This window comes from Ochotona princeps, unplaced genomic scaffold (assembly GCF_030435755.1).
Source record: "Ochotona princeps isolate mOchPri1 unplaced genomic scaffold, mOchPri1.hap1 HAP1_SCAFFOLD_403, whole genome shotgun sequence".
Taxonomy (NCBI): domain Eukaryota; kingdom Metazoa; phylum Chordata; class Mammalia; order Lagomorpha; family Ochotonidae; genus Ochotona; species Ochotona princeps.
Genome location: NW_026700151.1, coordinates 81,402 through 147,097, shown reverse-complemented (window position 1 = coordinate 147,097; position 65,696 = coordinate 81,402). Strand labels below are relative to the sequence as shown.

At 42.5% G+C, this 65,696-nt stretch overlaps 4 long non-coding RNA genes across 4 annotated transcripts; all 4 read right to left on the bottom strand.

Annotated features, from left to right (window-relative positions):
• Positions 1–14,438: 14,438 nt before the first annotated feature.
• On the bottom strand, positions 14,439–15,804 carry LOC131479279 (uncharacterized). The gene is made up of 3 exons (XR_009244800.1): positions 15,777–15,804; positions 14,890–15,121; positions 14,439–14,546 (listed from the first exon to the last, which is right to left on the bottom strand). It is a non-coding gene; the product is annotated as an uncharacterized LOC131479279 (long non-coding RNA).
• Positions 15,805–24,305: 8,501 nt separating this feature from the next.
• Positions 24,306–26,101, bottom strand: LOC131479278 (uncharacterized). Its single transcript, XR_009244799.1, has 3 exons — positions 25,992–26,101; positions 25,626–25,887; positions 24,306–24,356 (listed from the first exon to the last, which is right to left on the bottom strand). It is a non-coding gene; the product is annotated as an uncharacterized LOC131479278 (long non-coding RNA).
• A 2,429-nt stretch (positions 26,102–28,530) lies between these two features.
• LOC131479276 (uncharacterized) lies at positions 28,531–30,462 on the bottom strand. The gene is made up of 3 exons (XR_009244797.1): positions 30,312–30,462; positions 28,973–29,080; positions 28,531–28,601 (listed from the first exon to the last, which is right to left on the bottom strand). It is a non-coding gene; the product is annotated as an uncharacterized LOC131479276 (long non-coding RNA).
• A 17,094-nt stretch (positions 30,463–47,556) lies between these two features.
• On the bottom strand, positions 47,557–49,383 carry LOC131479277 (uncharacterized). The gene is made up of 3 exons (XR_009244798.1): positions 49,254–49,383; positions 48,784–48,962; positions 47,557–47,641 (listed from the first exon to the last, which is right to left on the bottom strand). It is a non-coding gene; the product is annotated as an uncharacterized LOC131479277 (long non-coding RNA).
• Positions 49,384–65,696: the final 16,313 nt, after the last annotated feature.

Below are 65,696 nucleotides of genomic sequence, written 5' to 3'. Positions count from 1 at the left end.
GTAGGCCTGCTCCAGAGAGAGAAACCAGGGGGACTTCAGGAGGTGGTTAAACACTGACTCAAGGTCTGTGCTGGTTTTTGGAAATGTGGTCATTCACTCTATCTCGCCAGATGAGACAACTGCTCCAAGCTGCACTCAGGTCAGGGATATAGCCTGCTCAACACAGCCTTGTGAGGAGCAACTATGTCCAACTATTTTTCTTTGGGTCCTGCTGCATGACCTTGAAATCATTCCCATTTTCCTTTCTCAGATAGCTACCCCATGTGGATCACCCAGGAGTTTCTTCATTTCTAATACTGACCTGTCTTTGGAATCTGCTATAACAATGGACTTAGGTTTCTGACCCTTCATTTCAATTTATATGCCCACACTCAAACACTTTGCTTATGTCCAAACACACACATGTGGATATACACACATACATAAACCTTGAAGTGTTTCGCCTGTGAAAATACTGAAGCTAAGGCTGCCACAAGTGTTATGGAGCTGAGCTCACAGAATACTGGCTTTATCCTAATCGCAGCCAGTTGGTGGACTCTGTTGACCCATTCAACAGCTCTGCATTTTCCTGTAACTGAGTCTCTGGATAGCTCCTTTGTATTTGAGAACGTCATCATTCATATTCCATATACAGTTCATTTTAATGTAATGACCAGGAGGAGTGCTGTGAAGGCAGGGACAGTTCCGGCTTTATTTAACCCTTTAACACTGACTCAACATCTGTCTCCTTCCTCACCATGCACGTGCTTCGTCTTTCACTCTCACTTGTGCAGAACACGTGCATTTCAGTATGCCTTTACATCAGGAGGAATGCAACTGAACACATTTCTTGTGTGTAAAAACTCTCAAGGTCTGTGGTTTGGTCACTGTTCCATCGCCTGGATCTTTTGCACCTGTTTTTGAGAATACCTTCCCAATATCTGCATGCATGAGCTCACATGGAATCTTTCAGAAATTAATGTAGACGATGTAGCAGCACTCAGACTTGCTCTTTTTTGTTTGTTTTGGTCATGGTGTGTGTGAGTGTGTGTGTGTGTGTGTGTGTGTGTGTGTGTGTGTGTATACACTATAGTTAGCATATACACTAATAGAATGGTAGAATGGGCAAGGACAGGAAAGGTGAGACAGAAATAGACTCTACCTATTGCCTGGCTTCTCCTGAGCCCGGAAACAGAAGTGGTTACATGAAAACACCCCAAGTCCCAGGTGAGGGAATGTACGTCCTGGGAAAGGGCTAATCTGATTGGCAAGTAGGTAGACAGTATTATATGGGACACAGGGTGGGGGAGGTGTGGCTTCCAATTTAGCTCTAAGATAGTCCTTGCCTAGTACCCTAGCCTCAGGCCCCTAGCCTAGTGTGGCAGCATGCCTCAGGTATGGCCTACCCAGAGCCCAGAGGCTCCTGGCCTGCTGTTCCAAGATGGATGCAGTATCGTGCCCCAGTCTTCCTAGAATGTGCCAGAGACTTGGCCTACCAAAGGCATCAGTTGGGTCACTCTAGCCTCAGGTTTCTGGACTAGTGTAATGACATGCTGGACTCCACCTGGGGACCCTGGGATGCCTGCTCTGAGCCCAGCAATGTGGGAGGCCACAGGAGCAGACCCATAGGATCCCTGCAGTGGGGATTCTAGTGGCCTGCTCCCAACAGCACGTGGTGACAGGCCTTGGTTGTTGCCTGTTCTAGATTCCATTGCAGGGGCTCCAGAACTGCCTGCTCCCAGCCTGGCACTGCGCCGGTGGCACGCCACACCTCTGAGAATATCCTGCTGTGGGACCCTGGAGTGAAGCATCTGATCTGCCAGCATGATCTACAGGAGTGGCCTGCCTTAGGATCCATGCATGGGGCCCCAGGCTGGCTTCCACCCTGCCTGGGAGTAGCCTGCCCTACAGGCCATGCATGTGCTGGTGTGGAACCCCAGGGCAGCCTATGCCAACCCAGCAGCAGGAGCAGCTCGCCTTAGGGGCCATATGTAGGGGCCTAGCCTCCATGTCCACAGCCCTGTCTGCCCACTGTCTACTCTCCGAAGTGGCCGGCACAAGGGCTCAAGTGTAGACCCCAGGCCTGCTTGCCACCAGTACTGCCTGCCATCAGTCCAGTCACAAGAGCTGCCAGCCTTAGGGTTGGTGTGTGGAACAACAGGCTGGCCTGTCCTCAGGTTAAAAACAAGGGTTTGGGCTGGCCCCTATGTGGGGACAAATCCAGCAGGACACAGCCCTGCTTGCAACAGTGTGGAATAGGGATTTTAGGGCCTTCGTGTGGGCTCTCTAATCATACATCCACCAGGCCCAGCCTAGGGAATGGGTCTACCTTGGGGCCCATGAATGGGGTAAGGGTTAGACCTGGGGAGTAGTCAAATTTGGGGCACATTGGTGAGTGCTGTAAGATCAGCTGTGGGAATTGCAGCCCAGACATGGGGTTCCTAGAAGTTCCTCTAGTTTGTCCAGCGTGGAAATGCCCACCTTAGTGAGCTTGCACGGGTACAAAGGAGGGCCTGCCCCAGTACAACTCTTAGTCTGAACCCCTTTGTATTGCCCCTAGCACTTCTTCCCTTGGACCTGGACTATGGGTGATCACTTTTAGGGCTCCTGTGTGGATGCCCAGTTAGGCCAGTCCCATCTGGATTATTGGAGTGTAGGGTCCTTTCTTGGTGTCCCTAGCAATGCCTCCACTTGGTCCAGACTAGGGAGTTATTCAGCTTAGGGCTCCTCCTAGGAAGCAGAGCAAACCCTACCATCAATCCAGCCCTGAGAGTTCAGGCCCTAACATAAGGTCCCTATAGCAATTCCTTCCCTCGGCTTGTCCTGGAGAGAGTTCCACCTTTTTGGATGCCCAGGCAGGACTGTCCCATGCTGACCGAGGGAGTAAGGATCCCTCTTTTGGTGTCACTGCAAATTGCTCCCCCAGCACAAGCCTGGATGAGGCCCACCTAGGGATCTGGTGTGGGGGTTCAAGCAGACCAGCTAGAATAAGTTAGGGCCAGCAGGACAGCTACAGGAGTTTGGAGTCCATTTTTGAATTCCTGGCAAATCCTCTCAGCAAGACCTGCGGAAATGCTTCTTTAGGGACCCTTTGTGGGTACCCAGGTAGGCCAGGAGAGCTTGGTGCCCTGTTTGGAACCCCAAGCAATCCTGCTCTTGGGCTGGCCTGAAGAGAGGCTCCTTTACACCACATTTTTGGAGTGCCCAGGCAGACCTGTCCCAGGCAGGCCAAGGGAGTTTGAGGCCTACTTGCAGAGCCGCCTAGCAGTTCCTCACCTCAGCCATGCCAGGTAATCCCAGCTTAAGGCTCATTTGGGGTGCCTAGGCAGGGCTACCCCTAGTACAGCCAGGAGAGTTTGGGGCATATTTACAGGGCTCTTAGCAATATCTGCCCTTGGCAAGGCCTGGGGTAAGACCCATTTTAAGGCCCCTTTTGGGGTGCAGAGACAGCCCTGCCCCTAGAACAGCTGGGAGAGTCTGGAGTCCTTTTGTAATACATCTAGAAATTCCTCCACTCAACCTGTCCTAGGGTGAGGCATATTTAGGGCCCCTACATGTACAAGTGGGCCTGCCCCTAGCAGAGTAAGGACAGTTTGGGGCTCTCTTTTGGGGCTCCTAGCAATTCCTCCCATCTGGCCTGGGGTGAGTACCATGTGGGCCCCACTTTGGGTGCCCAGGCAGGCCTGCCCCAGCCTGGCCATGAGCATTTGAGGACCTCTATTTTTGCCCCCAGCTATTCCTCTGCTCAGACTGGCCTGCTATGGAGCCCACATAGTGTCTTTTCTGGTGGTGCCCAGATATGCCAATCCCATGCTGGCCAACGGATTCTGGGACCCTCTTGCAGATACTCCTAGCAATTCCTCCTGTTGACTTGACCTGGTGTGAGGCCTGCCTAGGGCTCCTCTGGGTACTGAAGCAGGCCTATTGCTAGCACAGAGGGGTAGTTTGGGGCCCTTTTTTGAATTTGCTAATTCCTCCACTTGGCCATGCCTGCGGAAACATATCTTTAGGCCAATTTGGGGGTACTTGGTAGACTTGCCTCTACCAAGCTGAAGGAGTTTGGGGCCCTTTTTGGGGCCCATACTGACTGCTCCTCTTGGCACAGCCTGGTGTGAGGTCTGCATAGGGCCCTGTGTGGGTGCTAAAACAGGCCTTCCCCTAGGACAGCTGAGGGAGTTCAGGGCCTTCATTTATGGTCCCTAGCAAGGGCTCTCCTTGGCAGAGCCTAGGGAGAGGCACCTTTAGGGCCTCTTGGGGTGTCCAAGCAGGTCTGCACTAGCCTGACCATGGGAGTTTGGGGCCCTATTTGGGGCCCCTAGCAATTCCTCTGGCTTGGGGTAGATATATCTGGAAGCTCGTTGAGGGTTTAGTACATGCTTCTTTAAAAAAAAAAAAAAGATCTAATTATTTTTATTGGATAGTCAGATATACAGAGAGGAGAAGATACAGAGAGGAAGATCTCCTATCCAATGATTCATTCCCCAAGTGGCCAAAATGTCCAGAGCTGAGCCGATCCAAAACCAGGAGCCAGGAGCTTCTTTCTGGGTCTCCCTCATGGGTGCAAGATCCCAAGGTTTTGGGCCATCCTCGACTGCTTTCCCAGGCCACGAACAGGGAGCTGGATGGGAAGTGGGGCTGCCGGGATATGAACAAGCACCCATAGGAATCCTGGCATGTGCAAGGCAAGGGCTTTAGCCATTAGGCTATTGTGCCAGACCCACTTCTGACTTTATTAAACCCTTTAATGTTGACTCAACGTGTTTCCTTCCTCACTATGTATGCACTTTACTCTTTCATTCTCCCTTTTGCAGAACAAGTGTTATTTCAGCATGTCCTTACATCAGGAGGAATGCAACTGAACACCTTCCTTATATGTAAAAACTCACAAATTCTGTGGTTTTGGCACTGCTCCATGGGCCTGGATCCTATTAGCATGTTTTTGAGGATTTCTTCCCAATGTCTTCTACATGAGCCCACATGAAACCTTCTGAAACTTGTTGCAGACACAATAGCACTCATACTGTTCTTCACATAACTGCCTGCCTTGCTATCAGGTCTCAGTCCTAACTTTGTATTCTTTAGCCTGGCACACGGATACAAGCACAGAATACCTGTCCTCCCACCACCTAAAGGATTTCTGTGTCATCAGTGACACCTGTATCTTCCAGAATCTTCCAGGTCTTTCTCACTTTGGTGATTTTCACCCAATGTCTCAACATTCCATTTTTGTATTTGTGTGAACTTTGCTGATCCACGTACAGGGTTTCATACAGATGTTGCTAAAGGAAAGATTACTAGGACTGCTTGGCATAGGAACCACACCAAGTTGCAGGAGGCCTTTAAACAGTGTCCTCAGCCTGCAGTTCTGCCTCATTATGTACTGCGCTAACTCTTTTCCTCACTGAGTCATGCTGCAGCTGTGAGTTTCCACATGTCTTTTCCATGTGGGAGAAGCACTGTTGAACACACTATTTGTCTGGAACAACTACTTGATAATCCCTTTCTTTGTTTCTATTCGTTGGTATGATGTTGTTCTTTTCTTCCTGAGAATATCCACCCAATGGTCCACATGTTCATGTGCAACCAAGTCACTTCTGGCTCACCTTCTGATGTAAACCACTGTAATTCACTTTGGACACTCACATGGAGTTCCAAGCTCTGGCCCAGCCTGACCTAGTCCTAGCTATTGCACTTTGAGGGAGTAAACCAGCAGCTGGCTGAGCTCTCTTTTTTACTGTCTCTATCTTTATTTACCTCCTTTTCAATCTCTTTTCCAAGTCATTGTAAGTTAATAAATAAACATGCATTCTGTCCTCTGTAACCCTAGTGGTATATCACCTATTATGACCTTATTTTGTGACTGGTGTCACTGTAGTACTGGACTCACCTGTCCATGTTCTTTTCATCATGGAGACTCGATCCATTTGGATGCAGCCAGCAAAGGCATCTTGTACATGGCAGACTCAGGATACAACGGCCAAGTTGCTAGGTCTGGGCAACTTATCTGTTAAAAAAATGCATTTTAAAAGGAGTAAGGGGCCCAGTGTGGCAACCTTGTGGCTAAAATCTTCACCATTGCACATGCTGGGATCCCATATGGGCACCAGTTCATGTCCTGGCAACCCCACTTCCCATTGAGCTCACTGCTTGTGGCCTGGGAAAGCAGTCAAGGATGACTCTGCACCCAGATCAGAGACCTTAAAGAGGCTCCAGCTCCTGGCTTTGGATCAGCGCAGCCCCAGCCATTGTAGCTGCTTGGGGAGTAAATCTAAGGACAGAAGATCTTCCTCTCTGTCCCTCCTCTCTGTATATCTGAATGTATAATGAATAAATAAATAAATAAATAAATAAAATTTTTTAAAAGGAAGAAGTCAACAGCTACTCCCACTTTGTTGAAAGCATAGAATCATTATTCTTTTTCTTACTCCATTACAGAGAGTACTCCATATATTTCATACATGAGCTCAATACCTCCCCCCTTACATGACCCTCAGTCTATAAAGTCTGATGCCCCTAATAAATGGTGACTATTGAGCATCAGTCAGAGTCCATGTGTGTTATGACAGGCTCTGTGCACCAAGTCCATCACTGCGGGACAGCGACACTTTCCCTAATCTAAATAACATGATGATGTCACACATTAGTGAGTCATTTTTAAAATTCTTATTTGGGATAAAGCACAAGTTAAAATTCCACATCTTAAGTCATTTTGAGGATGGTTGCATGGTCAAATATACTCTTAATGTATGCAGTCTCCAGAACTTCTCACTAAGTATTAGCCTATTTTTCATTCCCCCTTCCTTGTAAGATCCTGGCAATCAGCATTTTGTTTCCTGTTTCTGTCACACTGAACCCTATAATGTCTTAAGTAATAGAGTTTATTTGAAAAGGAGCAAACTAGGTCTTGTACAGAAGTCTGACCAGTCCTGGTTTTTGTAAGACCCTGACTCAAAAGCCTGCATTCTTCCCCACAATATAATTTACAAGTATCTTAAGCATCTTATTTGCCTGTATTTAAGGCAGAACAGGGGGAGGAGGAGTGGACAGAGACAGAGAAAATTAGAGAGAGAGGAAAAGTACCAGAATGAATGAGTCTCACTCACTGCTTATCCAAATAGCATAGAAGCAGAAGTTGGGCCACAATTAGGCCACCAACTCAACACAGCTCTCTGATGATGGCAGGGACACAAATCCTTGAGCCATCATCTTTTGCTTCCAAGAATGCCCATCAGCCGACACTGGCATGGGGAGCAGAGCCAGGGCTGGATCCCAGAAAAGCTGCTAAGGAAATCAGGCACCCAAGTATGTCTTACTTCCAGTGAAAAATGTTATCTCATCCCCCTAGAAACTGCACTGATTCATTCAAATCACATGTGTCTCAGGATGTTTACACCAGAACACAAAGCACTAAACAAATTCAACAAGCTGGTTGTGTGCACATTTCTGCAATTTCTTTCCTTCTCAGTACTTACTACTCCATGGCCTAGAAAGTTCTTACTTCTTTTTTTGTCTGAGTAGCTATGAAATGTTTAGATAAGCTCACACAGCACCTTTCAAAAACCGTTCTCTACTCTCAAACCCCAAGCCATATTTCATGTTGTGCCATTTGAACCCCGCAGTCAATATTCAGGATTCTGTTTCTTATCCTGCCCCATCCAAACACTAACTCACCTCCCCAAGCTTATCTGGATGCATCTAAAGTCAAGATCTCTGTTGCCATCTGGTAGGCCCAAGAGTAGTGAATGCATCTCACCTGGAGAAATGTGCCTGTAAGAAGTGGTCAGAGGGAGTCAGAATCTTTTCCTTGAATTAAAGCAGATGCACACAATCACAGCCCTTTCTGTTTCAAGTACAATGTGTCCCATTTCACCGATGTGAATGTATCACCATTTGCCAACCCAGGCAACTTGATAATTTTATAGTTCATTTGTTTATTTATATTATGGCAAAATGCATATAAGTTTTAATAAGAATATAATTCAGAAGGATTATCTTATTTCTTTCAGTGTGAGTCTTATAAACTGTCTTACCGCTTGATTTCTCTGATAAAGACAGAAGATAGGCCCACCTCACAGAATAGGTACGAGAACCTAACGGAGGTTTGCCTTTGCCCCATTCTTGAAGACAGAAAGTCCTTGGCATGTATCTAGATAAAGAAAAGGGACACAGGAAGTGTTTCAGTGGAACATGTGTAGCATTTTGATGGTAGAGACCTTGAGTTTTCAAGGTTAGGTCCACACCATCTCACTCTCCAGCACAGCAGATGTGCAGGCTCCCAGCTTCTGGTGCTTCCTTACAGGGCTCTCAGTTCCAACATGAGTGGCAGGAACAACCTTAGGCTTGGGAATTGGCAGGAACATCACATTTGGTAGCACAACTACAGATAACCAAAACCTAATAAAGAGTGTTGAGGTAGCACCTTATGATGGCAGCACTGGTTTTCTATCTTTTGGGCCACTAACATTCCTATTTCCTGGGAATTTTCTAAATTGATGGATCATGGGATAATGATAGTCACTACTCATAAGTTTTAGACAGTTCCAGAATGGACATTACCAGACCAAAGATCCAACAGATGTACACTGGCTCTATGTCTACAGGAATGATTATGGGATCAATGTGTTTACATCACCTGGTGATAAAGCATCCAAAATTAAGGACCTCAATAGCAATCAAGCACTACACATTACAAAGTATGATGCTCCTGCCAAAAGACAACAAACACCCGAACTGTAGTTGTCTGGTGAGCTTGGATGAGTTTCTCAAGTTTTGGAATATCTGTTCATCAAATCCTATTCTATTGTACAACCCTGAATGATTTTTTAAATGACCATGATAGCAAGTGTGGAGGGGGTTGATTCAGAGACTCAACCTCTGAATTCAGGAGAATAGAATCTCCACTGTAACATCAGCACTGGCTCATGAGTGGAGCACCAGAGGGATGTTGAAGTCTGAGTGGAACACTAGGAAGGGGTGGGTCGGGCTCAAGTAGATGGCCAGGAATATAATGCTGTGAAGAAGGAACAGGAGCATTAAGCTTGTGCAGAACAGAAGAAAAGTGAGGTCGATAGCTAGAGTTGGTAATGAAGTAAGGCTGTTTTGCAAGAAAAGCTAGGAGGGGCTCTTGGTATTTATGGCTACAAGGAAAGTGAAGTGGGAGTGGAGGGTTAGGAGGAGGGTGGGGCTTGTGTTTAGGGTGAGGAGGAAGATGGGGTTTATGTGCAGGATGAGGAGAATGAGGGGGTTCGTGTTTGGGACTAGAAGGGGGGTGAGACTGGTGGTTATGACAAGCAGGAAGAGGAGGATTTTCTTCAGGAACAGGAGATGGGCAAGGTTTGTGCTTAAGATGTGAAAGTGGATGTAGACTGAGTGAGGGACTATTTTGGTGAGGCTTGTGGGAGTGAACAGGTGAGTGAGGCTGGAATGGAGGAGCAGCTGCCAGGTCAGGCTGGGTTGGAGAGGCAGGTAGAGATTGAGCTAATGGAGGAGCAGGACGAGGGAAAGACTTAAATACAGGACCAGAAGGAGTCTCAGGGTGGGGTGGAAGACCAGGAAAGTGGGACTGCAGTAGGATACTAGAAGGATGGGGGGGTCACAGCTGTAGGATTAGCAGTCTGTGGTGGGTGTGCAGTGACAGAAGGAAAATAACATTGATGGGGCTGCGTTGGAGGGCCACGAGGAGGGTGAGGTCGGGGCAGAGCAGCAGGATGATAAGGCTCAGATATGGCAACAGGAGGGCCAGCTTGGAGTAGAGGTTCAGAGGTCAGGCTGGGGTTTAGGATTAGGAGAGTAAGGCTGACATGAAGTTCTAGAGTAGGGGAGAAGGTGGCGTTGAAAAGCGAATAAAATATAGGGCTTAGCTGATATTTTCAGCTGAATATTCTAGCTGTCCAATGGTGTGACTGGCATGTGCCTGGGCCTACTGCTGCTTTTATACCCTATGTCAACCTATGACAATGTTCATTATGACATGGACACATACCCCTCTGGGCAGTGAGTAGGCCACACCCACCAGGGCAATGGTTCTGTGGCATAGGTTTAAGGTTAATCATGGGAGATAGGGCATAGCATGTATAGGTCTAATAATAGTCCTTGTTCTTGGGGGTGAAATGCAGTTATGCCTATCTACTGATAGGCAGAGTGGGCAAAGGTCATGGATAGCACTAGAAGGTTGGAACCTAAGACAGTTCTGGTATATCAGAAAATGGGGAAGAAATCAGTCCCCTTGTTTACTGTATTGATTTTTCAAAGCCCCTTCACATCACATATCTGCACAAACACAATGTAATCAAAGCTGTTATGTCCATTTCATTAGTGTGGAGAGTGAGAGACAAGAGAGGGAATTCTGGGCAGGCTGTTGAGGACAGGCAATGGGATAATTGGGGCCAGAAAAGGGGAGGTGGGGCATATAGACTGTTGCCAAAAACACAATCGTTACAGTAGTGCCAAATCAAAAGAATGAAAACAACGTTAAGGGGTAGAAGATGAGGACAGCAGCCTCTACCTCACACTTCCCTCCTATTCAGTGGGGGCTGGCTGGGTGTTCTAAGTGCAAACGTGGGCCCAAGACAATGGCTCAGTGGCTAAATCCTCACTTTACAAGCACCAGGATCCCATATGGGTGCTGGTTTATGCCCCAGCTGCTTCATTTCGTTTCAATCTCCCCACTGTGGCATGAAAAATCATGACAGAATTGCCCAAATCCTTTGTGTTCTGCACTAAAGTGTGAGACCTGGAAGAAGCTCACGACTCCTTACTTTAGAATGGCTAAGCTCTGGCTGTTGCAGCCATCTGGGGAGCTGGCTGACAAGTGGGAGCCTCTGGATATGAACCAGTGCCCATATGAGATCCCAGAACATGCAAGGCAAGGGCTTTAGCCACTAGGCTACCACAAGCAGGCCCAGCAACATGCTTGTAAGACTTGGATACAGTTTCTTGAATACATTTGATGTCTTAACTTCATCATTAGTAGTATCAGGATGTTTCTGCACAGCTAGTATCTACAAAATGTTATTAGACTGGGATCGGAAACAGGTGAAAAAATTTTGTTAGAAATTTCAGAAAGGCGAGGATTCCATGGGTCCTCTATCTGGACTAGGCCAAAAGAAAAAAAGAAATGCCAAGATTAGAAAATTCTCATGCCTCCAAGAGATTCCAAACAAACCACATCTATTTACTCCTTAATTACCTTAATTAAAATCAATATTAAAAAGTCTACTGAAATACCTAATGCATTTTATTCAACTGCACTCATATTGTTTCCAGTTTTCCTAAAGTTTCAACCTCTCTTTCTAATGGCTGGCGATTGCCAATGGGCTGCTGAGCTATTATCACTGTGGTTGGGTGCAGTTGGCTAATGGCACCCCAAGGCATACTGGGTTTCTCTCATGGCTAACCGCAACTATCTGCTTCCGTACCTAATTGTCCTAAGATGCAAATTGATTGATTTGTAATCGACAATACCTGAGTTAGTTGGAAATCCCTAGCTGCTGCATGTTAAAGGGAGCTTACAAACCCCTGACATTGTCCATGCTGAGTGGTGGTTCCCAGAGTGTAGCCGGAGGTGCTGTCACCATCTTGATAAATAAGGACTCCTCCTACCATCCTACACTTGTCTACCATGCCATCGCTCTCACTCTTCACAGCATTACTCCAAATCAGATTCACAAACAAATTCCACTGCATCACTAATAAGGTTTTTAAAACATTGTGCTGGGCCCAGTGTGGTGGCCTAGTGGCTAAAGTCCTCGCCTTGAACATGCCGGAATCCCATATGGGCACAGGTTCTAATCCCGGCTGCCACCCTTCCCATCCAGCTCCCTGTTTGTGGCCTGGGAAGGCAGTCAAGGATGGCCCAAGACCTTGGGATCCTGTACCCACGTGGAAGACGTGGAAGAAGATCCGGGCTACTGGCTTCATACTGGCACAGCACCAGCCACTGCAGTTACTTGGGGAGTGAATCATCAGACGCAAGATCTTCTCTGTCTCTCATCCTCTCTGTATGTCTGTCTTTCTAATAAAAACAAAGCTTTAAAAAAAAATTGTGCCTATTTTATTGGGACTGTCCATAATACACATTATGAAAAAAAAAAACATTATGTAGGAGATAACTATATTCCCAGCCCATTCTGCAACATGAACTCTCACTGCCATGAACACTTGTGCAATAAAGACATAGCTCACAAAGTGGCTTCCTGAATAAAACAATGCTAATTGTCTCAATACATGTATCTAATTTTGCTCCAGTAATGAAGGGAAGTGATGCTGTCTTAACCCCAACTGCGAAGTTTCCACAAAGTAGAGTGGAGCAATTCTGGAAATTTTCTTCTCCCACTGGACTTGCTTTTTCAACTGTCACTGCCAGTTGAAAAGGATAAGGAAGTGAATTTGAATACAGTTTAGATTTACAAAGCACAGACAGGCAATTAATATGAAGCAACAATTTTATACAATTTATGGCATAAAATAAGACTCAAATTTCTAAACCAAGCAGAACATAGTAGAGAACAAAAGGCAGACATTAAGAGGAAAAAAGAAAAAGCCCAAGAGAATGAAAAACAGCCATTGAAGTAAAAAATTCAACAAACAGCATCGAGTTCAAGATATCACTTTGTAATATTTGAAAGAAATAGCAGATGATAGGAATAAACAGATCTCAGAGTTCAGAATTCTGACAGTATATGCAATTTAAGGACAACAAGAGGATACAAATGAGGAAGCTATTGAAGGACAGCTGAAAGGGGACGGGACAAGTTTGGCATAGTAGCTTAATCTCTATCAGAGAAGCAAAGGTCAAACTCTGGAATAGCTAGCTTGAGTTCTGGATACTTAATACCCACCTTCCTCCAAAGGCATGTATTGGAAGGCAGCAAACAATGGCTGGAGCGCCAGGATCCATGCCACCTGTGTGAGACAGACAGATGGAGGTCCAATCTCTTGACTTGGACCAGGCCCTACACTGTATTATAGCAGATGTTTGAGAATTAGAACCAATGGATGAGAGATCTGTGTTTGTACACCTATCGCTCCATAGCTATATTTCAAATAAAACAGAAACAATTACTATAAGAAAGAGCAGAAAAGGAGGGAGCTGAAAAGGGTAAAGATATATGCAACACAATTTAAACATTCAATACATGTCTACGAAGAGTCCCAGAAGGAGAAGCTGCAGAAATAAGAAGAAGAAGTACAAAAAGAGATGATGAATGGGTTTTTCTTCAAATTACCAATCCTAGGATATAGAGTGCGTAGCAGAGAACCTAAGAAATTAACATCTGGACAAAACTGAATGAAATTGCAAAGCAATAAAACAAAGAGATAGGAAAGACAGAAGGAGAAAATAAATGATCTATGAAATAATTCAAGGCAGAATTAAAAAAATAGACTAACCACAGTGAGAAATCTTCAAAATACTGAGACAAAACAACTCAAAGGTTTCATAACCACAAGTACAGGCATTCAAAACTGAGTCAAGGGAAAGTCATGATCATCACTGAAACCAAGCTCTAAAGGAAAAAAAAAGAAAAAAAATTCCTATTAATAAATCCCAAGGATGAGATGGAAGGAAATGCAACAGGAAGGGTCAGAGAACAGGGGATTCTGAGCGAAGAACGGTGGGTAGGCTGGCTTCCATCAGAGAGCCTGGCCAAGCTGTAGTCAGACGCACACACACTGCTGGCTGTCCCCAACTGGAGAACTGAGACGGCAAGAATGGGAACACGAGAACCAAGAGGTGCCCCTCCATCCTGCAGTGACCCCCTTGTGTCTTCTGACACAGTTCAGCACTATAAATGTCAGCTGGTGATGGAGAAATTGTACAGGATCCAGTGTCAGTATCACAAAAGATGGCAACAAAAAGTGTAGTTGGAATTGAGAGACAATAAATAAACTCATACTGTGGCAGTGGATAAAATGACAATGAAAGCTTAAATAGATACATGTGTGACTAAAATAATTCCCAAATTTGTTGAAATAAAAGTGGGTTGGTAATGAAATTCTTGATGGAAGTAGCAAGGAAGAGAGAGAATTAAATGACTCTAAAGACCTCATGTAATTTTAAAATGAACATTTCTGAGAGTTTCATACTAAAATGAAAATGTCTGCCACTCCCAAGATGAATTTTATCAGGGCTGATCATGAGAGATGCATATTCCTTCTATGTTGCCCGCAGAAAGCCTCAATTCCTGATACGGATGTCTTAATTTTGTAAGAATTCAAACACTAACTGTTAAGTCTGTGTTAATCCTCCCTATGTGCTTCATTTATTGAAAATTCACATAAACTGAGATACGTTCCATCAGCATTGACCAGCTTAGGAACTTGGTTATTGCTGTTCTTTTCTAGTTCCTCACTTTATCTTCAGCTACATGACCCAGAAGGCTGCACGCCCTTGTCTTGGAACACCTACCCCAAGCTTGCATTGTCCCTGCCTCATGAAACTTACCTTCTGATAATGTAGCAAGGACCACAAGTCTTGAAGTTCCTGAGGAGTGCTTGGTGTATACTTAAGACAAAACGTGATGTGATGAGTTATCTCATTCATCTGGGGTTGCCAAGTTTTGCTGGACCTGTTAGAAAAATAAATACCAAGAGGAGAGGAAGTGGATTATCAATGAACATCTAGAAAACTACATAAGGGAAGACAGAACACACAGATGCAGTACATTCATTTTAAAGCAAGCAACCATTTTGGAAAAAAAAAAAAAAAGACTTAGTGACTTGCAGAGGTAGAAGAGACACGGGCCAAGAACTCTGAGAAAGCTTCAGCTTTTCAAAGTAGCAACTGCCCTTCCTCTGCTTCCGCCACCATTCCGTCCGCAGACAAGTCTGTGCTTTACCATACAAGATGCACACAATGACTGAGCAAGAAAATAAGTTCACACACAGAAAGTAACTGAAATAATGACTGACCTTCTCAGAAAAGCCCGTGTCATGATATCTGCTACCATTTTGTACTGCCAAAGCATAGCCAGGTACTCCATGGCAGGCCACAACTAAACACTCCCAGTGAGTCGAGGTAAGCAGGCAATGCCTGGCTGGGCTGGGGAGGATGTTTCACATTGCTTTTTCTCCATAAATTCAAGTGGAAGCCCTTTGGCTTTTAATTCTAAACACTGGACATTCACAAGACTCTTCAATTGATCTGGACAAAAGAAAGAGAGTTACATTAAAGCATAGCAGGCAGGAGTTCAGGGTCTGTACTTCCAATAACCAGTTACAAGAATGCACATAATCTGAGTTAGCACCATTAGGTTTCTTAACCTGAGCTTTGAGTTTTCCATCTGTTAAACAATGTTATTAATACCGACATGAATCTAGTGCTGGAATTAAATGTTTGACTATAAAGCTTAGCTCAATACAATGACACATATTTAATGAGATTTATACCCCAGAATGAGGAAGAATGTGTTGGCAGCAACAGCAAATAAATTCTCAAGTGGGCCCGGCGGCGTGGCCTAGTAGATAAAGTCCTTGGCTTGAACACGCCAGGATCCCATATGGGGACCGGTTCTAATCCCGGCAGCTCCACTTCCCATCCAGCTCCCTGCTTGTGGCCTGGGAAAGCAGTTAAGGACAGCCCAAAGCCTTGGGACCCTGCACCCACATGAGAGACCCGGAAGGAAGTTCCAGGCTCCTGGCTTTGAACTGGTGCAGTACCGGCTGTTGTGGTCACTTGGGGAGTGAATCATCCGATGGAAGATCTTCCCCCCTCTCTCTCCTCCTCTCTGTATATCTGCCTTTCCAATAAAATTAATAAATCTTTAAAAAAAAGAGTATCAAGTGCTACAGTACATTACCTAGCTTGACATCTTCTACAGTATTAGCCCAGGCCTGCAAGAGGCTTGCTTTCACTGTCCACTCAGAAGCAACCACTCGGAGATGATTAATTTCTTCCTGCCATCCACTCTCCCCAAAGGTGGGTGTCCGCACCATGACTGCAAGGGCTTTGTGAAGGACTTTCAATTGCATGAAACAATCCACCAGCAGCTTGTTCTAAAACAATAAAACACAGGACAGCTTAGTACAGAGCAGGGGTTTTTCATAGCAGTTTATTTGGCTAAGAAAACATTTAAGATATTTCTTGATGCTTCTAGAAAAATAGTTGTGCCTATTCTTCATGCTCAAGCGCTTTTTACAACAATAGTTAAAACTCTGAAAACCAATTAATGCTGTCAGGATGTTTGGGAGGTAGACATTTAGAGAAAGGTAAGTAAAGTTCAATGTTAGCTCCTAGGGTCCAGGGGAACCTCAGAGGTCAATTTCCATTTCACTTACTACGTGTTTTCACATGTACCTTAAATTGAACTGGTCGTCCCAGGAACTTCTGCAACTTCTTTACACCAGGGAAGCCACCAGTTGGGCTCCTCAAACAACTCTGAATATGTTCTGAGACTGTCTGAAGCTCTCTGTAATACCTTTAATGGAGAAAAGAGACAGGAGGGAAATAAGGGGCAAATAGCAAGAAAAGTCAATTACTTCTCTCATTTCACTTACAATCATCAATAAACAGAATAAAGCAAAGTACACAAAATGAATCAGTTTCAATTTCAAACCAGCTTGCGTTCAAAATGGACTGTACAATACATTTCAATGTTATCACTCCAAATATGAGGCTTACTTCTCTTCACGATGCAGTAGAAGTTGGGGGATCTGACGGACCAAATGCTTTGAAACCAAGTGCCAATGGAGAGGAAGCAGGGCCAGACCTGGAGCATCCACTTTGACTGTGTCAGCCACCATCCAAAGCCGGTCCCGCCACTGCACAGAGCCTAAGATCTAAAAACACAGTAAATCAAGGCTGCTCATTAACATCTCGCACGACCTCGACTTCAACAATTAACCAACACTCAATATGCACAAAAAAGTTTTGTTACAGAAGGATATCTGAAGTAACGCTCAGGTACATGGAGAAAGTGAAGGTCTTATTCCCTTAGTACCTGAAGTACAAAGTTTATTTATAGAAAATGAAACTAACTGTTGGATCATACCCTAAGTATAAAAAGGAGCTGCATTATTCTGTATTCCAAACAGCAGATGTAAAAAAAATGTTCTAATTGTTGTATTTATTTGCCAATACCTAATATCAGTGATTTGAATTCTAGCTATTTGACCAAATGGTTTTAATTCCTACTTCCTGGATAACTGAAGATGTTGGCATTTTGCTAATTCTTCCTGGATATCTATGTCTTCCATGGAAGATTTTTTCAAATCTCCTGATTATTTTTCAGTTTACATTATCTTACAAGCAGTTTCTTCTTTGCTTTTTTCTTATAGGTATCCATAAAAAAATAACAGCAGGTTTAATTTTTCTTACTTTTTCCCACTGCTAAAAACACTAAAAAACCTTTGCCTACCCTTAAGATTACAAAGATTTTCTCCAGGGCCAGTATTGTGGCATATCACGTGAAACTTCACTTGCTGTGCCAGCATCCCATATGGGTGCCAATCTGAGTCCCTGCTATTTCACTTCCAATCTAACTCTTAGCTAACACACCAGGCTGCTCTATCTCTGATCCACCTCCCTGACAATGGCCTGAGAAAGCAGCAGAAGATGGCACAAATACTTGTGCCGCTTTACCTACAAGGGAGATCTACAAGAAGCTCCATATTCCTGGCTTCAGCTTGGCCCAACTCCAGCTGTTGTAACCACTGGGGGGAGTAAAACTGATTGAAGAACCCCATGTCTCTTCCTGCATGCAATTCTTTCAAAGAAATACATAAATCGTTGCTTCTAATGTTAACAACAATACAATTTATCAAATAATACTGGAAAAATGAGACACTGGAGTTAGTCTTGTCTTTAAATCTTTGTACTAAAACAATCTTACAATAGTAACGGGTGGATGTTTGGTCTAAGAGCTTAAGAGGAAGCTTGGGGACACTTGCATCCCATAGTGTACGCCCCAACTGGAAATGTGGCTGTACTCCTGAGATTGCAGCTGCTTGTAAACATGTACGAAGGGTGGCAGCAGGTGATGATGGTCTGAGTAGCTGGGTTCCTGTCATTCGTGCAGAGCTGTGCTGAGTTCCTGGCTGCTACCTTCAACCTTCCCCAGCTGTCACATGGTTGGGGAGTGAAGCACTGACTGGGAAGGAAGTGTTCTTCTCTTTATCAGTCTTGCAAGTAAGCAAAGTATATAAACTAAAGAAAAACAAGCACCTTTCCTACCTCACTGACACAGGCATCAGACACCACCCCTTGGGAGGACTGTACCCACAGCAGGACTAGTGCATCAAAGAGTTCTAAAAAGGCACCAAGATTGACCACAATCTCATGAGGCAGGCTGTGATAGCTCTCTGGATCTTAAAATAAATAAAATAAAAGGCATGCCATCAGTTAAGATTAATTTCGTGACATTTTCAGAATAAATTAAGCCTGGAATTTAACATCATTATCAACACAAAGGTCAAGTTTCAAAAGTGGAACTGAAAAAGAATGTGTGCTTGCTATTACTAAGTTTAAATAAGCCAAGTATACCTATAGATATAACAATTATTTATGAAAAATTCAAATTATTTATGAAAACACATATTTAAGTATTTGAACACAAAAAGAAAATCCAGTGTAAATGCATATGGGTGGTTAGTTAAAAAGATAAAAAGACAATGAAACTAACAGTAGCTTCTACAGAAATGAAGTTATGCTTCTGTAACTTGGAACTTTGACAAACAGATATCTTTTTCTTGAAACAAATATAAAAGATGAGAAAATGTTCTTTCCTATAATCAAATGCTTCTGCATGTGCACCAGGCCCAGTAGGGCTAGTTGGGAAGTTCTGGCTTCGCTGTGACTGAGCACCTGCGAGTCTCCCTTCCCTCACTGCTGACATAAGCATCTGTCTCACAGGGTGCTGCAAGAGAGGTGGGACACCTGAGATACATTCAGCTGAGGCTCTGCGCCGAGTCCAGGCTTGGGCAGTGGTTGGCAGCCACAACAAGGAAGCCCATATGTTTACAGAAAGGCCAGCAGATCAACAAGAATCCATAAACAGTAGCAGCTGCTGCAGGTCAGCAGCATTATGCCATGCTATGCTTAACTAAAGAACGTAAGCACCAATGTTCTTACCTTTATGGAATTCAAAAGACATTCTCAAAACACTATTTAGCTTTTTAATACCAACAGAAGCTAAGTTGGCTTCAGTAAATATCCGTTTCTCCCTATCAAGATATATGATGGTCCTGGAAGAAGATTCAAAATCAAGGTTAGTGACTGGCTGGGAACACCTTCAATGATTTCCTTTATGAGCTGGATCTTGGGGAAGCTGAGAACTTCTACTTCCATCCTTCCCATTAGGGAAGTGAATCAGCAGATAGAATATATCTCTTTCTCTCTCTTCTGTGTAACTTACCCTTCAGGAAGTCAAATTTAAAACTCTACCTGTTAATAGTGGAAGCAACATCAGAGCAGTAAGAACTCAATTCCCCTAGTTTTCAAATACAAGTATAAATTATGAACTGAAACACTGCCAACTTGATCTGTGGCAGAGTTGGGACGAGAGATCCTAACTCCTGGGTTCTTTACACTACATTGTACTCCTTAGCCTCTTTCATAAACTACAAGCTAATGAACAATTTCAAATAAAGGAAATTAATTTGCATCTGGGATAGTCTCAAACTTGTAAGAAGTATTTTTATGGTCAGAACTCTGATGCTATTTCCCCATAAAATCAATGGACAAATTTCTGAAACACTGCTGAGACCCAGAAATCAAAATCAAGTGCCTACCTACCTGTTAGATTTGGCTGTAATATTTTGAAGATATTGCTGATCCCAGATGAGAGAGAATTGGAGTAAAAATTTCTCAGACATGTGGCACTGGCTTCCAGATGAATCTGCACTGCTTCTATGGAGGAGGGAGCAATAAACATTTGACTCTAGCACCTGGGTGAAATTGAACTTACAGCAAGGATGAAGTTGTTCTACAGCTGTACTATCCAAATAGCCTTGACTCACATGTGAGAATTTTGAAAAGTGGCTGATGTGACAAAAGGACTCAACCATATAGCTTAATATAAATAAACACACATTTATTCATGCTAATAGCTCTCAGTAGAGAGTGGCTATACCCAGCCACTAATTTATTTACTAGAAATACATATTTATATTATATTCAAAACAATGCAAATAAAACTATTTAACCAGGATGGGCACACGCGATGTGGGAAGCCAGCATTCCACATCACAGAACCTCTCAGTTTTCCTGCTAACACAGACCCCAGGAACTAGGCGTGGTAGCTCAAGCAGGCAGGTTCCCCTACTCGTGGAAGACTTGGACTGAATTCATGGCTCTTAGCTCTGACACCCCAGCCCTTCTATTTGTAAAGTAAACCAACAGATGAGGGTGTGCTCTCTATCCTCCTCTAAAATAAATGTATCAAAAAGTATACAAATTTTGTATCATAGACACACATTCACTGATTTATATGAACGTTCTCATAGATTAGAAAAGCTAGTTAATGCAGGACACAGCATTGTGACATGCAGGTTAAGCCACTGCCTACAATGCCAGCACCCCAAAAGGGTGACTGTTTGTGTTCTGGATGTTCTACTTCCAAACAACAATCTGCTTTTGGTCTAGAAATCATCAGAAGATATTGCTGCTGCTTACATGCCACAAGTCACCTGTTTAGCACACTAGGACGAAGCTCTGGGTTCCTGGCTTCAGCCTGGCCAAGGGCTGGCCATTTCATTTCAAACATCTATGGGGTAAACCAACAATGGAAGCGTTGTGTATGTGTGTTTATGGTGTCTCCCTCATGCTATAACTCTGATTAAATAAATACATCTAAAAAAAAAAAAGACAATGTGAACTCAACTACTTTTTTACTCAACAAAGTATTCTGACAAAGTATTTCAACCCGGGCCCTGCATGATGGCCTAGCAGCTAAAGTCCTTGCCATGAACATGCTGGGAACCAATACGGGTGCCGGTTCTAATCCCAGTAGCCCCGCTTCCCATTCAGCTCCCTGCTTGTGGCCTGGCAAAACCGTTGAAAACAGCCCAAAGCCTTGGGACCCTGCACCCATGTGTGAAACCTGGAGGAAGTTCCTGGCTCCTGGCTTTGGACAGGTGCAGCATCAGCCATTGTGGCTACTTGGGGAGTGAATCATCGGACAGAAGATTTTCCTCTCTGTTTCCTCCTCCTCTCCATATATCTGACTTTGCAATAAAAATAAATACATCTTAAGGGAAAAAAAAGGAAGGATTTCATCCCTTTATTTTATTTATTTATTTTTATTGGAAAGTCAGATATATGGAGAGAAGAGGAGAGACAGAGAAATATCTTTCATCCGATCATTCACTCCCCAAGTAACCACAACAACTGGTGCTGAGCCAATCCAAAGTAGGAGCTCTTCCAGGTCTCCCACGCGGGTGCAGGGTCCCAAGACCTTGGGCCGTCCTCGACTGCTTTTCCAGGCCACAAGCAGGGAGCTGGATGGGAAGTGGAGCTGCTGGGATTAGAACCGGCGCCCATATGGGATCACGGCGCTTTCAAAGCAAGGACTTCAGCTGCTACGCCACGCTGCCGGGCCGCATCCCTACTTTAAAAGCCAGACAATATTACTATTGCCTTCTCCTACTCTTAGAATGAAAAAAGTGCAAAGAAAATAAAGAAAATAAGTGTGATTACTTGGAGCAGTGGTATCCAGATTAGAATATGTGAAAACACATCACATACAACATATTCTCCAAGCAGAATAGTTATGCAAAAAAATGCGGATAATAAAAATTAACATAATGTAACAGAATTGCGTATACTTTCCTTACAAATTTTAGTGATGAGAATTTGAAATACCTTAGTATTACATGGGAACAGAAGTTGCTATTACGATATACGTAAGAACAGCCTTTACCCTTAAATTTTTTGTGAGTCTTTCTCCTTAATTTTTAAGTATCTAAAGAATAATACTAGGTCACAGATCTCTGCAAAGAATTCCCTCAGTAACCACTATAACAGTGGAAACACGAAATAAAATGGTGCTGAAGCATTTACAGACTAAGTGTCTATAAATTCCCTCATTACTGGAATTAAGCTTCCTTACTCACAAAGCCCCTGTGCTACGTTCTTAGCTAAGGGAGCTCTCCAAGACAGGCTACATCAGTTCCCAAGGTGCTGCAGTCAGCTGCTTCCTTCTTCCTGCTTCCCAGCAGCATCAGCCCTGTCCATCACTCTGTAATCCTACTTCCCCAGGGCTATGTATTGGATGTACTGCTATTTGAGAATGTTAAAATTCTCACTTTCAAAGTTCTCAAATCAGGACCAGTTCTAATTCATAATTCTAATTTGCAGAAGGCAGAAAAGGAGTAGCATATTCTGCAAACACTAGTCTCATGTATCCAATGCCTATTCACACCACTATCTATCCATATCTATCCACCTGACAACTTACATGCCTGTCTACTACTGAACACTTATTTCTTGCTGATACTCCCCATGCCAGCCCTGCTTCCTCTGCCAGTCTACCTTTCTCAGTAATGGGTTCCACTTCTCATGCAATGATTCAACCGCAGGACCATCAGGCTGTCCTGTCCATTTCACCACAAATCTACACTGTCATTATCTCTTGTCATGGTCCACAGGAAACAACTCCTGGCTACTCTACACCACCAACCCAAGGAGAAATTTCACTGCTCGTTTCCTGTTGCATCCTCATAGCCTAGCAGTGTCTGGCAAATACTACAGTCTCAGTATATACCTGTTACCTGAGTTAATGAGGCAAACAACGCATGGCTCCACAGATGAGTAATATGTACACAGAGGTACTACTACACGTCCACTGTCAGATACTTTGGCAGAAACACAAAAGTTACAAATACCTGAAATTGGGATGTGGTGTTATCATGGGAATAGATCCATCTACCATTCCTCTCTCACTAACAGTGAGGACACCTCCAGGCTCAAGCAACACATTCAAACGATCCAGCACTGATGGGCTGCACAGACAGAATTCAAAAGATGAACACATTGGCACATCGGCTTGATACTACAGTCTCTCACACAGGCACCCACCTACTTCTGACCCTCTTCTTTCTCTCAATAAGGACCATTTGCCCCATTAAGAATTGTGATCTCTTCCAAGAGGAGATGTCTACATTAGTCTCCTCACTCCCCAAAGCACACTGCCAACCTAATGCATTTCACATTGTAAGTACAGGAAATATTTGCTGGCATAAGTGAAACAAAGCCAAATGATAGGAAATTCCCTCAGTTACAGTCCTTTCCTTCCTCAATCCTCGCCCCCGACTTCTAATGTTATTAAATATTTTACAAAGTAGCTAGAGTACCCGGCGCATGGCCTAGCAGTTAAAGTCCTTGAACGCGTCCAGGATCCCATATGGGCACCAGTTCTAACCCTGACAGCCCTGCTTTCCATCCAGCTCCCTACTTGTGGCCTGGGAAAGCAGTTGAGGACGGCCCAAAGCCTTGGGTCCCTGCACCTGTGTGGGACACCTTGAAGATGCTCTGGACTCCTGGCACTGGATCAGCTCAGCTCCAGCCATTCCGGGTGCTTAGGGAGTGAATCAGCAGACAGAAGATCTTCCTCTCTGTCTCTCCTCTTCTCTTTGTATCTGACTTTCCAGTAAAAAATATATAAATCTTTTTTAAAAAGTGGTGAACTTTAAAAGAAAAGAAAAAGAATATAGCTAGATTTCTAAGTCAAATACTCCAGATAAAAAAAAGTTCCAGGACCTTCATGGTAGCCTAGCGGCTAAAGTCCCTAGCTTGCACACACTGGGATCGCATATAGGATTTTACATTACACAGAATCAACAGCGACCTACCCAATGAAATGTCATCATCACTGAGGCACATTTAGCAAATGTCTGCTCAGACAGGAATGCCTGGATTTGAGTCCCATCACTGCTTCCAAAGCAACAGGTGATGGCTCACAGGTGTTGGCTCACAGAGCTGGGTCCCTGCCATACACCTCAGAGACCTGAATGAAGATCCAGGTTCCTGTTTTCTGCCTGGCCCACACCTGGCTACTGTAGCCATAAGGGAAATGAATCCCAGATGATAAAGTTCTCTCTTTGCCTATCAAATAAAATAAAGACAAATAGAAATGAAAAGAAATGAAGACAAATAGAAATGGAAAGACAAATAGAAATGGAAAAAAAAAAGGATGGTGCTTCAACCTGGGTTTCTACTTTGACAAGATACTTATAACCACAAATTTCAAACAGGTCCATTTGCAATGAAGCGTAAGACTCTCACTTGCAGAAGTTACCATTGTCCAGCAGTAGCCAGTCTCCAGACTTCAGGGCCTGCACCAACATGCTGTCTACCCATTCAAAAGTGCCCTGCCTACAGCCACTGGCTGACTGCATAAGCTTCACTCCAAAACTTCGGAAGTCTTCCACAAGCTTGGCAAACTCTGAAATATCACAGATAAAATAAACATCCATAACACTTATTAAAAATCAATACAATTTTAAAAACTTCTATTGAAAGAACTGCAGTTCAATTTTGTGAGGTACAACGCAGAATAAATATGAGGATCTTAGGGGAAAGGGGAGAGATTACTGTTTAATCATAGATTAACAAAAATGTTTTGGACAAAAAAATACTTCTTACTTTCTAAATTGATGGCTAAAAGCTCCTGGGTTAATGCTAGGGTGAAACAATGAAGATATTTCTGTTACAATTTAAGAAACTGTAACAGAAGCACAAAGACATCTCCCACCTATTGTTGGATTTCTTCTATCATATGAAAAACGTACTCAGGGTCTGGTGTTGTAGTACAGCTAGTCAAGAAACCACCCACAACAGCAATATCATATACAGGCACCTATTTGAGTCCATTTCCAATCAAGCTGTCTGGTAACCCGCAAAGCTACAGAAGCTCGTCCAAGTGGACAGGTCCCTGTACCCATATGGAAGGCCCCAACGAAGCTTCTGGCCTCTGGTTTCAGCTCAGCCCAGCCCCCAGCTGTTGAGATCATTTCCAAGGAGTGAACCAGCAGAAGGAAGTTTTTTCCTCTCAATTCATCCCTACCTTTCTCGAATAAATAAATATTTTATTTTTAAAGATCTATTTTTTTAACTCGAAAGACACAATTATGAAGAAACTGGGTGGCAGAGAGATGTTTCACCTGTTATTTCACTCCCCAAATGGCCTTAACAGCCAGACATGGGCTGGGCCAAAGCTGGGAACCAAGAGCTTCTTCTGGGTCTCCCACACAGGGGCACATGCCCAAGCTCTGCTGCTTTCCCAGGCCATTAGCATGGGGTCAGATCGGAAACAGAGCAGCTCATATGGGATGTCAGCAACACAGGCAGAAGAATGGCTTGCTATGACATTATCCCAGCACCTAATAAATCTTAAAAAATAAAATAAAAATGGAATGCACTCTGCTGGTACAATGTAATTAGTGTATTAAAGTAGGTTTCCTTTACACTGGCTACATCATGCAACTGTCATTAACAACTGGGATTTGTCAAATGCTTTGTAATTGATGGTGCATATAACCTATGGCTAGAGATTTTTCATTGAGTCCTTTGTGTTAGAATTGTTGTATGACCCTTTCCACATCACAAGTAAAATCCACTGGGCACCTGTTTCTGGCTATGAGGGACTACAAGATGTACACTTAACTTGTACCTGTTAATCACAAAAAGTGATACATACTTCAAATATACACACCTGCCTTGGAGTAAGAGTTGATCTTATTGATAAGCTGCTGCATGAGCAGTAGCACTGCTTCCAGTTTATTGACAGTCTCCATTGTGATGCCTTTGCCATCATCTTCAAAACACTGAGGCTTGTATGTCAGGAGGAAGTGACTCCAGGCTCGCAGCACGACCTCAGCATCATCAGTACTGACCAGGAAGCTGTCCCGCAGCAGTGCCCTCACTGTGTCTTCCACCTTCTCCAGCAGCTGCTTCCAAGGTCGCCTAAGATCAACCTACAATTTGGGGAGCACATAATTTAGCCATTGGACACAGAAGACCCTCTATCGATCATGGGGTGGTGCTTTTTTGCCTAAAAAAGGTAAAGACAGAATGTTACCTACTCAAATCCACCCAGAAGCTCCGTGATGTAGACTGCACTGTTCATAGCCATGATCTTTAGTGGGTGACCAGTCAGGTGTGCAAGAAGCTGTACCAGGCTGGTCTTGCCCACCGAGGCTGACCCCACATGGATGACCATCCAGCTCATCTGTACACACTTCATGATCGGCTCCAATGACTGGAATGACTGATGCAGGAGTGACAGGGGTCTGCGTGATGGGTGAGGCACATAGGTGCCCCGGGAAAGAACTGAGTAGCCCAGCTGAAAAAATAAAAGCAGTGAGAACTCATGAACATGCTTGAGGATGGCAGGCAGAATAAGCAACAGAAATTTTTCAGTTAAGTAGAGGGTTACACTACTCTCCTCACTTGGATATCATAGGGAGTGATATGAAACAGTCTGGTCCCCAGGTATGGAGTAGAATTTGAATCAAATACATCCTTGAATACACCAATGACCTAAAGAAAAATGATAAAATTGAAGGCAAAAAAAATTACTCCATAAATTCCATTTTAAATAAAGCTTATTTATTTAAAAGGTTTTCTCACACACACACACACACACACACACACACACACACACACACAAGCAAGCAAAATCTTCCATCTGCTGGTTCCCTCCCAAATGGCTAAAACAGCCAGGTTTAAACCAAGACAACGCCGGGAACCAGGAATTCCAACCTGGTCCCTCACTTGAGTGGCAGAGGCCCAAGTATGTGAGCCAGTATCTGCTGCCTTCCCACATTATTAATAGAGCTTGCTGGAAAGAGGAGCAGCCAAGTTCATACCAACTATTCATCCTGCTCTATCAGGAAACAAGCAAAGTGATGAGACTCACTGTATCTTATTTTTATCTTTTTCTTTTCATTTTTCCTTATGCTTTTAGAGATTCACTATATAACAAAAATCATAATTCCTTTACCTCTTGCAGCCATCTATTATAAGGGCAGACGGAATATGCCATTGTCATGGCATACCCAGCTAAGCTTCCACCTGCAGTGCCAGCATCCCATATAGGCACCAGTTCAGGTGTCAGCTGCACTTCCAATCTAGTTCCCCTCTAATGGCTTGGGAAAATATCAAGGATAGCCAAAGTCCTTGGGCCCTTGCACCCGCAGGAGAGACCTGGAAGAAGCTCCTGGCTCTCAGGTTCAGACGAGTCCAGCTGTGCCCACTGTAGCTGTTTGTAAAATGAATCAAGATCTCTTTGTTTTTTTCACTCTCTCTGTAATTCTGATAAAATAAATCTTTAGAAAAAAAAGGCTACACACATAAAATTCTGAGTTCAAGAAAAGAATAGCCACATAATACAAAACCATTTTGAGAATCCAGTGGAAACACAAGATACCAGACACGAAGGGGCTGTGCTTTCATCTTTTAAGATGCCAGCTACAGGGCCCAGTGCAGTAGCCAGTGTGCACATGCCAGGATCCCATGTGGGCACCAGTTGTGTTCCAGCACCCCTACTTCCCATCCAGCTCCCTGCTTGTAGCATGGGAAAACAGTCGAGGATGGTCCAGAGCCTTAGACCCTGCATCAGCGTGGGAGACCTGGAAGAAGCTCCAGGCTGCTGGCTTTGGATTGGCTCAGCTCTGGCCATTACAACCACTTGGGGAGTGAAATCAGAGAATAGAATATCTTCCTCCCCTCTGTTTCTCCTCCTCTATGTATGTCTCACTTTCCAATAAAAATAAACCTTTAAAAAAAAAAACAAAGATAACAGCTACTAAGAGGGTAAAAAGCCACTGAGTCTCCTGACTTCCCAGCACTTTCTTACCTCTGTGCCTGGCCAGATGATGAAGACCTAGTTGTTTATTACTATGGAACCCTACTTTTTTTTTTTTTAAAGATTTTATTGTTATTAGAAAGCCGGATATACAGAGAGGAGGAGAGACAGAGAGGAAGATCTTCCATCCGATAATCCACTCCCCAAGTGAGCCGCAATGGGCCGATGTGCGTTGATCCGATGCCGGGACCAGGAACCTCTTCCGGGTCTCCCACGTGGGTGCAGGGTCCCAAAGCTTTGGGCTGTCCTTAACTGCTTTCCCAGGCCACAAGCAGGGAGCTGGATGGGAAGTGGAGCTGCTGGGATAAGAACCGGCGCCCATATGGGATCCCGGGGCTTTCAAGGCGAGGACTTTAGCTGCTAGGCCATGCCGCCGGGCCCGGAACCCTACTGTTTTAAAGAAGGTTTACGATTATGTAGATCTAGAAAAATAGGCTAACTGCGTCTTCCAAAGTAAAATACTTTATACTGTGAGAAAATAGATAGGGGAACATTTGGCGTGCTTCCTTATTCCTAAAGTGCAAGCAGCTTGACAAGGCTTGGTGTAACTGGTATGAGTATGCCCATTCTCCTCTTTAAGAAGAAGTCAACTTTAATATGGAAAGAAACCCAAAGATCAAGGGAGAAACTCACCTTTTCTTTGTCTTCTCAGGTTCTCATCCTCTTCCCATGGACCAAAAACACATGCTGGCCAGGATCGTAATAACCAGGGAACTGTTCGACGAGCATCAACTGACACCAGCGGAAAAGATCCCGGAGGCTGAACTCCCAGGGTCCTCCTTTTTGGCCCCATTTCTTCTCAACAGTCACTTTGTGATCAATCTGGGAAAAAAATATGGGAAAATAAGGGAAACATGTCCTGCTGCCAGGTGCCACAGTCAGTGTTCCCAGTGTACTACAGGGTATGTAATCTGGGTCAGAGTCAACAGGCTTCACTCAGATTACTTTCTTCCACATAAGATTTCCAAATGCCAGAAGCCGGAAATACTCCATAAGCATTATTAATGAAATTTACAACACAGAAATTAATTCTTGTACCATTCAAATGAGAAGCTTGCCTTCCACAAGAAATTCATAGAATTCTAAGTGATTTATTCAAATTAAACTTTGATTTGGTAGAGCACCACCACGTTGAGGAAATAGTCATATACAGCTAGGACAATAAAGAACAATTAAAACAAGTGGGTATCTACTTGGTTATTAAAAACGACCATTTTCTTAACAATAGTTTTGTCAATGGCTGGAAACAAAGTACTGGCAATAAATTCCATATCAATTACTGTAAGAGGATCCACAAAAACCTTTAAAATTAAAAAGCAAAAGAAAGTTAATCATTTTTCTTTGTAACATACTAGAAATGATATCCCTGTCTTATTACCTGAAAATTTTAACACTAAATAATCAGGTTTAAGCAATACATATGATCTTTAGTTACAGACATTTCTCTTAGGATGAAGAAAGGTAAAATCTGGTTCTTGCACTGTTGTACAGTAAGTGAAGCCACTGCCTACAGCACCAGCACCTCATATGGGTGCCGATTCAGATCCCAGGTGCTCCCTGATAATTCACCTGGAAAGCAGCGGAAGTTGGTCTAAGCATTTAGGATCCAGAGTTAGACCCAGGCAAACATGCTAGCTCTGACTTGGCTCAAGCTTTGCCATTGTGGCAACTTGGGGAGTGAACCAGTAGGCAGAAGATCTCTTTTTCTGGTTTCTGGTTCTCTCTTTTTCTGTAACTCTGACTTTCACATAGACAAATACAGCCTACATAAAATCAACAACTCTTAAAAATACACGGATTTCTTTTGAATTCTACTCCAGAAAAAAGACAGACATGTGCATTTTTTTTTACTTAGCTTTCTAAACTTTTCTAGGTGCAAAATACAACGGCTTCAAACCACTGCATGGTAGGTATAAAAGTGTTAAAACTGAAAAATTCTGTGAACCTTTCAACTGAAAATGCTCATGATAAAATGATCTTAAAAGATACCAGCCAATTTTTAAACTCCAAGGGATAAGGTACCTCATTTAGTCAAGTAGCAGAAACCAGTTGTTAAAATCAAATAAACATAAATGTAGACACATCCTTCTACAAAGAAAAATTAAAGAATAAGATATCACATAATAACTGATGTGATACTGGAGTTTTACTCAGCTTTCTCACCTCACTGTTTACAAATTCAAATATATAACTTTTAAGGTGAAATTTTCCTAATGGTTTGAACAAATCACATGGACTAGGAAAAGTCAAACACTGTGCCTCATTCCCGAGGGTAGCCAACAGAACCCTGAATAGTGCAGTGATGTTACAATCCTCTGGTAACTAATCAAGTCCCTCAAGTGATTCAAGCTGACAGAAAAGTGATTAACAGAAATCAGTTAAATCAATGTACATAATATAGAGACAAGAAAAGGGAGCCATTAAGTTGGTCCTCTTCCACTGTCACAGTGAGGTCCCAGAAAGCCAGGTCACAGCCACCTCATGACTCCCTGCCTTTCCACCACCAGTTTCTATGGCAACAGTGAATCTCACCTGAGTAAATCTGTTAAGGAAAGACCTGGGTAAGCCCTTCCTACCACCTCCTTGTCTAAAAGGATTCTGACATCCAAAAATCTTTGTCTTTTCATGCTGTACTTGAAAAGTCATCCCCAATTCTGGTACGAAGATTTCTCCTCGATGGTCAAAGCAAGCACTGAGTCCTTCCAATATGGACTGAGAAGCCAGGTTAAGCTATTTAGGGAACAAAGAACATATGTACCTTTCATTATCTGTTTTATACAACTATTAAAACAACAGGGGAATGATATCAGCAAAGTTAGCTTATCTTTAGCAGAAAGCTCAGTATTTAGCATCCCTCTTGTTTTGAACCATGCAGGCGATGCATAGTATTATTCATTAATTCAAATAGATGGTAAAAAGATTTTGGATGTAATAAATACAAGCGTATATCAATTATTCTTAAGTAATGTGAATAAGCATTGAATTAATTTTATAAACTTGCAATCTTCTCTAAAGTTATTGTGACTATATGTACACCACTAATGACCAATGCTGTAAACAAGAATTTCCCAAAAAACTTACCAACATACAAGCTTTTCATTTTCATGGTCTAACACTAATGGAAGGAATAGACAATGTTTCATAGTTATTTTATACGATTTCCCAGCTCAAAGACTGAGTTAAATCTCCAAGAGGGCTTCACTGACATAATACATTCACCAACAGTTCCATGAACAAGAATAATCACAAGGGGTTCTCATATCAGATATGAGGAGAGCTGAATTTACACCACAAGGCTGGGGAAGCACATATGCTGTTTAAGTAGTGGAGGAAAAATCCAATAAAGAAAATATGAATCAATAAAATGCATATGGGGGAAAAAATCAAGACCCTCAATGGTAATATTTACACCAGCACTACAACACATAAATTTTTCTTTGTTTTATCAGAAAATACACAGCACAGGTTAAGCCTCCACCTGCAGCGACAGCATAACATACAGGTGCTGTCTCCAATCTCAGCTCCTTCACTCCTAACCCAGCTCCCTACTAGTGTGCCTTAAAAAGCAGCAGAGCATGCTCCAAGTCCTTGGGCCCCGATCCACATGGGAGACCTGTAAGGCGCCCCTGGCTTCTCGACAAGCTGTTGAAGTTACTTTAGGAGTGAATCAAAAGAAGAAAGATCAGTATCCTCTCCTCCCTCTCTAATTCTTTCAAATAAATAAGCCTTCAAAAAAAGTTCATTTTCAAATACAGAAGGTTCTGTGGGCCCTGAATGTATTTCCACAGAACAGCAGAATAAACAGCAGCTTTCAGCATTAAAACCTGGTTCTTCCTTTGCCTAAAGAAGCTACAACGCAAATTACAGGCAAGAACCTGTTCCTTGATCTTCCAGAGAAGGGAGGCTAAACTAATTAAGGTAGAGTTTTTTTCTGCAGGAGAGTTTCTGAGTTAGAAACGTAGAGGGGCTTCTCTTATTCTTAAAAGAAGCTGTAGAGGTTCTCTTAACAACAGAACCTCTCTTCACTAGCCATCAGCACGCTCACTTAGCAAGAGCTAAGGAAAGCAGGACTGCTTCTCCAGCAAATGACCCTGTCCTGGAGAAGCCCTCACCTCATCCAACACCACCCAGTGCCCCTCCTTCAGAGCTGCCAGCAGGGGGCCGTCGCGCCAGGCAAATTCTCCTCCCTTGCCACCTTCAACAGGGAGATCTGCTCCAAATAGGTCTGTGATATCCTTTCAAAGAGGGAAGAAAGGGAGAAAAGCCAGTATTATCAGCCACAGAAAAATAACTGGAGTCTAGGATCCTAAAGCTGAAATGAGAAGCACTTGGGCTTTATATCCTACTCTTTATCCTTATCTGTAACATTTACCCTGCCTTCTTCCTGGAGCCCACATGGTCCCCAAGCACCTTCTCACTGCAATGCTCATGAGTATCACTCAGTCTGAGTTGGTACTCTAGGTTAAAAGTTCTCATTCTTCCCTGCTGAACATTAATTTGTGAACTTCAAAAAAAAAAAAAAAAGGAAAAGGAGAAAATCCAGAACATTAATAGCAATTCCTAGGTCCTGTTTCCTAGACGCCATTACAAAAGATACACTGCATTTGTCAGCTCTGCCCTATATTTTCAAAGGTTTGTTTACAAGCCACTTTATTTCTACTATTTGGTTATTTTTCAAAATGAAAAACTTAACAGAATTATAGTAAATAGACAAGTAGGTAATTCTTTCTCATAAGATGATTACAATACGGCATCTAACTGAAAATACTACTGTAGGTGTCAGCTACTAACAAACCCAGAGCACAGTTAGTTGCAAGATTGAGGTTTACATCAATACATGAAATGTTTGACACTACACAATTAATACCTATTACATAATAACTTCAGTGTAGGAAATTCTATAAATACAAAATGCCACCAATAACTATTCCCATCCACTACAAGATGATAAAGCTTACTGTCTGCTCCGATAAGTTGATTTGAATGAGAGTGTGTCCTGAAGCCTTTGCTAATGCTGCCACCAAGCTTGTCTTGCCAACACCAGGTGAGCCTTGCAAAAGAATGGGTTTGTTCAGTTTGGTAGCTCGTAAAAGCCTCTGGGCATTCATAGCGGTAGTGGCTGCACTGAGCTCATAATCGGTGATATTATTCCTGCAGAGGACAGGACCTTCAGGGAGAAAAGCAAAGGCACATGTAAGCTGGACATACCAAATTCAAACATACATGTCAACACCAAATTCTAAGAATGCATCATTGGATTGGTAGTGACGGTCCCTATTTCACCTTTTCCCTACTCTGGTATCCATAAAATGTGGCATACAATCATCAACTCTGCTATACAGATCTAACTCCCTATACACACATAGGTCTAATTACAAATAAATATCTCTGACTTTATAATCTATAATTCAAATCATCAGTAACACTCGCACTTGAATTTTCATAGTAACTAAAAGCCAAGCAATTCCAAGGCTTTCAGGTCACCTAGACAATTAATGATATGTCATATCTTAACTCATATGGTAACCAAAGCACATGAATAAAAAAGTAAAAATTACAATCTCACAGGACTTAACACTTGTGCCACTATATTTCTCAGAAGAAATTCTGGTATTTTAATTAGGAAGGATAGGGTTAGGACAGCATTTGTTTCCTCACCTGTGCAAACAGAAGACTAGCCCAGTACCAAGATATGAGCACACAGATTCTACATAACAACACTGAAAACTATGACTGTGGATTTGGAAGAGATTTAGCACTTACATCATCAAGGCCCATCAAGATGAACACAGTATGGGTTTTTTGCTTGCTCGTTTTTAAGATTTATTTTTATTGGACAGGCAGATATACAGAGAGGAGGAGAGACAGAGAGGAATATTTTCCGTCCGATGATTCACTCCCCAAGTGACCGCAATAGCTGGAGCTGAGCCAATCTGAAGTTAGGAGCCAGGAGCCAGGTACAGGGTCCCAAAGCTCTGGGCTGTCCTCGACTGCTTTCCCAGGCCACAAGCAGGGAGCTGGATGGGAAGTGGGGCTGCCGGGATTAGAACCGGCACCCATACGGTATCCTGGCACGTTCACAGCAAGGACCTTAACCACTACACTATTGTGCTGGGCCCAACACAGTGTGTTTTAAGAGGTAACAGAACTTTGAAGGGAGGAGGAAAGGATATGTGATCCATTTGGTCAGAAGTCTGGGATGGAACTGTTTACCAATGAACCTCTGTACATTAACAATTATTAACAGCGATAGAGAAGAATGGAGAGGATCACATGACCCTGCAGTGGGAGCAACCACACAAGAAAAACAGGGTTCATTAGGAGACATCTCATTTACTTCTCTCATTAAAATGCTTGGAGAGGCAACCAAGCCTGAATGATGATAAGCATCAGAACTCAAACCAAACTTCTTCTTGGCTACTGGGTTGCTCATTTAACCGTTCATTAATTCACTTACTCAGCCTAGACACTTTGAGCGCCTGTGACTACCAGCAAAAGGACAATCGCCAGGAATAAGCAGCAGAATGAGAGAATACCTGCCTTGAACAGTTCACAAGCCTATTTTTGTAAAAGGCAGTGACAGTCATGTAGTTCAGATACAGGGCTAAATAACCCTGTGCAAGATATTTTACTGACAGCTTAACTGGGACATAGAGCTTTATTGCAAGAAGTCTCTTATTGTAGATAAAAACTAATAAGCAAATGTATTTCTAGAAAATAATCTCTTCATACTTTGCAGTTTCTTTTAGCTTTACATACCATGTATATATTTTGAACCATTCAATTACAATTCTTTTCTCTCCCCTCCGCCCAGACACAAGAAAAAAAAATGTAGAAACAATAGTCTTACCCACTCTCCTTTAGTCCTTGTCCATTTATGCCCTAATCAACTATGTAAAGATGATCAAAATAAATAATTAAAATAAATTAATAATAAATCATCAAAAAGAAAAAAAAATCAGGCCCAGTGCGGTATCAGGATCACATATGGGTGCCAGATTGTATCCAGGCTACTCTACTTCCCAACCAGCTCCCTGCTTGTGCCCAAGGAAAGCAGTCAAGCGCAGCTCAAAGCCTTGGGACCCTGCACACCCATGGGAGACCGGGAAGAAGCTCCTGGCTCCTGGCTTTGGATTGGCTCAGCTCTGGCTCTTGTGGCCACCTGGTGAGGCACAAGTAATGGCGCTCCTTGTTGCTGGCTACAGTGCAAACACAGTCCTGGCTATTGTAGGTATCTGGGAAGTAAACTAGTGAATGGCAGATTTAATCTCTCTTTTTCTCTTTGCAAATTCATTAAGTACATAACTTCTAAAAATACATCATATAATAAACAACCTGAATCTTACTGGGCATCTGAATAATTGTTTAAAATTTTTTAATAATATTCTAGTTTCTTCATGTTTCAACATTTTATAATAATTTTTAGGTATTTTTTTAATTGGAAAGGCAGACCAGATTTATGAAGAGAAAGATCTTCCATCTGCTGGTTCACATCCCTAGACGGCCACAACAGGTGGAGCCAATAGGAAGCCAGAAGTCAAGAGCTTCTTCAAGGTCTCCTACATGGGTACAGGGCCATCCTCTGCTGCTTTCCCATGCCACAAGCAGGGAGCTGGGTGGGAAGTGGAACAGCCTGCTCATGAACTGGGGTCCTGACACTTGCAAGGTGAGGATTTTGCCACTTAGACATTGCACTGGGATCAACCGATTTTTTAATAAAGGGAAAGGAAAAAAAATGTTGGTGACAAAAACACAGTTTAAGCTCTATAAAGTCTTTCTCAAAGAGGCAATAATTAAAATGAAATGAAACATTTTGAGTGTCTGTTTATGTTGTTTCCATTTCACTACAACCTATTTCCTTTAACACTATGTACACACATGGTTACACACGCTCCTAGCACACACCTCCATTTAACCCAGTGAACCACACTGCTGCCACCTGTTGACTAATCTTTATGATCCATTCTGCTCAGGGACAATCCTGGATGAAGATTACAATTGATAATCTGAATCAAATCTTCACGGCTTGTACTCTGAGGACACCATATTTCCGTAAACCGATTTCTCAAGGCAGGAGACAACTATAATGAACACAAATCCTAATGTGAATTTTAAACCTATAAGGAAAGTTGGGAAAATATACCCTTGCAAAGGTTGGTAAGGACTCTGGCACATATTAGATGCCTCATTTATGACCTTAGCTACCAATTTACTGAAAGCTCACTTTCCCTTGGCTCCCTACACACAGCATCTCACTAAACCGCACTTCTCTGTGCCAGCAGCATCTTCAATCTTCTCCCGCTCTACATACATGGCCCAGAGACTTTACACTACAGGGCACATAAAGATCCTGGTTCCAGCCAGAGGTTTCAATCTTACTTTCAGTCACACAGTAATACTCTAGAGAACATAAACGGCTATCTCCGCATAGAGAAGGGTTTACTGAAGCTTATATGAAGGAAGCTTATATTTTTACCATTTCAAACAAAAATCATTAAGACCCTCCATTCTCATGGCCTTTGCCCTGCACAGATTTCTCTTTCCCTTCCCCAAAACTCAAATACCCGCCATGCCATATGCACAAAATTATCAGTTTGTCATCACTTCGTTGTTCCTTGGTGATCATCTATCAGGTCTATCAAGGACCAGAAACCATGCTTATTTTTATTGTAAAGTCAGATATACAGAGAGGAGGAGAGACAGAGAAATATCTTCCATCCTATGATTTACTCCCAGAGTGACTGCAATGGCTGGTGCTGTGCTGATCAGAAACCAGGAGCCAGCAACCTCCTCCAGGTCTCCCATGTGGGTGCAGCTCAATAAACACAATTCAGTTAATGTGCAAGTGCTCCTCATCACCAACTTAGTCTTTTTCTTTTTTAAGATTTATTTTTAATTTTTATTGGAAAGGCAGATATACAGAGAGGAGAAGAGACAGAGAGTAAGATCTTCCGTCTGATGGTTCACTCCCCAAGTGGCCGCAATAGCTGGAGCTGAGCCAATCTGAAGTTAGGAGCCAGGAGCCAGGTACAGGGTCCCAAAGCTCTGGGCTGTCCTAGACTGCTTTCCGAAGCCACAAGCAGGGAAGCTGGATGGGAAGTGGGGCTGCCGGGATTAGAACCAGCGACCATAAGGGATTCCGGCATGTTCAAGGCAAGGACTTCAACTGCTTTGCTATCGCACCAGGTCAATCACCAGCTTGGTCTTAGCAATCATTTCATCTCTCATTTGTTCTGCCTGCTGATGATGCAAAACCAAAATGTTGCTTTCCTTTAAGTAGATCTTGGTCAGTGTTGCCTAAGAAAACTTAAGCTGACCTGACAAGTTAACATACAGAGCCCCGAAACTAGAGCATTCTGTGGTATTGTCTATGTGCCAAGAAACAGATTTGATGTTTCGATTCTGAAACTGCAAAGCTTTAAAAAAAAAAATGTTGAAGACCTGGCACGGTAGCCTAGCGGCTAAAGTCTAGTCCTGAATGCACCAGGATTCCATATGGGCACCGGTGTATAGCCTGGCTGTTCCAGTGCCCTTCCAGCTTGTGGCCTGGAAAGCAGTACAAGATGGCCCAAAGCCTTTGGACCCTGCACCTACATATGGCATGTTTGAGGTATAGGCCTGTTTGCACTATCCTAAAATGCACATAGTTCAGTAGAAATCACGCTTGAATACTTTAAGCTGCTAAATATGAAAATGAAAATAGGCACAAGACAGCTGAATAGTACCATATAACTATTTAAAGGTGTATAGCAGCCAGTTGTGTATAAACTATAATTGAGATGTCAATGAAGTAGTTACCGGAAATGGTTAAGAACTTGCATTTTCTAACATACTGGTCATTCAATACCATGTCAATTAACTTCGTGATGTTGTAAACTGTTGTTGAAATTGTGTAGGGGCCTTTCACTGGAGGGAATGATTTTCTGCTAGCCCTACTTTCAGACCAGGAATGGTCTCCCAATGAAACTTGAATTTATCTGGACAATAAGATGCTGGACTCTCTGCATGGTCCATGCCCGCAATGAATGAATCAGGACTGTTTATGATCTGTACTACTGTAGCAATGTGGAGGAATTCAATATGGGGGAGGGTTTGGGGAATCCTGGAGCCTATGAAACTGTGTCATAAAACGAAAAACAAACAAACAAACAAAGCCTTTGAGCAAAGCGCCTGGCTCCAGGCTTCAGATCAGCTCAAAACCAAGCGTAGCTGCCACCTGGGGATAGAGCTAATGGATGGAAGATCTTTCTCTCTGTATCTCCTTCTCTCTGTAAATCTGACTTTCAAATAAAAAAACTTTAAAATAAAAACACTTTGAGCCTAAAAAATAACTTAAAAGGTTCATAAAAGACAAAGAAAGAACTTCCATCCATGCATTCATTCCCCAAATGCCTGCAACATCTAGTGTTCCGTCAGGCAATGCTAGGAGTGGAGTAGAAAGATAAGAATTAAATCCAGATGCCCAACATGGGTGAAAGGGATTTGCCACTTCACTTGCTGCTTCCTAGGGCATACATTAGCTGATATGGCATGTAGGTGTTCCAAACAACATCTCAGTCAATAGGCCAAACACCCCACACAATTTATTTTATTCTCTTCCTTCTCTTTTACTTATTGTATTTTCTCTTCAGACACTGAAGCAGGTAATAATTCTTCTTCCTATGCTACTGAGAAAAAGCAGGTGTAAAATACCATGCTCACATTGTAAACACAAACTAAGTTAGCAAGAATCTTAACTGCCTACCTTCAAGATCAACTCCCCCATTCCTTCTCATCATTTCTGACCTATTACCATACCACACTGCTCTCTAACTTGAGCAGAACTGGAATCTAGCACATAATGATGACTTTTCTCCACTGAGAGACTTTACACACCTGAAAGTCACAGGGTGGCTGGCTCCTAGCTGTATCTCAATAGAGCCTTACAGACAGAGGTAACTGTCCCATGCCCTTCACTTTGGGACCACTGTGACCTTGACCCTACACAATCTACGTGTAGCTCCACCTGCAAAACAACAAGAGGCTCCTATGATTATTTTGGCCACTTCAACACTCATGAAATGTTTTAGACCAGCATTTAGGAAAGTAACTTTACAGACAGTGCCTGAGCTTAAATTTCAGTTCCAGCTTTTCTTATCAAAAACATTAATGTTTTGCAGAGCCCTTAAGAGCACTTGTCAGAATAATGGAAAAAGCACTACGCACTGTGCAATCTTAGAAAGGAGGGTATTTCAGGAACATGCACAAGGATAATCATCAAATGAGAAAGTGCGAATCAAACTTATTTTTGCAATTTAATAGTAAATCTAAAGTGTCTTTTCAGAGTTTTGCTTTTATCCAGTTTCTAACTCCACATAACACTTCAGGTAATATTTATGGATGACAATAATAAATTGTATTTAAGGAAACACAGTTTTTACCTCTTTTTTTCCAAAGTCACCCCCAGGGTTCATGGCGGCTAAGATACGGAATTTTCTCCCAGCAGTCAACAGCTCCACTTCATTATCCTTATCCTCTGAGCTCCCTTTCTCAGCTAACACCAGTGGCTTCTCCACCTCAAGGACGCTGAAAGAAATTCAGACAAGGTTTACACATTGTACTTTGCAGTCTTTGACAACTTTTCTTAACATTTATTTTTATTTGAAAGACAGTGTCATACAGGTGGAGAAAGACACAGGGACATCTTTCACTCACTGGTTCATTCTTCAAATGGCCGTAACAGCCAAGGCTGTGCCAGGCCATAACCAAGAGTTCTTCCAGGGCTCCCATCTGAGTTAGAGGCCCACGTATTCAAATCATCTTGTGCTGTTTTCCCAGGGTCGATAACAGGGAGTGGGGACAGAAGTAGAGTAGCCGGGATATGAACCACCCATGCCCACGTGAAATGCAGGTGTTGCAGTCAGTGACTTACACCCACACCTTAGCACTAACCCCTTTGACAGTCTTTAAAGAAACACCTCCCCTGCTAAGCCAGCTCTTTCCTGAATGGCTTCCTATCATAAGTTTAAAATGACTCACTATTGCAACATTTAATCAGAGGAAAACTCCCTCTAAGGTGGACTATGTCAGCCAGTGGAGTCTGGAGATTTCATTGTGCTTAGAATGGCAAAATTGGTAGCAATTCAGAACTGCTGAATTATCAAAACCACTTGATCAGTGCCCTCAGAGCATGCCCCACATCGGAGACCCTGGGATGGGTGGGAGGCTGGGTGGGACTTCTCCCTTTATGTCTTCCCCTCTTCCCAGACACAGGAAGAAAAAAAACAGAAAATGTGGAAATAATGGTTTTACCCACTTTCCTGAAGCCCTTGACCTTTTGCACCCCAATTAACTATGTAAAGATCATCAACATAAAGTAATAAGAAAAAAGTCCCTTTTCTATTATTCCTTCTTCAGGCTCGTCTTGTAAGTCTCTTCCTTTGTCTTTACGCCTTTCCAATAAACGAATAAAGAAGAAAAAACAAGGAAAGCAAGTGCTCTTTTTAAAAAGAATTTTTACCCCAGCCATATGCTGGCAGTGAAAAACAGGGCAAATGGAGATTCTAAGGTGGACTATGTCAATCAGAAGATTCTTCAGCAACCACATCGTGCTTGGAATGGCGAGACTGGCAGCAATTCAGAACTGCTGAATTATCAAAACCACTTGAGCAAGACCCCCGGAGCATGCCCCACATGGGGGACCTGGGATGGGTGAGAGACTCGGTGGGGCTTCTCCCTTTATCTCCTCCGTTACCCCAGATACAGGAAAAAAAATTTGAGAAAATAGTCTTAACCCCTCCCCCCAAAAAAGAATTTTTATAAATAAATTTAAAAGACCAGTCTAGAGGACTAAGAATTCGTTAATGATTACAGCGAGAAGTGGAAGCAATGAAGCTTACGAGGGAGCTCACTGCTTTAAACGTTGTAAAGCTGGATTATAATAGTAGTCAAATTTAGGAGTTTGACTAACAGTCATTAGATTGCAGATTTCAAATGGATACATTTTCTGATATGTAAATAATATAATAATAAAGAGGGAAAGAAAAAAAAGAAGAGCTGTTACTTGCTTTAGTACAAATTATGTGGTACCATAGAGTCCTAATACAAGATTCTAACATTAGTTCTTCCAAAAACATTCACAGTAGATGGAAAACCTGGCTTAGCCAAAGAATTTTAAAGATTGACTCACTGGTTTTAGCCATGTTATCACACAATTCCATCTTTTATAACTAGGAGAAAAAAAGAAAGAAAAAAACTAGGTCTTGTAAAGGAAAACATGAGTGCTACAGTCAAGCAGAAACTAAATCCTCAGTAATTTCCACCATACACTGTCCAGCTATATGAAGAGTATTAACTCTTCCTTTTATAGTTTATTTAGAAAGATTCCATCTGATGATATTTATTTATTTATTTATAGGTTTGAACTGCTCGCTCACTTCACAAATACCCAGAACAGCCAATGGCTGGGCCAGGCTGAAACCAGGATCTAAGCACTCCGTACGGTATCAAGGACCCAAGTGCTTTCGCAGAAGCTGCATCAGAAGCTAAATAACTGCTACTCTAACTGGCACTTTGCTATGGGATTTGAATAGCTCATTTTCGCAACTGACCTACTGAGCCAAAAAGACCATTCCTTTGAGCTACATTATAATGCACAAGACTAAATACCGAAACAAAGGCAGATCAACAAAAACACACATACACAGAGCAAAACTCTCACCATGTAGCTATTGAGTGTTTCAAGAACAGAGTCATCCGCTAGCGAGATCTCATCCAAGAGGAAAACACCATCCTCTTTCATGGCCATAACCAGAGGCCCATCATGCCATTCAAAAAGCTCTGACGTGTCCACTTCTTCCTACGGTATAGAAAAGTGGGGTAATTAAAATACAGATAACAGACATGGAGCCAGCTGTTGTTTCTCTGGATGAACTGGTCATTCCAGAAGAAATAACAGCCTAAAAACACAGATAGAACCAGGATGATTGCCTGAGCCAATTACAGATTAGTGGAAATCTGCTAAGATACATATGCTTCCATCATTAAACCAAAACTTGGGTTCACAAACCCCACCACGACCAAAATTCCACATGGACACAGTGAACTGCAGTTCTTCAAATGAATGCACACATTAATATTTGTCACTGGACACACCTTGTCACTTTGCTTCTGCCTCACTGGTCGCAGCCCCCCCCCCCCAGGAAGTCCGAGGTCTCCATGTGCATAAGTGGCAGTTGACAATATAATTTCTGATTTGCTAAAGCTGCAAACAACTGACAGATCGTTGTCTTTCCACACCTATTAGAGATGTACACCAAATCAACAAAGGAGCATGAGTTCCCAATAAACATCCAAACACCCCATCAGCATAGAGGGCAGCCACAGCGACCACCTCATCACAGCAGCAGAACAAGCAACAAGAAACATCCATCCTAGGCCCACTGTCCCCTCCCACATCTCTGACCCAGAAAGACACAAATTTCAATCCCATCATTTTCTAGTAGTATACACAGCTATTGAGAGAGGGGTGGGAACCAATTCATATAAACTTTCCAAGAGACTAACTCACTCATCCATTTTTCCCTCTGGAAACCTAAGGTAAGAACCTCATTCGTCAAGAATGACCAAACAGCCCACAGTGATGAAGATACAAGCTATCATTCTTTTCCATAAGCAAGTAGTCTATCTGAAGACAAAAGGAGTGAATCACAGGTCTCTTGTTTGCTTCTTTTAAAAACAAAACAAAGCAAAACATAAGGGCTTTGAAAATAAAAAAGAAATCACAAAATGTGCCAATAATCAGCCCCTTCAGAGATATCTAAAGTAATGGTGAGGGTTACAGAACTTACCCAGTGTCTCCAACCAACAGCACTGGTTCACCAAATTCCAATGCCCGTCCCACCAGCATGGCCAATCTCCGCATGGCTGTGGTCCACACGACACGGCTGAACTTAGATTCCAACATGGACAACTGGGGAGACAATTTACCTAACCAGGAAAGAACATGCATTTTATTGTTTTTTTTTTAAGATTTATTTTTATTGGAAAGGCAGGTATACAGAGAGGAGAGACAGAGAGTAAGATCTTCCATCTGATGGTTCACTGGCCAAGTGACCGCAATAGCTGGAGCTGAGCCAATCCAAAGCCGGAGCCAGGAGCTCCTCTGGATCTCCCATGTGGGTGCAGGGTCCCAAGGCTTTGGGCCATCCTCAACTGCTTTCCTAGGCCACAAAGAGGGAGCTGGATGGAAAGCAGGGCCGTCAGGATTAAAACTGGTGACCATATGGGATCTTGGAGCGTGCAATATGAGGAACTCAACCAATACACTAGCGCGCCGGGCCCCAGAATATGTATTTTTTTTAAAGATTTTATTATTATTGGAAAGCCGGATATACAGAGAGGAGGAGAGACAGAGAGGAAGATCTTCACATCCAATGTTTCACTCCCCAAGTGAGCCACAACAGGCCGGTACGCGCCAATCCGAAGCCGGGACCAGGAACCTCTTCCGGGTCTCCCATGTGGGTGTAGGGTCCCAAAGCTTTGGGCTGTCCTCCACTGCTTTCCCAGGCCACAAGCAGGGAGCTGGATGGGAAGTGGAGCTGCTGGGATTAGAACCGGCGCCCATATGGGATCCTGGGGCTTTCAAGGTGAGGACTTTAGCCGCTAGGCCACACCGCCGGGCCCCAGAATATGTATTTTTAAACTCCATTCATATTCCTCTTAGGTTTTAGACCTACTCACCCAGTAATCTCAGCACATTTCCTTTGGAGAAAAGTGACTTGGGGTATAGTTTTTTCTTGAAATGTTTCTCAAGGACTCGCTGAATCACATCAACCTCTTCCTGCTTCCTGACTCAACCTGCCAGCAGCATAAGGCCTAGAAAAGAAGAGAAATCATCACGCTCTTGGTGGAAACACTAAGGAAATGCTGAGACAATGGACAGCAGCTCTCTGCTGCTGCTACCATAACTAGAACAGAAACTGGGGAAATCTAGAAGGACCACCATCACAACAAAGAATGTATCTGCTTTGTGCCCAGCAGTACCACAAATGAGCAGGTGTGCACCAAGACAGTTAGGACTGCTCAGAGCAATTCAGAATTGATTCCAAGGTCTCAATGAGAGAACAGAAAAAACAAACTGGGAGTTGACATAAGGCAACAAAAAACTATGAATGGCTCCTGATATGCCGACAGCATGACTAAAATTCACATCAGGATGGATGGAAAACTCAGACTCAAAAGAGAAAATACACCAGGGCCTCAGTTAGATGAAGTCAGAGTAGTGATTTCTGCTAAGAGACTTGGTGGAAATTTCTTGGACACCACAAATATTTTACATTTTCACAAAAGTAGAAATAATAATGTACACAAACATGCATGTGCAAAAACATTTTATTCTATATACTATGTAAACAAAAATACTTTCTAATAATAGCACATTCTTTCCATTCTTTACCAGATAAAAACAGGTAAAATATTCTTATCACAGGCTAATTCAATTTGCTCTCCTTAATTATTAACTACCTCATTCATGACTCATGCAGTACTTTCAAATGGCAAGATTTCAAAATGTTACCTATTTTGCCACAAACAATAAAATAAAAAGATTTTTCATGGATCAAAACAAGATACTAAACTGAAGTCAGTGTTTTCTGTGTGCTCCCCATACTGCAAATAAAAGCTTAGTAAGCTGTACTCACCCATACATCTCAACTCCCACAGGGTTATGCCCATATCCTGACCACACAAACGGCGATCAGAAGCAAAGAACAAACCTTAGCAGTGAGCCCTCACTAAACTCAGGACTGCAGAAATGGAATTCCCAACTAAATCAGGCCTGAACGGAGACAAGATCCGTTTGTGGAAAGTGCCAAGTAAACAGTATGTATCAGCCACAACACAGGATGACATCCATTTTAACAAAATGCTCAACACCAGTCGTAACTTCAGAAGGGAAGGGTATCTGGTCAGAAACATACCATCATTGGCTAAATGCTACAGCCAATCATATTCCTTGTCCGTCTGCTCAGCCAGCCAGTAGCATTCAGCCCAGCAGAACAGATCTCTCAGAGTGATGAAGCCCTGCTTTCCAGCAAACACAGAAGAACTCCTGCGATACGACTGTTCGTGGATACCAAACAAAGGAACAGGGTCTGGTTAACAGTACTGTCAGAGGTGTGCAATTCAAATGAAATAAAAATCCTTAACAAATTAAATTTTTGATTTACATGCTCTCATTCCAATGATTATTTCCTTAACCTAAATAAAATATAATTAATGAAAGAAAAAAGTTCAAGTTCATGTATTACAATATAAATACACAATTCTATCTCATATGCTTTTTAAAATATTAGAAATTGTAATAAAAGTTAACCAAAATACAGAGAAAGATTAGACCCACGGTATGATATCATAATAGTGAGTGTTAATTATTGTTAGCTTTTGAAACAGCAGTATGAAAATGCTTTAATTACGGCAAGAAATACTTTTTTAAGGATGGGCTTCGCAATACAGCAAATCAAACAACATCTAGTGCTGGACTATCATGAAACCATGAACGAGTAACTCAGTTCACATTTTCAACACAGATGGCAGGGATCCAAGTACCTGAGCCAACATCTGATGCTTCCCGGGTGTGCATCGTCCAGAAGCTAGACACAGGAATGGAGTCACAGCTGATGTGCACAGATGAAGCATCATCACTAAGCACCTGCTATAGAACAATTCTACCTCTACAAGCTACGGTATATTCTGAAAACCAACTCTAGCTTTGCAGCTGACATGGGAGAGAGGCATATAATGGGTATCTTTATGCATATCTGAGTGGCCTACTATGGACATAATATTTTAAATATCTGAAAAACAAAAATTGTAGTTTGCCTATGCCAAATTCCATCATAAACTAAAAGTTACAGAGGTGGACCTAGCACATATCCTGGCCACCCTGCTTCCCATCAAGTCCTCCGCTTGTGGCCAGGGAAAGCAGTTGAGGACAGCCCAAAGCCTTCAGACCCTGCATCCAAGTGGAGGACCCAGAAATGGCTTCTGGCTTCTGGCTTCGGATCAGCGTAGCTCCAGCCATTGTAGCCACTTGGCGAGTGAATCATTGGATGGAAGATCTTCCTCTCTATCTCCACTCCTCACTGTATATCTGCCTTTCCAATAAAAATAAATACTTAAAATAAATAAATATTTAAAAAACTTTTTTTAAAAGATTTATTCATTTTATTACAGCCAGATACACAGAGGAGGAGAGACAGAGAGGAAGATCTTCCATCCGATGATTCACTCCCCAAGTGAGCTGCAATGGGCCGGTGCGCGCCGATCCGATGCTGGGAACCTGGAACCTCTTCCGGGTCTCCCATGTGGGTGCAGGGTCCCAATGCATTGGGCTGTCCTTAACTGCTTTCCCAGGCCACAAGCAGGGAGCTGGATGGGAAGTGGAGCTGCTGGGATTAGAACCGGTGCCCATATGGGATCCTGGGGCTTTCAAGGTGAGGACTTTAGCTGCTAGGCCATGCTGCCGGGCCCTAAATATTAAAAAAAAACTTTAAAAAAATTTTCCAGGGGCTAGAGTTGTGGCATAGCTCATGAAGATGTCACCCTGCAATGCAGACATCCCTTACAGATACCAGCTCATGTCCTGCTCTATTTAACTACCTGAAAATAGCCTGGGAAGACTGTGAAAGACGATACAAGTACTTGAGCCTCTGTCTATTTATATGGGGGACCAGGAGAAAACTCCTGGCTTCTGGCACCAACTTGGCCAATCATGGCCTCTGAGGTTATCTGGGGAGTGAGTCAGCATAAAGAAGGTGTTTCTCTCAGATTAACCAGTTTTTTAAAATGAAGGGATAGGAGGTGGGAAGCAAAGAAACATGTTTAAATCTTGAATAAATCAATAGTTAAATTAAAAAAAAAAAAAACAAGATCCAGGGCCAGCAGTGTGGTGTAGCAAGTTAAACTGCTGCCTGGGTCACTGCTGCTCTGCTGGCATCCTATGTGAACACTGGTTAGAGATCTGGCTTCTCAGCTTTCAATGTAGCTTCGTGCTAATGCTCCTAGCAAGGCAACAGAAACACGTGAGATGTGAATGAACGGAGTTCCAGGTGTCTGTCTGCCTTTGGCCTGGCCCAGGCCTGGTTGCTACAGTCTTCAGGAGTGTAAACCAATCAACACAACATCGCTCTCCTTCTGTCAACTGTTTTTCAAACACATAAAATAATCTTTAAAATTATTATTCTGTAACAATTAATAAATTATTAAGACTCTTACTTCTACTTATAGAAGATGCCAGATTTTGGTCACCAAAACCAACCAGCAGTTTCCATCCACAGCTAAATTCAGTGAAAAGAGAATACCTGGAGATCCAGCATGACTGTAACCAATCTGCTGCAATAGGAGGGCGGCAGACTACAGCGCTTGTGCAAGTTTGTTTCCAACTCAGAGCTGGCAGTTCATCAAAGTGTAGTTCCACAAACCGATTCCTGAAGGCTCTAGAAAGCACCTAGGAAACGCACAGAAAGGATGTGGTAAATGGTGCTTGTTCACCCAGTTTCCAAAATGGAGGCTCTGCTGGACACCACACAGAGGCAAAAAGGGCTCACTCCCCACAAAAGGGATTTCTCATTCTACACGACCCTGAATGGGAGGTAAAGAACAAGCATCACATGCCTTTCTACCCCCATAAAGTCCTGGGGGGTTCTGAGTGGCAAAAAGCATGAACTGAGGATGTGCTGTGACAACTTCTCATGTTTCTGTTATTAGCAATTCCTGGTTATCATCCAGCAGTCTATTTAGTGCCTCCAGCACATCAGTAGGCGCCAAATTTAATTCATCTAAAATAATCCAGTAGCCCCGTCTCATAGCATCAATAAGAACACCTAGGAGGAAATGAACATTGAGAATTAGTGTATAAATTACCCCAAAATTACAAAATGTACTAAGAGCAAATTACAAAATTCTAGATTACTACTGAATTTCAAAGTGGTTGGTCTTGCCCTGAAACTGTCACACTGCACACCACATATGCTACTATTTACAGCACCAGCATCCCATAGGGTCATCAGTGTCTATCGTGGCATTCCACTTCAAATCCAGCTCCCTGCTAACGGTCTGGTAAAATCAACAGATGATGGATCAAGTCCTTGGGTTATTAACACACATGTGGGAAACCTCGAAGAAGTCTATGGCTCCTCCTGGATTTGACCATTCACTTGAAAAGCGAACCAGTGGATAAAGATACCTCTCTCTCTCTCTCTCTCTCTCTCTCTCTCTTCTCTGTATAATTTTTAAAAAATAAACAAATTCCCGTTACATCCTCAAAGAGGAAGAACCAAGACACACACAGGTGCCTCATTTCCAACTTCATTTTCCCTTGACAGGCTAATTTCATTTAAATTATATTTTCTTTTTTTTAAGGATTTATTTTAAATATTTGAAAGGCAAAGTTAGAGGGAGACAAAGGTTTGTCTCCACTGTTTCACTCCCTAAAAACCAAAGCAGCTAGGGTTGGGCCAGAAAAAAGACCATAGCCAGATCCTCATTTGGTCTCCCACGTAAGTAGCAGGGGACCAAAAATTTGAGCCATCTTTCGTTACTTTTTCAGGCACATTACCAGGAAACTGGATCTGAGGTGGAAGAATTAAGACTCAAACCATTGCCGGATGCTATGCTAGCACCACAGAAAACAGCTTTACCGGCAACACCAGAACACCAAATCCTTTTTATCTATTCCCAAACTCTCTTTGTCTAATACTTACCCCATTCTTAACTCTATAGCAAATGAGGCAGAAGTTTGGCTGTTGTCTTTGAAAGTTGGCCCTCACCCTGTACACTGATAGCATGATCACTGTCAAACCCCTAAAAGCACCCATTAGCTAGGTGTAAGCCAGGGATAAAGAAAAGTAGTGGTTAAGGCAGAGGGAAGTGTGCCTCGACTAAAAAGGATGAAGAAGACTGCTTACTTAAGGAAAAGGTCCTAGAGAAAGAACACCTATAGCCACAGACTGGGTTATCAGCATACCTTCCTTAAAGACAAGCTTCCCGGAAGAGCTGGATGTGTAACAGCCTATGTATTCCTGAATATCCGTGTGTTCGTGGTTGTTAATCCGCACGCAGTGGTTGCCAGTAGCTGCAGCCAACCAGCGGATCAGGCTTGTTTTACCGACAAATGTCTCTCCCTGGATCAGTACAGGATAGGTTCTGCAAAGATTAGGCAATGAAGCAATTTTAAAAATGCATTTTCAGCAATGTGAAAAAAAGAAATGACATCATTTAGCATTGTCACAAAAGAGTATTTACGCAGACCTATGCACTAACAAGTTCATACGTAAAACTGCACCTATGGACAGTGCATCCAGCAAAGCATTGGTAAATTCTGGAAAATCATCCTTCACAGGAAAGCTCTCTGAAACCTAACGAAGGTCAATTTAACATGCCATCAATGACTATGCTTTTAGAAACTTCAAAACTTAGAAGAAAAGGCCCACACACCCTGCAGACACCACTCGGACGATATCTTTCAGGTTTAGCTTAACGGGAGACGTCAGAACGTAAGATTCATCAATTGTAGGCTCCTTGTCTCCCACTGAAATCCAGTAGCCTTCTACCTGAATAAGCCGACATCGTTTTGGCTCTGGAATAGGCAGAAAGACACAAGAGTTAGAGAAATAACTATACTCCCATGACAACTTTGCCATTCTTTAAGAACCAATAGGGCCCAGTGGCGTGGCCTAGCGGCTAGAGTCCTCACCTTGAACGCGACGGGATCCCATATGGGCACCGGTCCTAACTCTGGCAGCTCCACTTCCCATCCAGCTCCCTGTTTGTGGCCTGGGAAAGCAGTCGAGGATGGCCCAGTGCTTTGGGATCCTGCACCTGTGTGGGAGACCTGGAGGAAGTTCCTGGCTCCTGGCTCAGGATTGGCACAGCACCGGCCGTTGTGCTCACTTGAGAAGTGAATCATCTAATGGACGATCTTCCTCTGTTTCTCCTCCTCTCTGTATATCTGACTTTGTAAAAATAAATAAATCTTTAAAAAAAGAACCAAAAAGAGGGAAAGAAATTGCCACAATGAATTCTACCATCTGGGTTCTTTCAAAATTATAGATCCAGCTATAAGGTATAGGTTTGAGTCATGACTGCATACCTGATCCCAGCTTGTGCCCACTAGGAGGCAGAAAAGGGTGGCTCAACTGATTCCTGCCACCGGTGTTGAAAGGTGTTGAAAGCCAAGATTGAGACCAAGTCTCCAGCCCTCAGTGTTTCACATTTGAGGAGCGTGTCCCTAGCAGACAGTAGATGTCCTCTCCCTAATTCTGCCTCTTTAATAAATACAAAAGAAGTCCAAATTTCAAAAACAAAAAATTATTCTGAGAAATAAAAACAAAATTACAATTACCGATTTTAAATTGGGATGAGGGCAAGTCAAAACTATGAAACAAATTGTGAATTAATTGTCACTGGAACTAGTTTAATGACCAACCAGGTTGGCAACTCACACCAAGCATTTTTTTTAATCAAAAACACATTTCATCTATATCACGCTTCCGATGGCGTGGGCAGTTGGAATGAGCAGCATGGGAGGTAATAAGTAATGACTCGGATGGTGAGGTCCCTGCCATACAAAGGGGAGACTTGGACTGCATTCCCAGCTCCAGGTTGTGGCCTGGCATAGCCCTAGCTATGGTGAGCGTTTGGGGAGCGAACCGGTCAAAGTGAAATTCTTCTCTCTACCTTTCAAATAAAATTTTTTGAGAAAAAAAAGCTGTCAAAGGGAGGAAGGATCCCTTTTCATTCCTAAAACTGATCCTCCAAGAACAAAAATCCAGTAAGGACAATATTAGGAATGATGGCATAATATTACCCAGAAAAGAGGATATTTGAAAAAGTTTCTGTAAAAGTGGAATGAAGGGGCTGGCATTATGGCATAAAGGGTTAAGCTGTACCCAATGCTGGCACCCCATATGGGATCTGGCTGGAGTGTTGGCTCCTCTAATCCAACTCCATGCCAGTAGCCTGGGAAAACAACAGAAGGCTCAAACACTCAGGTGCCCCAACCACATTAGAGAATGGCCAGCTCCTGGCTCCTGGCTTCAGCTTGGCCCAGTCCAGGCAGTTTCAGCCATCTGGGACAGAAGATCCCTTCCTCCACGCTTCCCTTCTTCCTTCTTTCAGGGTAATTCTGCCTTTCAAATAAATAAATATATTTCTTTAATGAGAATAAAAGGTCATTTTTATATTAAAAAATCCTGGAAAGCCATACATACTTCTCTCATTAGATATGTTTTAACTTTGAAAATGTTTCAGAGTGCACATTAAACCGAATTACACAAATGGCCAAAAATGTCATTAATCTAATTTCTAACAATAAAGAAATTCTTCTAGAATAACTGATGTCCAGAGATGGAGCTACAATTCTAGAAACTGATTTTAAGTATTTTTTAGTGAGGAAAAAGCATTCGTCTTTAAACTTCCATCCCAACCACAATGAACACACAAAATAATTGAGCAACTGAAGGTAACTATTTGATTACGATCACAGCCAAAACAAATTCAACCTTCTCAGTGGTTTTATACTCTACCAAAAGTGTTTACTCATGTGTTATTTGTCTAACTTTTTAAAAAGTTGAATACAAAGTAACAACAAGTACTAATGGTCAGTTCTTCCTAAAAAGTAAGCAATCAACATGTCCCAAGTTAGTTCTGTGTCTTTAAGCCCCATGTTCCTTTGTCATTTCCTGCCACTCAAAAAGTTGGTGGTTAGTGTGCTCACACCTGAAGCTAAATGATCAGACAGAAGCTGTCCACTATGGCAAAACCATCCAATGAAACGCCAAAAGGCTCTTAGAAAGGAGGTCAGAATGATCGCAGATGCAGAAATGAATATATCCAAGAAACAATAAGGTTACAAAGGAGACTTACAAAATATTCTTTTCAAATGGTCCTCCGTGTGATACATATTGGAATTTACCTCAGTAAATCAACAACCACAATTTGAATATAACTTTCTGAAAATGGCAATCTTAAAGAGCACCATTACTGGAAACTCCCTCCATCTAAGACAGATCATCTTAAAACTTTTTGCGACACATAATTTTTATAATAAAAAAAGCTTCGTAAAAAACAAACAGCAGACATTTTGGTTGTTTTGTAGCTCTTTGTATATTCTGGAGATCAGCCCTCTATCACCTATGTCGTGTGCAAAGATCTTCTCCCATTCTGTGGGTTGCCTTTTTACTTTGTTGATTGTTTCTCTAGCTGTACAGAAGCTTCTTAGTTTGATGAGGTCCCAACTGTTTATTTTGGTCTCGATTTCTACTGCATTTGGAGTCTTTTTTAGGAAGTGAGGGCCTACCCCTAAGTGTTCCAGTGTGTTTCCAACATTTTCTTCCACAAGTTTGAAGGTTTCTGGATGTAGGTTTAGATCTGTTATCCATTTAGATCTGATCTTAGTGTATGGTGAGAGATGTGGATCTATTTTTTTGTTTCTGCAGGCTATTAACCAGTTGTCCCAACAGCATTTATTGAACAGACCTTCCCATTTGCCTGGATTTTCGTTTGTCTTTTTGTCAAAGATTATTTGGCTGTATCTGTGTGGGTTTCCTTCTGGCGTTTCTATTCTGCTCCATTGATCTTCCTCTCTATCTTTGTGCCAGTACCACGCTGTTTTGATAACCACTGCCCTATAGTATGTCCAGAGGTCCGGAACTGTGATTCCCCCTGCTAACTTCCTGTTCTTCAGGATGGTTCTAGCTATCCGTGGTTTTTTGTGCTTCCAGATGAACTTTTGGATCATTGTTTCCAGTACCATGAAGAATGTTTTGGGCAATTTGATTGGGATTGCGTTGAATGTATATATTGCTTTTGGCAGTATAGACATTTTAATGATATTGATTTTACCTATCCAGGAGCATGGGATGTTACTCCATCTTTTGAGGTCTTGTTCAATTTCTTTTTTAAGTAGTTTGTAGTTTTCTTCGAATAAGTCTCCTACATTTTTGGTTAGATTTATTCCCAGATATTTCATACTTTTCTCTGTTATTTTGAATGGTATCTTGCTGGTTAAGTCTTTTTCCATCTTGGGGCTGTTCGCATACACTATGGCTGTTGATTTTTGTTCATTAATTTTGTACCCTGCCACTCTACCAAACTCCACAAGCCACTCAAGAAATGGGCACGGGAAATGGGCAAACACTTCACAAAGGAACAAACCCAAATGGCAAATAAACATATGAAAAAATGCTCAAGTTCCCTGGCAATAAGGGAAATCCAAATTAAAACATCAATGAGGTACCACCTAACGCCAGTAAGACTGGCCCACATGAATAAAAGCACCAACAACACTTGTTGGCGAGGTTGCGGGGAAAAGGGATCCCTACTCCACTGCTGGTGGGGCTGCAGGCTGGTACAGCCTCTATGGAAATCAGTATGGAGAATATTCAAACAACTCAAATTCAACATACCGTATGATCCAGCAATAGCACTCCTAGGAATATATCCAGAACAATTGTTTTATGAGAAACCAACATGCACTCCTATGCTCATAGCAGCACAATCAGTAATTGCAAAAACATGGAAACAACCAAAATGCCCATCACCAGAGGATTGGATAAGAAAGCTATGGTTCATCTACTCCATGGAATACTACTCAGCTATTAAAAAAAACAAAATGCAGTTCTTTGTGGCCAAATGGGCCAAACTGGAAACCATCATGCTAAGGGAAATGAGCCAATCACAAAAGGTTAAATACCACATGTTTGCCTTAATTTAAGATGATATGATGTTATGTATAACATGTTATGTTTTGAATGTTATATGTTGTATATAAACTAAATTGAAGTATAGGTGAGGTGATCACAGAAGGTGGCTGGGAACTCGTATTTACTTTCAACATGTTGGTTACTCATTACTATGTCAATTAATTCCATAATGATGTAAATTTTTGCTGATGGTATGATGGAGCTTTCAATTGACTGGGATAATACTCTGCTAGCTCTGTCTTCAGACCAGAGAGGGTATACCTAAGAAGACGTTGAACTTGACTAGACAATAAGATGCTGGACTCTATGTTTGGTGTATGCTTGCAATGGGGGAATCTCAACTGAACTTGAGCTGTGGTTATGCAACAAGGTGGAGGAATCCACCATGGTGGGAGCGTTTGGGCAGGGGTGGGAGAACCCAAGTATCTATGTAACTGTGTCACATAATACAATGTAATTAATGAAGTTAAATAATAATAAAAAAAAAGAAAAAAAAAACAAACAGCAGAAAATTTCAAATTTTAGCCTCTCATATATGTCAAATAACTAAATAAAGAGCAATAAAGTGTCAGCAGACTTTTGACACTGCCAGATACGATGTGCTGACAAATGAGTTTCTGAACTCTGGGATAAGATGCCCTGTCAAGCTGTGTTAAAAAAACCAAACAGAAGCCCTAGAGAGAAAACACAAATCAGCATAACACTAATTATCCATCTAAAACAGCAGTCCAATTTATTCAGAAGTTAAGCCTAACTTCTTCAGTGGTGCTACTTTCTACAACTACTTTTAGATATGACAAGGTAGCAGGGAAACGCAGGACATCGTGATATGAACTGCTCTGGACTCAGCTAACTAGAGAGCACAGACACACCTGGCACACACAACCCCATTCCCTTTACCCCACGTGGAACCCTATCACCAAACACTGAAGTCACACAACTTTAGAAAGACCTCATAGAGTGAGCGCTGGACGTTGCCACACGGATTGGTAGCTGCAAATCGCAGGGTCCTGCAGAGTCCGGAGGCTGTAGTGAGGTCTATGGCCGGTCCCATCCACCAATTTAGTCCCAGACTCTTTCTGCAAAGCTGTGTAGAAGCTGCAAAGAAGAGAAGGGTCCAGCAATTTTATTAACTGACTATTCATTATTTTGCTAGTTTCTTCATCACAGAAGATTCAAGGGGCCTGCTTCTAATTGCTCCTTATTTGGCATTTTATGCATCAGAAATAGTCAAGCTTATGTACAGCTTCCTGGAACAGTATCAAAAGCTCTCAGTATTCGTAAAGCATATTTTTTGCATACTCAAAGGCTACCTTTCAAAATAGTAAAATGAGTATGTTTCCTCTGGAAAACTGTGAGGTGCAGGCGGCAAATCCTCTAGTGAAAAGGCACTGACAGTTGAGGCGAGAAGCTGCTGTTCCCTAAGGACAAGTTAGCAACACAGGACAGGCACTGTGAGAAGAACACACCAAGTCCAAAGCCAAGCTTCCACAGCTGCCTCTAACATGGACAATCTGACTCGTTTTACGACCCACAGTGGTAAGAAATAAGCACAAAGAGTGAATGCAAGATATTTTTGAAAATTTATGATTTACAGCCAGTATCAGTAATATGATAACACATTTAAAAGCATAACAGTATGATGGCAGCTACTACTAGCATCACCACACTTCAGACGAGATGAGACGAAGAAATTTCAGATTGAAACATGAATTTACTGCACCTCAAAATTCTGTGAAATTCATGATCAGTTGCTACATGATCAATGAAATCAGTACATATCATGGATGAAATAATAGTTCTGGCTCAAATGAAATTTGCTTTTCCTCATTCCACAGTCTAGCAAGATATTCCTTCTGTGAACAATCCTTTCATGATAAGCTGATAGAAAATAGGACTTCAGGTCTTCTAATCTCTGAATTCTGAGTTCTAATTTACACTCAGTTTCCTAAGCCTCAATGAGAGCACAAGGTTCCTCAGAATTGGTTATCTTCACATCTACAAGCAGAGCTCCATGAGCAAAACCAGGATTTCAGCTCTTTGGCCTTTTAAAATTAATTCACGTAATCACTCACTTATCTGACAGGTACACATAGATTCACTCCCTTAAGGCCTGCAAAGGCTGGGCTCAGAGGATCCAACCCAGATTACCCACATGGATGCCAGCACCTTCACCTGCCGCCTCCCAGGGGGTGCACTACCAAGAAGCTCAAGTAAGGAGTCAGACTAGAGCAGGGATCTCAACTCCAGGTTCTAGGAATCAAGACTATCTTATTTATAGTATATCTAGCACCTGAGCATTCAAAAAAATATTCATTGGGATCTGGAAGACATACAGCAAATGAAGTAAGAAATCTGCCTAGAAAGACAGCAATTTCTGAGAAGACTACCACTGGAAGTAACATTTTCTACACATGAAAGACTGCATACATCCCATATTTTAAAAACAATGGGATAAGTCAAACTAAAGCACCAACCTACACAACCATTCTATACTTTATTCATTCAAGCCTCTATTAACTCCATACCTGACACATTAATTATATGCACCTTTCTCCATTTATATCCAAACAGCTGCAAGAGAATGTTTCATAAAGATATGTCAGAAAACAAGCCATCTACATCTCCTCAAACCATTTAAGCTTCTAACTAGGACTTCAAAGGTAATGAGGAAAGTTACTTGTTATTGTTTACTTCGTAACAGTTTCAAGTTTCCCAAAAATTTTCTTGGGAAAACCTAGGGTAGATCTTACAAGGTTCCACTTGGGGGAAAAAAATCTAAATAACAATTCTTCAATCAGACTTCACAAGTTAGAAGCAAAAAGAACAGCAGTGTGTATGTGTGTATGTGCACATGTATGTGTGTGTGACACATTTCAAAGTTTTCAGAGACAAGCTGAGGCAAACCTACTTTACAATTCCTTGAACTGTACTCTTGCTCACACTCAGTCCTTTCAGATAATCCACTATAAGAATCTGTAAGTCTTCTTTACTTTCTAATTCTTCTACATAAATTTCTGGGAACCTGTAAGACAATTATTATACAATGCCCACCTTTTAGAAAGTTAATATTGTAGTGATGACAGAAAAGCATGACATGGAAAGTACATGTTCATCTTAATAGCTTATAAAATATCTCAAAAAATCCTTAAATCTTTCAATGAGATATAAACTGATCATAATAACAAGGATTATGTATGTCACAAAGAAATGTTCCTATTCAGGACTAGGGAGAGGAGCTTTCTCTGGTCCTTGCCTGCTTCCAACTTTGGGTCCCCACCCCCTCTTGTAATAACCATCAGGAGCGCTCCAGAAACCCCTCAAAACAAACAAACAAACAAATAAACAAAACTAGAATAGACAGACAGAGAGCAACAAGGAAAGCTTAGAACCAGACAGGAAACGGCCAGCGGAGATGCACTTACACTTCACTGGGTGGGACACAAAGATTAGTTATTCCTAACTGGGGTATGGAAGATTTCTCTGCACACCCCTCCTAAACATGCTCACCTAAACTGTTGACATATATACTGCTAGATTTATAGAGTTAGAACACCCAAAAACAAGCCAGGTTCAGCGAAATCATGCTTCAATGCTATAAACTGCTAAAGACTAAAATTAAAATAGGCATGAGACAGCTGAATAGCAATCTAAGCCATTTTAAGGTGTATAGAATATGGTTGAATGTAAACCAAAATTCAAATGTCTATGAGGAAGTCACAGGTTGTGGTTGAGAACCTGCATTTTCCTATTAACATGTTGGTTAATCAATACCATGTCAATTAATGCCATAATGTTGTAAATGGTTGGAAATATTATGTTGGGGCTTTTGGTTGATTGGGATAATGCTCTGCCGGCTCTGCCTTCAGACCAGAGATGGTCTCACCAATAAACCATTGAATTTACCAGGACAATAAGAGGCTGGACTTTATGCTTGGTAAATACCTCCAATGAAAGAAGCTCAACTGAATTTGAACTATGGAAATGCAACAAGGTGGAGCAATCTAAGGTGGGTGGAGGGTTTTGGGAGGGGCAGGGGGAATCCCAGTGCATAAAAAAGTGAAAAGTGTATCACATAATGCAATGTAATTAATAAAAAAAATTTAAAAAAGAAATGTTCCTATTATTCCATTAATTCTGTGCAATGAATCTTTTCTATTAAATTCACAGAATCAACACTTAGAAAAATAAAACACCCTCAATCTCAATAGTTTGATTGTAACTATATGTAACACTGAAAATAAACCCCTTCCCACCACGAAAAATAAAGGATTAGAAAGTAAACACTTTAATACAGTGCCTAAAATTTCCTTCAGAATCGTTCGTTGCTTTTACAGTGTTGAGAGATTTTAAAACTGTTTGTCACTAACCGGTGGAGCTTGGGTCACCTGGCCCAGATCCTAGGGCCTGCCTTTTAGGTGAGTGTAGGTTCATGAGCCCCAGTGGGGGGAGAGGGGGAGAATCTTGCTGGACTGGGTCACCTAGACCAAGTCCTGGGGCCTGCCTGCAAGGTGGGTGTCAGGTTTTGAACCCCAGGGGTGGGGGATCCAGCAGTGCTTGGGGGCCAGGCAACTAGATGGGTATGGGAGTTCCTGAGCCCTGGGGGGTGGGGGATCCAGGACTCTCTCACATTGTTAAAAGAAGTTTTCCTGAAAGCTAGATGGCTACTTCAAGAAGAAACATTCTTGTTTTCAACAATATTCATGAGCCACTAAGTATCAAACTAAAACCCAAAGTTCTCCAGTGTTACAGACTTTCCTTACTACCAACCACTACTCATAAAAAACTTAATTAACAGTGACAGAAGTATGCTTCCTCTATCAGGGGTCAAGAAAATTAACAACCTATGCTGCTGCTTGGTTATGTTATCATTACATCTACCCCCTTACCTGTTTCTTATCCCTGGGGGGAGATTTCCTTTGCCCACATCAGTAGCTGGATTCATGCAAGCAAATATGTGAAAGTCAGGATGACGAACCAGTGGCTGTTAAGAGAAACATTATAAATTCTCAATAACTCATAGCAATCATGTAAGAAGCCACAGGTCCTCAAAGAAGATTCTCCACATCTACGGAGTCCCAAGTATAGTCACCCGCCTTTACACACTCAGCTAGTTGATACTGGCTCTCCACTCCGCCCTTGCTTTTTCTGAAGCTCCACTGAAATAATTTTTCAGACCTGTATGTATGTATCAATCTACACAGTCATTCCAGTCTCTTATGCTGTGTTTGTTCAGTGTGAATTTTCCTGTCATCATAACACACCTGGGTATATTTTGCTAATGTGTGCCTGTCATCTGAAACCCAACTGCCCTGATAAACTCTCTTCTTGGCATGCCCCACACCATCTGACAACAACTCAGTGCATTTTGCATAAAGCTGATATTTAAGAAGGAACAAATATATTTAGGAGGGTCATATAATCCACTTAATCAAAACAATCTCACTCTGCAGCAACCACAAGAATTGGCACCAACTCAAGGGGATGAAGAGCTACCTGTGTCTCCTTGATCCAGCAGCACCAGGGAGCCAGAGGATCCTTCCAATAAACCACTCAAACATTCAAATGTTTCAGGAGCAGCCAAATTCATTTCATCCAACAGGATCCACTCCCCTTTCTTTACTGTCTGAACTAATGTGCCCTAGAGAAAAGTAAAAAATCATGTTACCATTTCATTTCAAATATATACACACTCACTATGGGCTGTCATGCAAATACCAGTATCTTGAACTCACTGAACCTAGCTAGGCCTTTAACCACATGTCAGCAGAGGCAAGGCCAAGTGATCTTTTCTATTTCGTTTTAAAAGATTAATGTACTTTACTTGAAAGGCAGATTTTTACAGAGAGAAGGAGAGTAAAGAAAGAGAGAACTGATTCATCTGCCATCAGCTGGTTCATTCACTAGTGGCTGCAATGGCAAGAGCCAGGAACTTCTTCCAGGTCTCCCACAGGGGTCCAAGGACTTGAGCCATTCTCCATAGCAGAGAGCTGGATAGGAAGTGAAACAGCCAGATACAAAACTGGCACCCATATGAGATGCTGGCACTTGCAGGTTCAGGATTAGCCTATCCAGTAACACCGCCAGACCCAAGTAAACATTCCAAATAACCAAAAAAGCCTAATAGCGACAGGCAATAAAAATGGACCTACTCATTACATGGATGGTCAGGTAAATGACAACTTATAATGTATTTAGGTGTTTAAATGCATGCAAATACTAACTAAAAGCACCTAAAATGAATACAGCCTAAAATAAATACAGTGTAGATCAACACAGCTTCTCAAGGTTGCTGAGAATTATCTCAACCCATCTTTACTCAGCTCTAGTCCACTGATACTATCTCTTCAAATACTGTTTCCAAGAGTTAGAAAAAATTCTTAACATCCAATCAGCTAACACTTCAAAAACCGTTTTACTATTGGGAGACAGATCCATCATAATGGTCTCCCCAAGAAACCGTTGAACTTATCTGGACAATAAGATGCTGGACTTTATGCTTGGTATATGCTTGCAATGAAAAATATCTCAATTGAAGTTGAACTGTGGTATTGCAACAAGGTAGAGGAATCCACCATGGGGGAGGGTTTGGGGAGCGATTGGGGGGGAAACCCCAGTGCCTATAAAACTGTGTTACATAATGCAATGTAATTAATAAAAAAGAAAAAAAGAAAGTGTGTCATTACATGATTTTTAGGCACATAACTCATAAAAATTCAAAGACTTGAAAGATGTTTCTATAACTTCTACACCCATTTACTTAGTTACGTGAATGGTATCTCAGAACATAACTCCTACCAAAAAGAAAAAAAAATAAAATTGATACTGACCCTTGAATTATTCCAGCAAAATTTACTAGTTACCCATAAATATTTAAAGTAACTTTAAAAGACATTTCTTTGTTATTAAAATGTGCAATATCTATAAAATTTTAAGTCTATTTAATATTCATAATAATTTTAAATGTGTTCATTGTTTTACACTATCAATTTTTACTGGGTGTAAGTGGCAAATATGTTCAGTGATAGATTTTATAAATGGAATATATGATGCATGCATGTATTCATATTTTAGTGGATTGTTTAGAAACAAATATGTGTGTGCATGTGTGTAATGAGATGATATTTATATCAAACTAAAACAAGGCTGACCTTTTTGGTATGATATGTATAATTGAAAAATATGTAATAAAAGAACTTTAACGAGATGATTGAGTAAAACAAAGTAAAATCAAAATGTGAAGAAAAAAGAGAGAGAGGCAAGACTGTAGGAAACCAGAAAAATAAAGGAACTCTGGAGTTTTACATGCCTTTAAACTATTCTTATTTCTTAATGATTGAACTGGGAAAGGAGGTCATTTCAGGAATTTAAGGGGGAAAGAGGTCCAGAAATCACTTTTCAATCTGAAACATGAAAAATGTTACTCTCAAGACATAATCTGAGGAAAAGACTGTTCTATAAAGTGAGACACTGGACTATTTGCCCTCACAACATTGACAGTGAGTGGTAAAATAAAAAAACAAAAAAAATTACATCTTCCCTGAGAGCTCTGGCACCCATATAAAGTCCTGGCATGTCCTAGAAGAGGACTTTCGCCACTAGGCTACCACCCCAGGTGCCTGGCATTCTTAAAGAACCAATGAGATATCAAGATATGACCATCCAAACATGAAAAAAAAAGATAAATTATTGCCATTTTTATATTCCCACTAAACTAGGGTCCCTCTTCTTTATATTTGTTGAATTTATTATTTGGTGAAATATTAAGGCTTTTTACTGTAATGTCCATTTAAAATACCTTATCTCAAAAACTGAAGGAGAGAAGCAGATACAGGGATGGAATGGGGTGGAGAGAGGAAGGAGATATCACAATATCCTTAGAATTGTTTCTACAAAATACGCAGAATGTGTTCAAAACAAATCACATAAATAAAATGTAATAAAAATGTAATAAAAGAACTTAGTTGCTATCTTAGAGAACCCATCCCACACCTCTAGAAAACATTCTTTTCATCAGTACAAAGAACTTTTTTGAGCATCGTTCACAACTAAGCCATAAAGCAAAAGTATCAATAAATTTTAACAAATGAAACCACATCACATTTATCTTTTCCGATCACAATCTAATTCAGTTAGAAATTAACTCATAAATCTCTAAAAGACATGTAAACTCACACATGACTTAACAACATGCTCCTAAGCAAAGAGCCACAGAAGAAATCAAGGGGAATCAAAAGCTTCCTGTAAACAAATGGAGATAACACAATGCATCAGAATGGAAGGGACACAACAACAGCAGTGCAAACAGGGACATTTACCACAGTCAGTGCTTGTACTAAGAAACTGAAAGACATCAGATAAACGGCATCAAGGGGAAAGACAAACAACCACCACCACAAAATTAGTAGGAGGAAAGAAATTAGAGAATAAACAAAATGGGAAAAAGATAAAAGATCAATGAGCAGTAGATCTATTGAAAAAATAAGTGACACTGGTACACCACTAACCCAAATAAGATAAAAAGAAAAGACAGAGAGAGAGAGGGAAAGGATGGAAAGAAGGAAGGTAGGTGGGTAGGTAGACCACCAGCCCCGAGGACATAAGTGGAGCAGGCCTTGCAGGACAGCGTGAACCCAAGGCACCTCTGCCCACTATACCCAGAGACCACACTGAGTGCCAAGCCTCAGCCTTCCCTCTCATCCCTGCACCAAGGACTCCAGCCCTCCCAAACAACAACACACAAAGGGCAAAGCCACAGTCTGCCCTCGTGGCCCCCACGCCGAGGGCGAAGCCACCACCTGCTTTTCCCCACCCCAAACGGAGGACCAAGTTGCCACTTGCCCTCCTGGAACTGCGCCTAGGGTCAAGCCACCTCATGCCTTTCTTGCAACACACAAATGAACAAGCTGTCACCAGCCCTCCCAGACAACACACAAGGGGCCAAGACACGGTCTGCCCTCCAAGTACCAAGCCACCACCTGCCTCCTGGACCCTGCACCTAGGGACAAGCCACGTCCTTCCTTCCTAGATCCCACGCATATGACCAAGCCGCAACCTCACCGCCTGCAAACCGCACTGAGAGTTAAGCCACGGCCCACCCCCCTGAACCCCGCAGGAGTGCCAATGGCCACCTCCGCTCCTGCACCCTTGCTGAAGGCCAAGCCGCCGCCTCCCCAGCTGGACCCAACACCTAAGGACAAGCCTCCACCTGCACTCCTGGACACGCACTAGGGCCGAGCCGCCACCTCCCCTTCCCGGACCCCTATACCTTGGGGGTGGGGGTCTTACCTTGTAGATGTCCGTTTGGGTCTGTAAACTCCTCCAGCGAGGCTCAAAGTCCAGGCACTCTGGGGTCGGCAAAAACTCCACCAGGCACACAGCCGGCTCCACGTCCACCATGGCGGCCACCGCGAGGCCCTCCCCCGGCGGGGTGCAGGTGGGACGAGGGCCAGCTGGAGTCCGCGAGCCCTGTCACGTCCACTCACGGGCCCGCAGCGCGTCTTCCAGCAGAACTGCTCCCACTCGGGAGAGTCCAGGGACGCGTCCTCTTCTTCCACTTCTTCTTCGCCGACTGAGGGTGTGTGGCCGCAGCTCCTCGCAGGAAGTGACCCTGCGGCCAATCCCTCCGCGTCAGCACCACGCAGGATTCCTCCGCTGGGGACTCTTTTCTTCCTCCTCGTCGACCCCATGGCGTCCGGCTGTGCTTCCTCTCCTCGCTCGGGTAAGTTTTGCGCGGCTTGACGGAGCCTGAGGCTCCTCGCTGCGCTGGGCCTGGGGACGCGAAGGGAGAGATGCACGCCCTAGGGTTAGGGTTAGGGCTGGTAAACTTTGGGGCAGAGCAATGGGTGTGCTTAGGGGTAGACTTAGGGTTAGGGTAAAGTGAGGGTTGAATCTAGGGTAGACTTATGGGTGGACTTATGCTAGGGTCAGGGTCAAGTTCTGGACCAGGGTCAGAGTAAGGCAGGGCAAAGGGTGTGGTTAAGGGTAGAGTTAATGTTAGGGTAAGGTTAAGGCTAAGTCTAAGGTTATGTGCAGTGTCAATGTCAGGGTCAAGTTCAGAGTCAGGATCAGTGTCAGGGTCAAGTTGATGGTCAGGGTCAGCTTGAGGGTTATGTTAAGGGTCAGATTCACGTCAGTTTCAGGCTCAGAGTTAGGGCTGGGGTTAAGTCTGGGATTCAGAGGCTAGAAAACGTGTTTGGGTTTCTATGTTGTGTGGCAGGTGTGGTGAACTCAGACTGACCTGCTGAATATTAATGAGTTGAAGTAGCCTTAACCTGTTTGCAGCCTTTTTGTGCCTTATTGTGTCCACTGGAGTAAGTCACATGTGCAGAGTTTCATCTCTCTTTATCTTAGCGTAACAATCGTTTAACTCTCTTTAGTTTTACATTACTATTTCTGCTCTGATATTTATTACTTCTTCAAGCGTTGGAATTTTTCAATTCATTTTCATGGTCTTTTAGATGCCTTGTTTCTGTTTGGTATGTTTCTATTTATTTCTGTTTGTTCATGTGATCATTGCTATAAAAGTCTCACAGTTTGCTTTTGTGATATCCATCCCCCTAAGGTTGTTTATGCTGCTTCTACTTTTTTTTCATTTAGGGAATTGAATTTTTTTTTTTTTTTTTTTGATTTCTTCACTAACCAGTTGCTCCTTCAGGAGCATATTGTTTACCATCTTATGTTTTTAGTATTTCTAGAGTTTCTGTTGTAATAACTTGTAGTTGTACTCCATTTTGGCGAGGGATGATAATATGATATTTTGGTTTTCTAGAGTTTACTAAGATTCATTTTGTGGCTTAGCATGCCCTATGTGTCACGGTTTGTGGCTTAGATGCGCTGTGCGTCACAGTTTGTGACTTAGCATGCTGTGTGTGTCTTGATTTGTTAGACGAGCGTGATGACCACTACAATACATGGAAACAACTTGTGTGTCATGATTTGTATCTTAGCATGTTTTGTGTGTCACGGTCTGTGACTTCGCATGTTGTTGTATCAGTTTGTGGCTTGGTGTGTTCCGTGTGTCACAATTGCTGATGAACACACTGCATGTGGCTCCTGGTGGCAGGCTAATCTGAGTCTGTATTGCTTGTTGGGTGCAGAGAGTATCCTCCTAGTGGTTTTCTCTCTTGGTGTGAGTGGTACCTTGATGGTATTGGAACATTGAATTGCCCCCACAAGCCTGTGTGCTAAAGGGATCCGTGTTGGCTGTGACTGATTCTAGGTTGTATATGTATGACCACCCACAGCAGAGCAAGACCATGACTATACATTGAGGAAGGGGGCCATACAGCAGACGGTCCTGAGTTTGCCAAGGTCATCACTCCTACTTCAAAGGGTATGGGAGTAGGACCCATCTGCCCCGTGACTTCAAGACAGTGGTTAGACTAATATCACGGGGTCACAGGAGCTACATGGTCCAGCTTGGCCTGTGACGCTGTAGTGCTTTTCACTATGTGATGTACTGAGCCTGGGGTTCCCAGGAATGTTCTGTGCCACAGAGGGTTAGGGTTAGGATTCGGGTTTGGGTTCAGGTTCGAAATAGGCTTTGGGTTCGTGTTAGGGCTTGGGTTCAGGCCCAGTTAAGGTTCAGGTTAGAGTTAGGGGATAAGGTTAGGGTTCAGGTTTGGGTTTGGGTTAGGGTTAGGGTTAGGATTTGGGTTAAGGTTTGGGTTCAAGTCCTTGTTCGGGTTAGGGGTTAATGCTAGTATTAAGGTTAGGGGTTTTGGGTTAGGGTTAAGGTTATGGCTTAGGGTTAGGGCTAAGGTTCAAATATTTAAGCCTCTAATTCACATTAGAGATCCTTATTTTAGAAAGAGAAAAAAAGTTTTTCTTTGGGGGAGCTTATTTTCAGCAGGGAGATTTTGAAACAATAAGACAGTTTTAATATCCATAAGGTAGATCTTAGGTCACTCCCATGTCAGATGGGGACTAGGAACTCCAGCCCTGTTCCAATCAGCTCCCTGCTAAGGCAACTGCAAGGTGGGGTGATACCTCTAGCACTATGGGACCATGTGGCTACCAGCACTAGTCCCTACCATGTGGGGACCAGCACTAGGGGACGATGTGGGGACCAGCACCAGCACCAGGGAACCATGTGGAAACCTTGGGACCAGCACCAGGAGACTAAGTGAGGACCTTGGGACCAGCATTAGGTGACCTTGTGGGTACCAGCACT